Source organism: Amblyomma mixtum, chromosome 9 (assembly GCF_055824585.1).
Source record: "Amblyomma mixtum isolate Tamu chromosome 9, ASM5582458v1, whole genome shotgun sequence".
NCBI lineage: Eukaryota > Metazoa > Arthropoda > Arachnida > Ixodida > Ixodidae > Amblyomma > Amblyomma mixtum.
This window is the reverse complement of record NC_143020.1, coordinates 22,304,603-22,376,691: the sequence shown is the minus strand read 5'-3', so window position 1 is coordinate 22,376,691 and position 72,089 is coordinate 22,304,603. Positions and strand designations below refer to the sequence as shown.

Here is a 72,089-nt window from a genome sequence, read left to right as displayed (position 1 = left end):
TTCTATATTGACGAATATATAGAGCGAGTAGAAATAAAACATCCCGAGCTATTTTTCTTTACAACTTCTGCTGCCACCTATGAACAACGCGTAGACCTTGTATTATACCCCGCGTTGCATAGATGGCGCCATGAGGCACCAAAGGAAAGTAAATCCTGGAGTTGGTAGTTAATTAGGTTCTTATAAAATAAAATAAATGGGGGAAGGGTGAGAAAAAAGGGGGGATGTTGAATCGAAAACCAAAGGCCAAGAATTGGGGGCTCTTTCGTTTACATTTGTGATAAGGCTTCCCGCTCACGTGATTTCAACATCTAGAAGACACTCTGACGCGCGAGTTCTAACTGCTGTAAGCGGAAATACAGCAGATGGGATGCTTTTGGGCACTAAGATGGGATGCCCCTTAGTCTAAGATGGTTGCCGCAACGTTTTCTACTAATTCTGTCGCTGCAAAGGCTCCGGTTGCTCTTTATATGCAGCACTTTAGAAAGCAGTTTACCGTTTATTGCTCTAGTGACGTCAGTTTTCACCTCATCCGCATGAGCTTCTTCCAGGAAACAAGCTGAACGCAGCCAGAAGAAAAAGAAATTTGCAGGGCGCAAGCTACATCCCACCTCCCTCAAGCGAGAATCTTTCTGCGGAAAAAGTGCTTATACCTCATTGAAGGAAGTTCAAAACTAATGGTGCACGTAATAGGCGCATAAGGAGTGTCCCATAAATCCGCCTTAAACTCTGTGGACGTTGCATTGCTGTAAATTAACGTAAATTAGCTTATGTAAATTAACAGAACTGCATGTACTTGCGGATGTGGCTGCCTTGCGCTGTCGGTGGAATGTTTAACAGAGGACGTACACAAATGAGGTCCGTGTAGAATGTGCATGCCATGGTTTTTCTTCACCACAAAGTTGATAATACTCTGGCCAGCAGTAACAGCGCCAAGCAATTGTTAGCCGACAAACTGAGTGAAAGATTATGTAATGAATAATTAAAGGTACTTCACTCCGACCTTGCAGTGACGACTTTGTCACCGTATTCATCAGGTCTCTATAACGTGTCCGACCAGCGTCCGACGTTTCTTTCTCGGTGCCTACTCACAGCTCCTTGATGTCTCTATTTAGGATTTCGTTTATGAGTATTGTGTTCTCTTGGCAATTTATTCGGCAATCATGTTGCACAGCAAAATTTATTTTCAATATCTCGACTGCAATTCTATCTAATTGCCTCCACAGGCATTGAGAGATCATCAAAGGCTGATCTCTCAAAAAAGCGGCACGGTTTTAACCTAGTTAAGCCGCGTAGACATGCGAAAGCAAGGAGCCTTGACCCTCAAGTTCACCCTCCCATTGGTTGCCGCTTGCGCGACGCTCCTCTAAACTAACCCGAGTAACCCGGAGGCTTCTCACAAGGTTCTTGGTTGGAACAGTCAAGGTTACTTGCTTTCGAATGTCTACTCGTTTTAACTATGTTAAAACCCTGCCGCTTTTAAGTACTGCTTTCGCACTGAAACTGGAAACCACATATGACAACTGCTGCATCTCGACGTACTTCCGCATTCAGCAGTCATTTGTTGCGTTCACTAGTACTATATAGCTTACATGCTGTTTATCGGAGTAGCAGAAGTTCATCGTTGGTTCAAAATGAAGAAGGAGTTTTCGGCAGCCCCACTACCAGTACCATACGCAAGCAAGATTCAGTCTTCAGAGTAGACGGCACTTCCGGCTCTCATTGCCCTTGTTTATGCAAATCCAGCTAAACACAGTAATGAACAGAGGTGCACATTTGACCTCTAACACTTAAACCTCATCTCTGCCTCAAATAAAATGTGGTCACCCCAAAACTAACCCAACCTTATTAGATGAGGTTGACTTCAGCGCCCTCACTCCACTTTTCCGGAGGACAAAAGCGACCTCTCTAAACCTGACCTTAGTCTCATTTTGTGAGCTTGAGGTCGGCAAAGAAAAAAAGATAAAAACTGTGAGGAATAGAGGTGTTCATTTAAAACTCCAATTGCAAGACTATCGACAGAAAATTTTGTGAGAACTAAAATCATGAAGGATGTCCCCACCGTTGTAAAGGGCAGTTATAAAAATAATCATGTTTTAGCTCATATAAATATTCAACGTGGTCTGTACCAGGCTTAAAGAGTTCTTACGCGGTTGTTCAGTACAACCCTAAATCGCCGACAGGCAACCGAACAAAGTAGCAGGAAGGAGGCGAAATAATAACGACCCTGGCACATCCTGTAGAAAAATATTATAAACAAGGCAATGAATGTAAAAGATTCGAGCAGCTAAGCTATGCGCGAATCCTGGCTGTTGAAATGCCCAGTTAACAGCGGTTTATGGAAGTAAACAGTATTCTTTTAGTATTCAGTGTTTGTCATGAGGAGAGACTCACCAAGAATTAGCTGTTGCCCATGGAACGAGCGCTTTGAGCATTAGCTTCAAGACTTACATATTTTTTAATTCAGGAAGCACGTATAATTTTCCCCTGCGAGCGGTCGCAGTTTGTCGCGACGGGTTTGGGCAAAATGCGACATTTCGAGCTTTTTAAATCCAAAACGCTTAGTGTGTTGCGGTTCAGCTGGGTGTTTAGTATGTAGCTGACTTTATGGCAGGTCGGCTCCAAATAATGTCATATTTGTTTGGTAGTTATATTTAGCGGTTGGACTTTTCCGTTTAAACCGAAAAAACAGCACGCCACAAAAAAGTAAGTTTTGGCTACCGCGACGTCTGAGCGGCAGTTCCATCCCTGCCATCAACACGCATGCCACGTGCGATGACCCTGCCCTCCGCTCAACGCAGCGTGACAACCCAACCACGAGTCAACCTAGGTCTTAGAAGGAAACTTATACTTCCATTTTTGTCTGACTGCTGTCTCATTCAACTTGAATTACGCTTTTAATGGCGGTAGCAATTTTTCCCATAAGCAAATATAATTCCAAGTATTACCAGTTGCACGTTAACTACAGGTAAATAAATTGTCCATGATGACAAAAATGCCGAGGCCGACTTTATATGACTTTTCACCACACAGAATTGCTATATTAACTCACCGAAAAAAGCCAGCATTTCATTCGTGAAAAAAATATTCGCAGGGGAAAAAAAGCGAAATTAACGCCCTGAAATACAAACCGAAAAAAGACCACCGAATTTTCAAAAAATAAAAACCGATAATTCCAACCTTTAGTTATCTTTGTTGTATATATTTGTTTGGCGTTTTGGGCCAAATTTATCTCTTTCCTAACGTTTTGAAAAGACTCGTTCCGATGCGATCGAAACACGCTGCCTACCATACGGCCACTAACTCGGGACGTCCACAAGAAGCTATCATTTTTTGCTTTAAAACTGAAATGGACTAAACTTTATCCTAATAATGTGCACCTTCTAACTGTTTGGTGAATTCAATAATTGTTGTTTGTGCGCCACGCTTACCTATGTGCAATTGCCATCGCGCTCTCAGATCATGATTTCCATGATCAGGACGCATAAAACGGACGTTTGCAATCACTCAAAATTCTAGGTAAAAAAATTCTACCGCTTGTAACAATGCCGTAGGGGAGTCGAGAAACAGCGATCTTTCTGTTCCGGAAAAAAAAAAAACACGCGCTTAAAATATAGTGCCGTTTTCCATAAAAATGTGCGCGTGGAAGTAAAACGAAACAAAAAGAAGCAAAACCGCACACACAAAGAGAGGTAGAAATAAAGAAAAGGCAATCAATGTGAGGATACTTTATACCATGGTGAGACTGGAGGTGACAGTTGTCGCTGCGAAGAAAAAGAAAAATGAAATCCGGAAATGTGATTATTAGACTCAACGAAGTGCTAGCAAAAACAAGACATCTGACGCCTCGTTCAAATAGCGTTGAACGCGAGTTCACTCCTCCAGTAAGGCTAGAGCAGGTGCTTCAGGGACGACTTTCAAAAATCTTCAAAAATAGCGTTTTTGGGGTAAAAATATTGTTACGTGGCGGCCAGCCGAAGAATGAGGCGTGATGAATGATGGACAAGAGATGATTAATGTCCGATGGCCTAGCGCGAGCGCTCCGTCCTGCGCCACTGCCAGCTTCGTCGTCTTCGTTACAATATGGCTTTTCTGACATAGTATTGGCAGTGTTGCCGGAGATGAGGAAACTGGTACATCTTTTTAGGTAGTTAAGTGGTTGACCAATTTTTAATAATTAACCATTTAACGTGTAGACTTCGGCGCGCAGTAGCAATTAGAGATTTGTAGCCGATTGTTAGTAATAACCATAGCAGTTTTTAGAATTTCGAAAACGCTATTATCCTTGGCGCTGTCGCTCGACAAAATCTTACTTTTTTTAACTGGTTACGTGTACTGGAAGGGTTGCTTTGCCTGCATACTTTTCGAAAGCGCATGTATTTTGCCACGGTGTAGCCATATTTCGTTGAGCCAAGCCGCAGAAAATAATCGCGTTTTCGAAATTATAAAAGCTGATATGGCTATTACTAACGACCGGCAAAAAATCTCTGATTGCAACCATGCGTGCAACTAGGCGCCTAACTCTACTGGTTTAAAGGTTAATTATTATAAATTAGTTAACCAGCTTACTACCCAAGACGATTCACCGGTTTTCTGGCGTCCGCAAACACTGGTAATACTACGCCGCAAAAGCCATATTTTGATTCGAAAATGCCAAATTTTGAAACTTTTTTAAAGTCTTCTCTGAAACATCTGCTATGTACAAGAAAAAAAGACTGATGCGGCCGGGGTGAAACGTGTTTCACGTGAAACAGAACACCTAATGTTATCACCTGACATAGATGCTTCACCGACGTGGCCACAATACCGTCAATGCTATCGCGAGGCCAGGCCCAAGCGATGCCCCAGAAACCAAATCAGAAAAGAGCGCCCAATAAAGGCAACAGATAGACTCCTTGCAACAAATCTGCCGCATGGTCCCTGTGTGAAGAAAAAATAAACAAGGCAGGGGGACATTGATATCCGTCTGGTGCATAGAAATGGCGCCGAAATGCGACGTCGCTACCAAAATGTCGTTAGACGAAACAGCTTTCGCTAAGTATATCCTGGTCTAGCTGTGCTAAGCCACTGTCATTTTTATCATTGTTATTCCATGAGTTGAACCGCAGTATAGCTAGTTACAATAGATTTTGTCATAGCATGGCCAAGTTTTTCCTTTTCTTTTGTTGCAGCCTGCAACATGATCATACTTACAGGTTGGTGCAGCGTACAAGGATGGATGGAAACAACTTTATTACACACACACATACACACAAAAAAATCTTCCAGGGTGGTCCCCTACTGGTCCAGGAGTCCACGGTCTTGTGCTTCACGTAAAGCCCGATCCACCAGCCATTTCTGGACGGCGGGCTGAGCGGTCCGTAAAGCAGCCTCCCAGGAAGAATGAGTGGGATTGGGGATGGGGGGTACTGCCTTTGGGGAAGGACATTCCGTGCCCAGATCCACACTTTTCCACTACATTTGCAGCGTAGAAATGACTATGAACAAAACGATGAGGTCAGATACAAGCACACCACCAACTTTGAGTCTTCCTGATCTGCCCGTTCAGGCGCAACCGATGTCTCTCAATTGCCGACATCTAACACTTGTCTACCATTGCCACGATACTACCCACCATAGCAGCAATCGACTGCAGATCGGTAAAAGTAGTTGCAGGGAAGGCGAGATTATTTTATCCCCCTTGCGCTGCCATAACAGTGTGCTTGATTGGTGGCGAACATCGAGCGTGAGTTCCAAACCGGAGCGTGAAGCCGATAATAGAGGCAAGCAGAGATGCGGAACATGGAGGAGCTGTGCATCTGGAATTACTTCTTTTGTGCGCCTGAGTACGAGGCCGGAAAGAAACAAAGCTCGGTTGCCGTCACTTTTAATCATCAAGGCAGGAAGGCGCTTTTTCTGTTGCGGCAAAAGCATGGAGACCTACTTCTCTTTAATATCGTGATTTTCACGCGTTGTACTAATTACCTGAATCCAGAGTTTGAAAGCCGTTGCAAGGCAGAAATTTTATATTGGATAGCGCTTTCTTTTTCTAAATTGTGCGAAAAAAAAACTGCGAACAACACTTGCAGCGAACTCCTTTGTGGTTTCTTTTTTGCCTCATTTTGTCATATATAAGGCTATGCTGTTCAATATGAAAGAACGAAGCAACCCTATTTGCAGATATGTAGGCATAAGATGTCCTCTTGCAAATAAATCAGTACCAAATTTGCCAATCCTAGAGCTCACATATAGCTCATGCCATCTAGTAGCGCAATTCATACATTACTCTCTATATATATTTTCAGCAGCACACCTGCGCGGCGAGAATACCGTCTCAGTACAGAATAATGCATTTCAGAGCCTGGCGAGTGGTATAACCAGTGCGTAACTTGACGTGGACAGTATCACTATTAAGAGCGAGGGACACTACCCCCCCCCCCCCCCCCCCCCCGGGAAGGTCAGAGCAACCTCGCCGCTACATCACCGCTTAGGCATGCCCAAGACACGGCACGGGCCATTGTAAAGCGACTTATTCACAAGAGCGAGAGGGCCAAGCAATAAGACGTGAGATATTATTTATTATTATTATTTATTATTAGTACCTCAAATGCCCCTTGGTGTGGGGTATTACATGAGGGATGGGCATAATGTTCAAGTGAAGAGTGGTTCGATGGCAGTCTTGAAGGAATGTGGGTCGGAGTGGCGCACAGCGTCGACAGGCAGTTTGTTCCAGTCCCGAGCGGTCTGAACAAAAAACGAACGAAGATGTGCTGTGGTCTGTGCTGGGGGCGGATAGACGGCTTTAGGATGGCTGGTGCGGCTTGACTGTCGATGAAGTGGTAAGATTGCTGAAACATTAAGTGGCGTATGGTAGAATTTGTGAAAAAGGCACAGCCTGAAGATGCAGCGTCGCTTTTCAAGATTAGTAAGATTAGCCCGTGATTTGAGTGCAGTGACACTGGAATGATAGGAGTAGTCTGAGAAAATAAACCTTGCAGCGCGATTTTGTAGAGCTTCGAGGGTGTTAGAAAGATTAGCTTGATGGGGATCCCAGACTGAGCATGCGTATTCTATTTTAGGTCTGATAAATGTAAGATAAGTAAGTGTTTTCACGGATGCAGAGGCTAGGCGCAAGTTTCGACGGAGGCAACCAAGAGTGCGATTGGCTTCGTTAGTAACTTTCATTATATGCTCTGACCAGGTTAGTGTATCTGAAAGGGTGACGCCAAGGTATTTGTAAGAGTGGACAGATAAGATTACCGAGCCACAAATGGTGTAACTTGATGCCTGATAGTTTTTCCGACGGTGAAAGGAAAGCAAAGACGTTTTGTTAGTGTTTAGGCACATTAACCATTTGTCGCACCAAGTTTCAATTCGTTTAAGGTCATCCTGTAAAATTCTAGAGTCAGAGGTGGTGTGGATGGGGCGGTAAAGTACGCAGTCGTCTGCGAAAAGGCGGATGTTAGAGGATATGTTACTAGGCAGGTCATTAATATAAATTAGAAACAGCAATGGTCCGAGTACTGTACCTTGGGGGACTCCGGAGAGGACTGGAGAAAAAGACGAGGAGCAGTTGTTAGCGTACACAAATTGCTTTCGGTTCGTAAGGAAATTAGAAATCCAATCTAATACAAGGGGGTTAATGCACAATCTTGAGAGTTTAAGTAGTAGTCTCTGATGGGGAACTTTATCGAAGGCCTTTTCGAAATCTAAGAACAGCGCGTCTACAGGTATGTTCAGGTCTAGGTTAGAGCTTATGTCATTTATGAATGAAGCTAATTGTGTATCACATGAGAGGCCCTTGCGAAAGCCATGTTGTCTAGGATTGAAAAAATTAACAGATATTAAAAATTTTACTATGTGAGAGTAGAGGACGTGTTCCATTACCTTGGAACAAACACTTGTTAGTGAAATGGGACGATAACTGGAACATAAATGTGAAGGACCTTTTTTCGGGAGTGGAACTATTTTGCCCACTTTCCAGTCTTCCGGCACCACTCCTGATGACAATGACTGCTGAAAAATATTGCATAGGATCACACTTACAACAGTTTTTGTGCTCTTTAGTACTTTAGTGTTGATACCATCAATTCCGGATGAGGATGTTAGCTTTAGTGATTCAATTATTTTGGCTATACCGGAGGCATTAAAAGTGATGTCGGACATGAATGAATGGTGGCACTGGGGAAAATCTGGTAAATTATGATCAGGTTCTTTTGTGAAAACAGAGCAAAATGCGGTGTTAAGTTCTTCGGCTGCTTGACTGTCTGGAATCGGACAATTCTGGCTGTCGTACAGTTTTAATGGCTGAGAGCGCTTTGGGTTAATCGTATTCCAGAATTTTTTAGGATTAGTTTTTATCATGTTCGGAAGAATTTCAGAATAAAAATGGCGCTTTGTTTTGTTAGCTTGTGATTCGAATTCCTTTTCTGCAGCGTAATACTTTTGCCAGGTGCACTGCGTGTTAGTTCGTTTAGCAGAGCGGAAAAGTCTTTTCTTTTTATTATTGAGGCGTTTGAGCGCATGATTGAACCATGGTGATGACTGTTTTTCTGTTACAGTGATAGTGGGTATGTATGTTAGTACCAGGTCACGTATTTTAGTCTTGTTATATTGTTAACGTGTGGCAAAAAAAAAACAAGATGTCCAGGGGGACCTAGAAGAAATTGTAGCGTTGTTCCACCGCGTCTCAGGCACCATCGCGGAGCACTTATGCAGCGAAAAACAACCTGTCGGAAAGAATCTGAAATGGTTCTTTCGGAATTGTCCTTTGGAACAAGCTAGAGTACCCATTTATTTTTATTTATTTCTATTTGCCACTCTATTCTTTAGTAGCGCCAGTCATTATTCTATACTGTGGATTCAGAAATACCTTTCTTGAAGAGCTGCGTGGCCTGTGGAGTGATTTCGCATCGCATCATGGCTTCAATATACGTTTAATTCACAACTCTGCTGCGGCGGTTTCACAGCGGAACCTCAAGCTGATGATCGGGACTTTTGAATAGAAATCAGGGAAATGTAAAAACAAATCACACTCACAACTAGTCCCTGTGTATGCGTATTGTTCTGCTGCAGAGTATGACACCTCAGTTCCAGCACGCAACTCCGATTATAAGAGGGGCATCCAGATTTTGATTTAAGCGAAATGCAAAAAGCGCACCTCCACTGAGATTCTTATGCGCTTCACAAATCCCATATGGCCTAAGTTAGCTAACCCAAAGCCTGCTTTTGATGGCGCAAATTTTATTACGCAAGTTCCTCAAAAACCTTTTACGCTGCTTGAGTCCTTGTTTTCCTTTCGCAGTAAATAGAAGCCGCTACATTCCAGGGGCGTAAATGGTACCCCGTTATGATAAAACGGTGGAGGATGTCTCCAACGCTAGACAACGGTGGATTTGACTCAAATAACTGCAATGTTATGGAACTTACTTGATAATGAAAATTTGAAATGATGAAAGTAAAGCCGAAGTAACTGTCTCGCTCAGCGTGGGCACCCGATGCGCATCCTTAAGGAACGGGCGAAGTAGAGAGTGAAAGGAGTTCATTAACCTTTGATGCACTGGCTGATGCTGCTTTCACAGACGTCCCCATGACGTGCACTCTGACGGCTGTCAGTGCGGTGGTTTGTGAACAGGGTGTCGTTCGAGGACAAACGTTCTGACAGGCGCCAGCTCGAGACGTCAGCCTATCCTCGCGCTTCCAAGGCCGACCCTGTCGGCGACCGCTATTCGCGTCATGTACGCAACTGCGAGGACCCGCTTACTCTGCCGTAGCTACAGCTTGAGTACGTAGTAGATATACGAGTTATTGAACTATTAACTCCATTTATTGGGATATAAGTGAGAATTTCTATATCCTCGTCAGACAAAGCATACTGTTAAAATAGCAATGATATTTTAAGCACATTTTTTTCAAAAAATAAGCTCACCGGAAGTCAGGCAGTATTGCAAGGTAGTCGCGACAGCAGTCCGGCAGTCAAGAAGATAGAAGAAAGGGCTTCAAAAAAAAATTGGCAGCGGCTGAGCTCTGCTATGCCAGTATATACGTAGCGTGAGGTGAGGGCGAGGTGTCCACATCTCGGTGGATACATGAACCAGAGGGAAGGCGTATAACTGCTTTCTTGGAACAGTGGACACCTCAACCGTACTTTAAGCTAAGTGGCTGTAGTGACAGGTGTGCGCTGCATGCGTTGGCATTGACAACGTTGTGCCAGAAATGCGTCCCTGAAGCCAATCTGTTCCGCCTGGTCGTGGACCTGTTCTCATCTAGATTCACAAAGCGATAAAGCCGCGAACCGCTGGTTTTTAACAATGAACAAAAATCATTACAGAGCTTTGCGTCAACATCATTGTTCGTCGAAACTTCGCCATATTTCCAAGAACTGCGTGTCAGAGCGTTCTGAGCAGCATTCCGAGTTGGTGGCTCCATATTGATGAGCTTCCAGCTCTCAACGTTCACATATCTGTCATGCTTATTGCGCTGTTGTATCGGATTATTCGTAATTTTCACTTAATCATTTGCTGTGCATTTGACAAGTTAAATATCTGTCCTAAAGGGGCACGAGCAGTAGCGGAACTAAATGCATTTTCGATAAATTTTCTGTGCTGATGTTTTATATTGCTCTACGAAAAATAGAAGTATTGGCGCCTCGGTATCAAAAATAGATCTTTAATGTATTGTGAATGTTTGACGATGCTCGATACAAAAAAAACTGGCGAGATTTAGCGACCGCTCTTAAGGTATTTATAATTTACGACATGTAGAGGTAGAGAACATGAGAGTGAGTTGATATCTTTATGGTTCTTCAGAGCTCTTTTTAGTTTTCCCCGCGTACTAGATTTTCGACAACCTCTCCTTTCCAGTTCTCCACTCTCGGCGAGCTGTGCGCACCGATGACCCACTCATCAGCCAATACTTTTCGAAGCAGCTACCGGGGATGGAAGCTCATACATTCGTTCGCTCTCGCCATACTCTCACTCCTGCTTCCATAGTAACCAACCTCTGGTGACGCATTCCTTTGCTCTCATCATACTCACCTCCTTCGACGGTAACCTTGCTCCTCCTCCTTCCACGGTAGCTACCCTTCGGGTCGTTCCGGTGGCACCGACCACACACCTGCGCCTTATTTTATGGCAATACATTCCTCTTCCCTGGTAACCGCCCTCCGGTTAATCTTTCCTATTCTCCGATCTTGCCATATTGTTTTCCTTCCACGGTAACTCCTACCCAGACGGTTCCCGTGCAAACCACTCTCCGGTTACGCCATCCGGTGCTCTCGGCGTGCATTGGTTCGAGAATAGCCCACCACTTCCTTCCAGGACAGCTACCCTCTGGGAGGTTTCCTTGGCAACCACCTACCTCTTTGCGCTTTCTTACACTCTCGCAATGCCTCCTCCTTTCACGGTTACCACCTTCCGAACGGTTCTCGAGGTAGCAACCCTCTGATTATGCATTTGTCCGCTCTTCACATATCATCCGCCTTCCACGGTAACCATCTCCGAGTTGTTCCCATGACAACGCACTCACCGGTTACGACTACTGTTACTATTACGACGTACTACTGCTACTACTACTACTACTGCTGCTGCTGCTGCTATTGCTTCTACTGCTGCTGCTACTTCTGCTACTACTACTACTACTACTACTACTACTACTACTACTACTACTATTACTACTACTACTACTGCTACTACTACTACTACTACTACTACTACTACTACTACTACTACTACGACTACTACTACTACTACTACTACTACTACTACTACTACTACTACTACTACTACTACTACACTACTACTACTACTACTACTACTACTACTACTACTACTACTACTACTACTACTACTACTACGACTACTACTACTACTACTACTACTACTACTACTACTACTACTACTACTACTACTACTACTACTACTACTACTACTACTACTACTACTACTACTACTACTACTACTACTACTACTACACTACTACTACTACTACTACTACTACTACTACTACTACTACTACTACTACTACTACGACTACTACTACTACTACTACTACTACTACTACTACTACTACTACTACTACTACTACTACTACTACTACGACTACTACTGCTACTATTATGCGGAAGTCAGGAACGGCACAGAGCCAAGGGAAGAAAGGGACAAACACAGCGCTGTGTGTGTCCCTTTCTTCCCTTGACCCTGTGCCGTTGCGCTGCTTCAGTAGATATGCAGCTTTTGAGGCCGCCGTGAGTCACTCAGGCAGCGTTCGCTCATGCGGCAGCTGAAAAATACGTGGAGTAGAATTAGCTACATAGATGCGATTGCCGCTGTCCCGACCAGTCATCTTTCTTGCTATACTGATTGTCTGGTAAATATATGACGTAAACTTTCCGCCTTTGCGCACTCCGTGGCTAAAGGAATGAGGAGACAGCATGATCATTTTAGTAGAAACAGCACTCCAGCACGACTATTTCAAGTTGCGGTGGTTGCCAACATGAAAATGCAAGACCTCCCGGCGTGATCAGAAGCTTTCAGAAGATTTGTTATTTGCTTCATCAGTTAGGTAAAGCTCACACACTTTTCCACGCGCAGGTGAGGGGGGTCATCAGCGCCGGCAGCGTCAAATGCTTCAAGCGGCACATTCTTTTCACTTGGAGAGGCAAGCCCACCAATAATCCATAAACCACAATAAAAATATGCCCCTGCAACTTAAGTCACTTTACTATACCTCCCGGTTCCTATAGGAGACGTGGCTATGCCGTCTGCTCGTCTGCTCCAGAGAGAGACTTTTTTAATTTGCTTCGCTTATAGCAGCGCTGCATCCCGCGGCTCTCTACGACTGACGGTTTGTGCAAATTCTTTTGCTCAATGCCGGTAGACAAAGATTGCACATTGATAACACAGAGTAGAAAGATATCGTGCGCTCAAGGCAGAAAGCTGGGCTAGTTGGTGGTTCATGAGTAATTGAAAAGACTGGCGTTTAGGTATGGGACGCAGAAATAGAAATAAGACAGGACGGCCGCTGTACACAAACAATTTGTCGCTAAAATTAATAAATGTGGGTGATAGGTGAGGCTTAATTAAAGCTACAAAAGAGAGCCCGAAAGCGTTTTGATATCTCAATGCTTCCCAACTGATACCGCTCAGCTGTTAGACGCAATAAAAGAGCGGATTCAGAATTGGGGAGCGGTGAGCTATCAAAACGCTTGCGGGCTCCGAGAAAAAAAAATTCGCTAAGTTTAGTTAGGACTTATATGCCATCCACTTTTGTTGACTTTAGCGAAAAGTCGTATGTTTCTTTAGCGCTCGTCCTGTCTTTTTCCCTATCTTCGTCCCAATCATAACCGCTAGTGTTTTGAATTAGTATGAAATATACAATTTATTTATTAAAATTATAAAGTTTTTGTTGTTTTCCTGATAGCCTTTACAGCGGATTGTTCTACTCCAAGCGCCTGTTAAACATAGTGGTGAGGAAATAACACCAACTTTCCCAAGCGCGTTGAGGAAAAAGCAGAGGCATCCTATTTAGTACTGCAGTACCAACTAGAAAACACAGAAAAAATTTTCTAGTTTATTCGTATGCAGTCATGTGCTCCAAGAGCGGTTCATATGAAGATCATTAAACTAAAAAATAATATTTTGCTAGGCCACTATGCAAGTTATTGTTTGAACGTGGCCTCGGTTTAATTCCAATGCCAAAATCTAATGAAAACAGAAGCGTTCTCAATGAAGCTTAAATATTCTGAAGGCTGAAGAACTCCATGCAGCCAAATTTATTTACATCTTTTGTAATACTGAGCGCTGTATTGTATACACTAAAAATTACAGACACCAAGGAGAAAATTCTTATCTAATTATATTATCAGCTATAATATTACTGATGATTTCAGTTATTTATCAAAGTATCGACAATGCAGCATTGAATATTTGTACCGTAAACCAATTTTTCTTCTATAGCTATACGAAGAAGACCAAAGTAATGTTCAACAGTCTCGTAAGGGAACAGCAGTGACAGTTGGTAGTGAGGTGCTGTAATTTGCATAGTTAGGGCAGATAGTGGCTGCTTATCGAGATCATTAGAGGGAAATAGCTAGAAATATAACAAATGGTTGCAGCGCATATGGTAGGTTCTCTCAGATCATGAACGGCAGTTTACCAACGTCCCTCAAGAGATAACTATACAGCAGCTGCATATTTCCGGTATTCACCTACGGGGCAGAAATGTGGAGGCTAAAGACAAGGGTTCAGCTTAAGTTAAGAACAACGCCCGCAGCTATGAAAAAAAAATGATGGGTGTAGCCATAACAGACCAGAAGCGGGCATAGTGGGTGAGAGAAAACGCGGATTAATAACATCCAAGTCGAAATCAAGAGGAAGAAATGGGCATGGCAGGGCATGTAATGCGAAAGCAAGATAACCGCTGGTCTTTAAGGGTAACGGAGTTGATTCCAAAGAGAAAACAAGCGTAGCAGGGGGCGGCAGAACGTTTGGTGGGTGGATGACATTTATATGTCTGCGACGATACAGAGGTTGCAACTGACAAAGGACATGGTTAATTCGAGAGACGTGGGAGTGGCATTTGCCCTGCAGTGGGCGTAGTCAGGCTGGTGATGATGACAATGATGATGATCTTTTATCACTATCAGAAATACAATTTCTGAAAGTATCGCGTGTCGGTAACTGAGCAACATTTTTTGAAGTGTCTTGCGCTGCCCCGGGCTCAAGGCTGTGTTGCAGGAAGTAATAGGTCAGAGATTAAACGCTGGGAGACCTAGAACTGCATCTTTTGTGGCAAGCTTATAGGGACTATTACAAATAAGAATATCATTTTTTGTGGCCTAACATGACAAGAGGGTTGAATTGGTAGGTGTGCACTACCAGCGACGAGGAAAACATCTCTCATCTCTATGTATGTTATTCCCACAACTCCTTCAGAGGTGTTTCCAGCTTTCATGAATATCAGCAATAGCAAAAGCCGTGAAGCAGATGATTTAGAGATTAGACCAATAAAGTACGAGCTAGGTGTATTGGTTCCAGTTGTTTCTCACACATTTAACTTCTCCCTCGAATCTAGAATATTCACTCGACCCATCGAAGTAGCCAAAGTCGCTGCATTGTTCCAGAAAGGCCACAAAAAATGTATATCAAACTACAGGACTGTTTCCGATGTGCCCGTATTTCCTTAGCGTCTGTAAAAGTTAAATTGCACGAGAATGACTCGCTTCTGTGAAACTTGCACAACACTATTCGAAGGTCAGTTTGGTTTCACTAAGTCATCCGAGACTGCGCTACTCGATTTGAAAGTGTGTATTATTCAAGCTTTTGAACAAAAGGAGCTAGCCTTAGGCATCTTTGTTCAATTCTCTCAAGATTTTGACTATACTGACTATGCACGACTTTTGTTTAATATTGATTGACTCGGCTTCTAGGAAACAGTACTCGCACTTCTAGCATCCCACCTCCAATACCGCTTTGCAGTATCGTAGTATTGCTAGTATAAATAACCAGAAGCCATCAGTCAGACCAATTACAACGGGGTTCCCCAAGGCAGCATCCTTGGCCTCTCTCCGTTTTAATCTTTATGTTAATTACGTTGTTACCGCGCGTGGAATTGCTGAGCGTATTATGGACACAGATGATGTAACTTTTCTGTTTTCATCTGAGAGTGTTCTGGACATATTTAAGAATGTAAATGTGTCTCTAACGATTTGAAAAACTGGTCGCTTACGAAATGTTTTAAATTTAATGAGACTAAAACAAAATCTGTGTTTTTCGTGTCAAAAATAACGTTCTTGCCTCTGTACTTGATCTGCATTTCGCCCTAGAACGAATTGATGATGTAAAAAGCATTCGTGCAGTAGTTGCCTATTTTGCGAGTCAGTTGAGCTGGGATGACCATATAACAGCAGTAATAACTAAGATTTCTGGTATCACAGGCACTATAACCCGGCATAGACGTCTATTACCAAGTTGTATGAATCTATGTTCCTATCAGACTTGAATTACTGCCAGGTTGTGTGCGGAACCACTGCAATTTAAAGGTACAAGGTTTATCTGCTTTAGAAAATTGTTTTACGTGCAATAAGTAACCAGAGTGTATTCGCCCCACGGCTGAGCTTTTCGATCAGTATAATATAGTAGAAATATCTGACCTGTACCACTTAACACTGCATGACGAATACAGAACTGACGAAGTTAAAAAATACCACCCGCCTCCGACACTTTGCAGATCTTCGTACTCGCCATTTTCACAGCAGACACCGTGAGCACTGATGTGTTAAACATGTCGTACAACATACGGCACTCAAAGTATTAAAACTCATTCCCACGTACTTTGAAAGCACTCAGCGCTGTTGATAGCAATACTGTTGAAAATTTGCGCCAATCACTTTTAAAACTGATTTTCCCCTTGTAATAAGAGTGAAAGTGCTCCATAATTGATGGTTTTTTTTGTGTGTGTGGACATACGTCTCAATTTTTATTTTTGCCTTTTTTCTGCCCGCACTGCAGCGGTGACTGACACGTTTCGATCTGTGTATCAGTACTTATTTTCCTGCATTGCTGTCTGTCACACACTGTCGGGGTCGATGGACTCGTCAAGCTGCTCTCGCAGATCTTATTCTGTCCCTTCTCACTGACAGTGGGAAAATGAACTCAATTCAATTCAATCTTCGTCGTTTCACCTCAACTTGTATATTTTTAATGATGGCTATTTTTATTAACATAGAGGTACCGAGCATTTCCTCAGGTCTCCAGGAAGGTATAGTTGGTAGTCTTGGGCCCCTTTATTATCATAAGATAAAAAAGTTTATGCTAAATTTACTGTAATGTATTTTTAGGGTGCACGCTACTTCTTTCTCTCATTAGCAAACATTTTCGCCGCTTTCATTATAACCCTGACTAAATCCAATGTAGGACAAGACACCTCTTACTGGGCTCTCTGTGAGCTGCATCCTACATATCACAGCTTTGCTCCTGTTGGTATTTCTTCACTTGGTATATCTCCCCTGCTATATTTTTACTGAGTTGAATTTAACTCTGAAATCTTGATGTACCGTCGATTATATGACCTGCCCACGACGTGTCTTGTTCATGCCAATTTCCTAGTGTTTTGAAGCTGATATCATTAGATAAATTTAAATGAGAACGCCGAGAGTTTCTGCTGCTCTCATTATAGCGTTAATACTATCACATAGATTTCCACAGCTTCTTACGTTGGAAGCCTGTTCATTACTCTCCAGGATTCAACCCAATGCTGGAGAAAAGGCAACGCACAAGCTTGGTGAACTTTGATCTTGAAGGATATCGGGAAGTTGCCGTCCATAACCTGAGAGTGTCTCCCTAATGTACTCCGCAACATGAATATTTCCAAATCATTTTTCTCTCATATTCTTAATCTTCTGCAATTGTTAGGCCAATCCAGGTGTATTTGTAGGTATTGTTAACACTTCCGCAGCACTCACACTTTGTTCTGCACCTCCCAGGCTTTTCAACATTATTTACATGTTGCCGATAATGGCTTTAGACCTTAGGTTTAGTGCTTTCGGCTTTCATTCTTCAAGTCGTGCGCTGAAATCACTCCCTGAAGCTGCTTAGTATGAAAATGGCGTCCGCACGGTGTTTGGAGAACATATGTCATTATCTCTTTGGAGGTCACTACGAGGTCTTTGTTAATTTGTTTGTCTATTTAAGCTAGCATCGAGTTTGGGCTGCTCGCGCAGAGGATATGAAAAAACTAACAAAGTAGTACTTGCGCGATCAATACCAGAACTCGACAAGCGTTCTTCCACAAAAAAACAAAAAGAATAGATGGCGAAATGCACTCACCAATAGAAAAAGAGCAAGTACAGCAGTTACAAAGCTCGGCGTGAAAACAAATAAAGAACGCGTAGTAGCACTTAAAGCACTTACAAGGACAACTGAAGAGCCTTAACGAATGACTCATTAGTTTGAGATTTCACTACAATGGCTTGTAGCGATATCCGTTCCCAAATAGTGGAAAATAGGAATTTGTCAATCTTCCTACGCGGCAGAAAAAAATGTTTGTTTGAGGGGTGGGTGAATACTCGATGCTTTTAATATCTATTCAAATATCCTCCTCTTCGGTTGACTGTACGAATAAAATAGTGCACGATCAAAATTATTTAGTAGGAATTATATACGATTCATAGTGCTTGAATAGCTCTCGAATAGCTTTCGAACGGGCAGGCGCCATTCGTGGCGCCTGTCCGTTGTCTCCTCGTCTCTTTTTGTGTCGTGAAATCATTTGCGCCTAGGTGGGTTTTTTCCCGAGTTTCAAGATAAAGCTCTCGAATTGTAGCCATAAAGAACGAATTTTGCTCGACATAGTTATCTTCGAAGGCTGTTAAAAAAAAGGCCCACTCCGACGCCGCAGAGACGCTACCACGGTTGCTCTTTGCGTTCACCATCGCTTCGCGTTCGTTACGTGCGGCGTCGTTCCTAATGCAAAAATATATAGTCCCCTAGACTGGGCGACTCTGACGAGTTCAGCCACGTTTAGTATACCCGATGTTGGAGGTCATCACTCATAACTTTCATCCCTTTGATTTATCGACATGTCGAAATAGATTTTTTTTTGCGGTCGCTGTCAATACTAAAAAGCAATTTTCCTATGTTCATACACCGGCCGCGGTGGCTTGGTTACGGCGCTCGACTACTGAGCCGGAGTACCTGGGTTCGAGCCCGGCCGTGGCGCCAGAATATGCATAATTCGGGCCGCATGTCCTGAGAGGAGTTCACTACTTTGGGTTACTCCAGCTACAGCTTAATTTCCATGCGCTACAGTGCCGCTGGTAGTTCACCTTGAAGAGGAGCGCTGAACAGACAAAAGACCAACGAAAGAAAAGATGACTTGGGCGCTGATTAAGCCTGAGCACATCAACATCAATAACAACTCTAGGTTTATTGGAAAGCTCACGAAATGCGAGATTACATCTTGCTTATTTAGAGCCGACGGTAGAACTTGGACATTTAGCATCAATATTCATTTGCTGAGAATATCCACATCGCTAGCAAACGATCGTAGAGATATTCGATTTGTATACGATTAGGTCTGTAGCACACTTCATATTCGATTGGGTTTGAAGCTAGCAGTTTGCATTCGATTCAGTTGCGAGAAAGTGCTATTCGCAAACCCCCATTTCATTTTTATTACGATGCAGACTGTGGTTTATTTCCTATAAACCAACAACCAACCTCATGTTCGTTGTCTGTATTTAACACACTTGCCAAGAGCATCAAGGGAACGAGGCTCGTTTCTTAGCCACGCGCGATAGCACTTACGGCCCCCATACCCAACAATTCTGAGCTCACGCATTTTTATACTAGAAAGAGTCTATGAACGCAGTTTTTAATATATTCCAAGATTTTTACGATAGTAATCACAACATCCGTAAATCTCCCTTTGGCTGAGGCTTGGATTTGTTGTTGCTATAATCATTTTTGCTGTCATAATCGACATTCACCATTACTTTTCTATAGTACTCTTAACCGCTGGTGTCAGCGATGGAAAAACTACAAATGAAAGATTTTGTTGCCTATCAGAAGAATGAATCATTGCGTTCAATATTTCGATATTAGAACCTTACAAATTTTCAATATTCAAAAATTTTTATCCAAGAATGTTGGACGTGCTTCAGCTTTGATCTTAAGATAAAGATGACCATTTTGCTACGGCTAATGTGCAGGGACAGCGAAGAATACGAAGCCCAGAGATATCCTCCTAGAAATTGTGAGGAATCAAGCAAAGCTACTAGCGGATGTTGTAGCGGCTAATTCATGAAGAGTCCGAGGAGCCATCGCCCTGGGCTGGCTGGTGGTCTAAATAGTTTCGCCCCGTCGAGCTGTGAAACAGGACGAAACGGTGCTCAAGATAGAGATCGCAGTAAATATAGCCGCAAACCTGTTTCAAGTTTTCTTTTCTAAGCCGCGCTGTTTACTGAGTGAAATTTTTTGCTAAAAAAAAAAAACTGAGCTCAGCGGCGATGGAGTCTGAAGCAAGTGCGCTCGGCTGGCGTCGTAGGTGAGAACGCGCGTCGCATTCGAGCGGGCGGAGGTCACAATGAACTTCCCAGATAAGGCATGGAAAGCATCCACAACAATCTCGTACATCGCAAGAACTGCTGCTCGTGAGATGGAAAATTCCAGAACCATGTGGTAAAAATTCTACTCGCAATCATTCGATTGGATCACTCTTGTTTCTTTTTTTTTCTAATAGAAAAAGAGCAAGTACAGCAGTTACGAAGTTCGGCATGAAAACAAATAAAGAACGCGTAGTAGCGCTTGATGCACTTACTAGGACAACTGATGAGCCTTTAAAAATGACTCATTAGCTTGAAATTCCTCAATGCAGGCTTGTATCGAGCTCCATTCACAAGTGTTGAAAAGAAGGAACTTGTCAATTTTCCACCACGGCAGAAAAAAAAATCATTTAGCTTGAAGGATGGGATGGTACTCGTATTTTTAATATCGATTCGATTATCCTGCTATTCGATTTACTGAACGAATAAAATAGTACACGATCAAAATTCTTTAATAGGAATCAAATAGGATTCCTAGTGTTTTAATCGCTTTCGAATAGTAGCCAGAAAGTGCGAATTTCACACGGCGTAGTTTTCTTCGAAGGCTGGCTCAAAAAGAGGGCCCAATCCCACACCGCACAGACGCTACCGCGGTTGCGCTGTGCGTTCACCATCGCGTGCGTACCTTATGTGTGGCGTCGTTAATAATGCTAAAATATATAGTCTCCGAGACTAGGCGACGCGGGACAGTTCAACCAGGTTTAGTACACCTGATATTGGAAGTCATCAATCATAACTCTCGTTCCTTTGATTTGCCGACATGCGGCACTAGCTATATTTTTTACGGTCGTCGTCAGTACTAAAAGGCAATTTTCCTCTGCTCATACACCGGCCGCGGTGGCGTGGTTACAGCGTTCATCTACTAGGCCGGAGTTCCTGGGTTCAAGCCGGGTCCCGGCGGCTGAATATGCAGAATTCAGGACGCATGCCCTGCGAGGAGTTCGCTATTTTGTGTTATCGTACTCTAGCTACAGCTTTATTTCCAGGCGCTATAGTGCCGCTGGTAGTTCATCTTGAAGACCAGCGCTAAACTTACAAAGGACCTATGATAGGGAAGACGACATGGGCGGTGACTAACAAGTGAAAGCTTAATGTAAACCTCAGAAAATGCGCGTTTTCACGTCATTTTTTGCTGACCTTGCGAATCTACAGGAAAATACCGCTGTTCACAACACAAGACACTACGAATATTGGTATGTACCTTGTCCACGCACAAATTACGGTTTTCAAACTCTCAGATATGTGTTGCCATCTTTCCTTAATAGTAACGCTTTCACTAATCAATCCATTCTTTCCGTTTCATATAACGCTGTCAGAAATATGTTCTTACAAAAGAATGAATCATATCCAACTGTAAAATAAACAAAGTGTCCATGTGCTGTGATTAAACTATCATTTGCGTGTGTGTAACAGTACCGAGATTATTCTGGTGATCTGTTATGAAGATATTGTACATATTTGTTATTTCATGCATTCTATTGTTATTGTTTTACTGCTGTCTGTCATCGCCGTGCCAAGCCGCTACGGGAGATGGGAGCTTTGTCAAGCCGCGTGCGCGGCTTTTTTTCCTTTCTCCTCAGCCATTGTACATGACTGAAATAAATGCACTGAACTGAACTGAACATTTATTTTCTGAAGTTTTCCATTAAACCTTCACTTAACTGAAATCCAAAATGTCATTGTAGAAATTCAAAAAAACGTTAAAACACCGCTTGTTTGAATCCTTAGATGTTCAATAACGCTGTTGTGCTTGCAATCACTATGTAACATTCATTTGCTGTACACTTCCTTCCTTTTTGTCGGTCATTTGCCTTTCTTTTTTTTTACCTCGGATTGTTGTGCATGCGCCGGTTTATGTACTCTGTTCATGTAGCCATAGGAAGCTCTATTTGCAGTTCCGACTTTTGGGCCTCCTGATGAATATACCCCATAACCATGTACTGTAACTATGAAATAAACTTGATTTGATTTGATTTTTTATTTGAGTTGTTAGTCAGCGCCCATGTCGTCTTCCCTTTTGTAGGTGATTTCTATGTTTCGCGCTGGTCTTCAAGATGAACGACTTCAAACTCGGCCCATACAGCGCGCCGCAGGTGGAACTTCGATATAACGCATCAATAACCATTTACTGAGAATATCCACATCTGTAGCGAATGACCATAGTGATATTGAATTCATATTCGAATCGGCCTGTACCGCACTCCACATTCGATTCGTTACTTAAGATGGAGTGTTTGTACTCGACTCGGTTGGGAAAAAACAGTATTCGCAAACCGCTATTTCCTTCTTATTATGATGCAGACTGGTGGTCCGTTTATTCGTTGTATGTATTTACCATCCTTGCAACAAGGGAACGAGGTTCGTTTCTCAGTCCTGCGCCGTAGCACTTATGGCTCCCATGGCGAACAATTCAGGACTAACGTATTTTGGAACCCGGAAAAGTTGATGAAGGTAGTTTAATATATTCTAAGATTTCACTATAGCATTCAATATTACCGCCTACCTCCCGTCGGCAGGCTTGGATTCTTTTGCTGTAAAAGTTTTGACTTCGTCATTAGCGTTCACTGTTAGTTTTAAATGGCTGTCTTAACTGCCATAGAAACGGGCCCGATAGATTTTGTTACATACCAAACGAATAGATCATTATCTGCAGTACTTCCATATTAGTACCCCAGAATTTTTTTCTTACAATGTTGGACATGTCTAAGCTCTCATCTACTTAAGACAGGGTTTACCGTTTTCCTACATACGGCTGACGTGCAAGGCCTAGAAGTTCAGAGGAATCAAGCCAGGATGCTAGTGGATGTTGTACCGGCTAATTCATGAAGAGTCCAAGGAGCCATCACCTTGGGCTGGCTGGTGGTCTAAATAGTTGCGCCCCGTCGAGCTGTGAGACGGGACGAAACGGTGCTCAAGATACAGATCGTAGTAAACACAGCCGCAAACCTGTTTCAAGTTTTCTTATCGAACTCGCGCTGTTTACTGAGTGAACTTCTATGCTAAAAAAAAACTAGCTCCGCGGCGGTGGAATCTGAATCAAGTTGGACGGCTGGCGTCGAAGGGGAGAACGCGCGCCGCATTCGAGCGGGCAAAGGTGACGATGAACTTTCGAGATAAGGCGTGGAAAGCATCCACAGCAATCTCCTACATCGCAAGAACTGCTGCTTTTGAGATGGAAAATTCCACAGCACTCTGCTGAAAATTCTACTCGCAACCGTTCGAAATGCCCAACTCTATTTCTTTTTTGTCTTGTTCGGCTGCAGCGCTCCTCACCGGCAGCTTTCTTTAAAATGTTTCGCTTTAGGAACCTTCGGGAAAAATCGGTCGTCGCGCAGCTCAAATTATAAAAGCAAAAAAAAGAGAGATAGCCATAAACGCAAAATACATGTATTGATAGACTAAAATTTTTTTGTTAAGTCAACATCCAGCCATCTACTTCGAATTGAAGTTCATATCTGGCTCTCTTTCGGGCACGCAGCATACACCTCGAGTAGCTTCAGCCACCATACTGGACCTCTGCACTGAGGATAGACGGAAATGAAGTTGTGGGGCATGTTTTGCGGTGAACATAATGGTATGCCCATGCCGCATTATGCTGCGTGTAAGGTCGAAGGCCCTATTTGCCACTATAATTATGCTGGTAGACCTGGCGCAAGTATTTCGCACAGGAGTGAGTTGAACTTACATGGAAGAATTCGGACAGAAAACGACGCCTGTCAGAATTAATGTTTGTCGGTTCATGCGTGATTTCTTAATCATTCTTGATAAACGTAATGTTTTACAGCACTACAAAAGGACAAACGCATATGTAAACCACAGACGGCACCGGCACTCTACTTGAACTGCATTCGAACGCCTGCCCTGTCTATTGTCTATCGGTGTGCTTGCCCTTCTTTAGAGCTGAAAAAACATCAAGTTCATCAAGAATGAACCTGCTTGATTTTATTCGGCCGCTCATCCGTTGCAACTGCTTGCCATAAAACTGTACTTCGAGCTGCAGAGAAAAAAAACGAAAAGAACTCAGGAACTGCGGTATTTTGAAGTGCTTCTGGCACTCGCATCCGCACTGTGTCCAATACCTGTGCCACACGCGCACAAGAAATGGCAATAAATACTTGATGCCTTAACATTGTTATTGCCAATTTTCCCGGAGTTGGTGCTGCACGCCCAGAGTTAATGTACCTTAGAGTTGATGACCTTGTACCATGAGGGTATAATAAAAAATACATTAGTAAATTAATAAATGTCGTTATATGTTCCTCGCAATGACAATGACGCCTGCAAGCAAAATTAAAATTCACTTTATTATGAGTAGCGCTAATGAGTACAAAATCTCGGAAAAAGTGTCCAAAAGTAGTATAAAAATTATTTTCAAGAAAATGTCATTGTTCTTGATTGAAAAGACGAAAAAGTAGCCTTAAACACACGTTTCAGTAGCCCGCAAGGAGGGAGTATCTTCGAACTGCTGACAGAATTAGCCCCTTTCGCGTCAAAATGTTGTAAACGTGCCTCATCTAATAGAAAATGGTCAATAAATAATTCCCTACTTAAGGGGGAGTTGCTAATTACAAATCTGCAGGCTTTTCTACACGTGGGATGGGGTCGAGAGTACCCATTTCTCGTGTGAATGTGTTGCGGTGCACTCAGGAAGTTGTCAGTGAAGTTAATTCCGTTAAATTTTTGCTTGCGGCACGATGCGAATGCTGTTAAATCTTGAGCCAGTAAACACTTACTGACATGATATTTGCCCATGTGGCTCTGGTGTAAGTGAGAGCCCTGGGGATGCAGTGTCCGATGCGCGCTGACAGTGATAGACAAAACACTGGTCGCGGAGCAAACACCCAGCTTTTTTAGCGCTATGTAACCCGTGCCAGCTCTCCCACAAAGAAAACAGGATGCCTCATTCATTTGAATTCAAATAAATTATATCTTTAAAACTATTTCTGTAATCATCAAATAAAGAAAATATTCCTGAACGAGCTGCCCGCGGTAAAGTAATCGGCCCTCAAAAGCGGCGCTCCATAATAAAGTGTTTATTTTTTTAAGGAAACTGTTTCGGAATACAAATATTAAGACGTCGTTGATGAAAAGTGTACAAAAGGAAACTGGGACAATAAAATATGGAACACTATGAGGAATGTTTCGGTTGAAAGATCGGGTCTTATACCAACTGTGGAATTTTTGAGAAAATCTCAGCTCACAGCTGCAATATCACCTTCTTCGAATTCGAACATTAACTCCCGATTCCTCACTTTGCATCTTTGTTCGTTTTTATTTCCAACCTATTTCCAACTATTATTTCACGCTATTTTTATGACGAATTTGTACCGAGTTCATCTGCAGGCCTACTTTATCTCTCAAGTGTCGTTTTCGCATTGATCCATGCTTATTGCCAAACTGGAGTCATATGCTAAAAGCAAAGACCCTTCAAGGTATGTTTTAAAATAAATTACTATAAATACGCAAGCTCGTACAAAAGTTCAATGCTGCGAACATTCCTAGATAGATTGCCGACGTAAACACGAGGAAATGTTTCGAATTTCCAAGACCGCAGGTTATTTCGGTTCGCTGACTTCCATCTAAAAGCATATATAGCACCCTTGAAATTGGTCAAAGATTCGAAAACATTCGAGGAAAGCAAACTGCGTCAATGTACAGCCTTTGTCAAAAGTTCACTGCTTCGAACCTTCCTAAATAGATTGCCGACATAAACACGAGGAAATATTTCGACTTTCCAAGACCGCAGGTTATTTCGGTTCGCTAACTTCCATCTTCAAGCCTATATAGCACCCTTGAAATTGCTCGATGATTCGAAAACATTCGAGGAAAGCAAACTGCGTCAATGTACAGCCTTTGTCAAAAGTTCACTGCTTCGAACCTTCCTAGATAGATTGCCGACATAAACACGAGGAAATATTTCGAATTTCCAAGACCGCAGGTTATTTCGGTTCGCTAACTTCCATCTTCAAGCCTATATAGCACCCTTGAAATTGCTCGATGATTCGAAAACATTCGAGGAAAGCAAACTGCGTCAATGTACAGCCTTTGTCAAAAGTTTGGAGCCCAGGGGGTTTGCTTCTGAGCCACACTGTGTGGTTCGTAATGCATCTCCAGCGCTCCAAATTTTCTGAAACTAAAAAAGATTTCTGGTCCTGTCTTCTCCAGTGGTTAGGGCTGCCACGAATGCTTCAGGAGTCCTACTACAGGTTTTAGAAGCAAACCCTCTGGGCTCTAAAGTTTTGACAAAGACTGTACATCAAGCCGTAAAGTTCTATTGAAAGGCGAGAAGTTCGAATGTCCCTCCGTTTTATTCCCATACCTCCGCTAAGCCAACGAACACGTTAAGTTGAGATGACTTCCTTCCCGATGTAAAATCAGTGCCAGCTGTGGACACAAGTCCGTTCCACGGATGATGGACGACAACGGTACTGGGGAGAATGATGAGACGGCGCAGCTGACGCCGCGGCGACTGGGGCCAGCGTTGCGGCATACGAGACTCCGCTCACGCTTCGCCGACAAGGTCAGCCGCGGCATTTATCAGCAGCCGAGCTGGGCTCCAGCGTGACCGCCTCGGCTGTTTCCTCATTTCTAAACTTAAACGCACTCCGACGAGCGAGCGCGCCGAACAAACGGTGGAGCGCACATTTCTCTGTCCCGAAATTGCGGCCCGCGTACGACTTTCACTTCCCGTTCGTGGACCCCTGGTGAGAAGCCCGTCGAAAGCGAGCCCCAATCCTGCTCGCGTAGAACTTCATCATTTTTTTTTATCAATTCGGCGGCAGCAGACGTCCTCCACTTGCCTATCAGCCTTTGCGCGCTTTTATATTGTACTTCTCTACCTGGTTTTCCAGCTATACCGGTTGCAAACGCAGCATGTGCATCGCGGTCAATGTGATTCTGAAACTGAAGCACTTAGAGATTGCACTGCCACCTAGTGAGGAACAATCAAACTAATAAACTCATAAAGTTTTTTTTTTCAGTTGGGAAAACTTTTTATTTCTGTGTTGAGAGGTTGCAATGAAGCGCAAATTTTGAAAAATGAACTCTCTGCATACGGCGAGGTTTATTAGTGGAGTTTCCCGGCAAAACACCCATGATCTCGCTTAGAGAGCAGACGAACCGACCGCGCAGAGACGTGCAGGAGAGAGAGGGAGAGAGCGAGCGGACCGCTTCTTCTCCCGCTGAGACGTCACTTCCGGGCACGGCGCTGTTGGCTCGTAACGTGACGTCATGACCTCGATTCTCCCTGATCAGCAGCGGGCTTCCCCCTCCTCCTCGGGGACATCGCTGCGAGGAGGTCAGCGGGCCTCGCTGAAGAAGGAGCGCCGCGTTCGGCATGGCTTCCCGGTTCGAGACGCGCCACCGTCGACGCCGCCTGCACCGCGGTGAGCAGACGACGAGGGCCGCTGCGGACGCAGACGACGCCCACGATCGCAACGCTGTCTGTGGTGATCAGCTGACGAGTGCAACACCGCGGTTGCGTAGCAAAGGGAGTGGGCGGGGCTACTCGGTCAGTAGCAGACGACGCAACGAGGCCCTGGCCAGCGTCTGCTACAGCGCATCAACGACAACCTTCCAGGGTTAATTCGCGGAGAGTTTTTGTTTTTCGTGCATCTAGTGGACCTGCGCAAGCGATCATCAACCACTGCACCATGACGCTCTCCGAGTTCGTGTTGGTACTCGTCGAGTTTGTGCTGCTCAATGTGCAGTGCCTGTGGATCGCGTTGCGCGAGTCGGTTCATTGGCCCGCTCCTCCGGCCAAATCGGTGGCAGGGAAGGTCGTTCTGATCACCGGCTCCGGCCATGGCGTCGGCCGGGAACTGGCGCTGCGTTTCGCCCGGCTCGGCGCAAGGCTCGTCCTGGTCGACATACACAAGGTGAGAAAGATTCGCGCGACCGAGCGGGACCCGGTTCTTGACTCGGCGAAAAAAGGAGCACGCGCGCACGCATGCAAAAACAAAGAAACTAAATCCTGACTCGCGAAGTTGAGGCGAGACGCGTGCGTGAGCGCTTCGCGCCAGTGACGCGCTTGTTTCGGTTCGCAGCCGGCGCGTGTTGTGTCTACTACACCGTGGCGAGTTCGCGTCTGCGCTGTGTTGGTGAGCGAGGGTTCATTCAGCGGATCGTGGCAGTCGTGTCGTTGCTTCGTCGTTGCGCTGAGACAATTCAGTTGTTAAATTTGTACGGTTCCCGGAAAGTGGCGACTGACGTCAGAATTTGGGTTGCATGCCAATTAGAAGAAACTACTACATGATCGCGATATGCGTCGATAGATTCGTTGATTTTTGTAGGCTGCGAGAGAACAAGAGGAGTAGTGGTTGTGCTTAGACGCTTCCCAAGAGAGATGAACCTCTGTGGGCGAGCTCCGCAGCAAGCAAAAAAAGCTGTCAACTTCATATGTCATACTTATCATGAAAAGCCTCAGTAGTTCCAACATGCTGTGTGCTAAGCCACACGCGCAGCTCCAGAGCAAAAGAAAAGAGGTACTGCGACTATACCCGCTGAAGATTCCGCTGGCTGCTAGCTGCACCGTTCTTTATGGTGGGCTATAAAAGAGACGATGTACTCAAGTTGCAGCGCTTAGCATTCTAGTCTGACTTGATGACGTGATGCTCTTTGCCCGCTTCCCAGAGCTAATCCTAAGGTAAGTTGCTTCACGGCATGCGTAAGTATACTGCACACCCCACTTACTGAAAACATTCGCATAGGGAGCGCGTAGCGATGTGTGCCCTCCAATGCCCTCAGACATCCACACAGTGATGCCGAATCAGAGCAGTCTCTTCGTACCAGATATGACGTGGAGAAAAACAAAAACCTTCCTGGTTCCATCAACTTTCTTCGCTTTGGTGCCGAACATGAAATTTATCTTACCATATAAGCGACTTCGCCATCGACTTCGCGACCGTCGACCAGAAGAACACTGCAGCCTTTTCCGGAGATATGTGCCTTGCAAGATTTTGCTGGACATTGAGGGAATTTCTCTTCATTCGCAGGAATTCCACCCTTAATTTCTACAGGGTAAGCCGGCAGTGGTTAGTGGTAGTAGGAACTTTTTCTGAGAACATTGCATCCCACAAAAATGTTTTTCTTTTTTTTAATAACGATGTCGTCGTTAACATAACTCTGTTCAAAACAGAGCTAAGAGAAAACTTCTTGTTATGACTCCCAACATACGTAACACCCCTCATGGCTCGTATCGGTTCGAAGTAAACATGTACATTACAACAAATGCTTTCGATGTCTCCGCGCGCCTTTATCGTCGATTTTATCGCATACGCCTACTCGGTCGTGTTTGCGTGGACTGATATCCCTTACGTCTATCGGGCGTGTCGTCTTCGATGAATCGTACTCTAGTCTATACCACGTCTAGTCATCTTGAGTTCTGAAGTCCTACCCATGGCGCTGCCCCCAAGGCAGTCCGTGTTTTTTCGCCACCAATGCCTGCCTTGCTACTTGCCTCATCTGTGGCAACTTTCACCTTCAGCAGCGCGGAAAGGCTTCAGCTGCCACTGTATTTATTTATTTACAATACCCTGAATGACCGAAGCATTGCAGAGGGGAGTGGGGTTGAAATGGTATCAGATATTAAACAAAATGAATACACGGCGACATCTGCTACAACAGTGAACATTTCTGAGGCATCTTGGTCGACGAGTAGAAAGCTGTGTACAGAAGACTTCAGGAAAAACAGTATTAATAACCAATCTGCAGCAACCTTAGGGTAAGCAGTAACATACCATTCAAAAGTACTACATAATATTAGCAACAAACACCTAACAATGACAGAATGTAGATCACAAAACAGGCCGCTCAAATTGGTTCTTCACAATCACGAAAACATAAGGGGACACAGCCATGGAAAACGGGAAAAAATACGAATTCAACTACTTAAGTATATAATTGTAAGCATATGAGTGCGAGTGAAGCTGTAGTTGCAGAAGCAGTGGCAGCTACAATTTTCCAACTGCAGCGCACTTAAGCGGGCGAGGGGGATTGCGTCCGCTTCATGTTCAATACTGCGTTTGCAGATGCTTTGCGACACGCTGCGATAACGACCACAGGCGATGTGAGGCTCCAAGCACCGCGATCCGACGTCGCCAGCGAAGAGAGAAAAGTATTTCAAGAGGCGTTTAGGAGGCTGTCTGATGATAATCTTATAGCTGGCCCGCGTGCGTACATCGGTTGTACACTGATACCCTTAAAACGTAAGGATGCTAGGGATGTTGTAAAGCATCTTACTTAAACATCCTGTGATCACAGTGGACGACTATTTCACGGTGTTTCTCTATCTTTTGAGGCTACAATGAGCGCTGTATATATTGACAAGACCTCAACTATGTGCACTAATTTTACCCGGAAGCATGCCTTGTAGGGAATTTCAGGCGTTTGCGTTTCTGCATTTCAGAGAAACAACATTATCACGAGAAAGTTCTAGTACTAAGGAAACAATAACGACAATCAATCAACGGAGATCAATATATGCATCCTTACAAAGCGGTCTTTATATGATTAACATCACTGAGAGAGAGAAAGTGCGATTATAGAAGAAAACGAAGTTGCTAGGTACCGTCGCTTCCTTTGTTCAGTAAAATGAGAAGAAGAAAAAGCAAGCATCCTTCAGCTTTCTCCTTCCGCTTGTCTTGGATTGGCCGTTACTCGATTGGTCTTTGCGCTGCAGTGCGTGGAGGCGTCTCGACAGGTTGTAAAATAAAAGCAACAGGATAGTGGCAACAGAGCGATAACCAGGGCCACTTCGTATTTCACTGTGCGCTCCGAGTACAAATCTGGCGCGGTTTCTTCATTAACGATTCTGGTGCCGTGCAGGTTTTCACACGCTTTGTAGTATCCAAATCAGCGCCTTTTTCGTTATTTCTTAAAGTTAACTCTGTAGGTTAATCCAGTTCTTAAAAACATTATTGAGTAACATATCGCCTTTGCACTAAAACTTCACTCCCACTACGTGCCGAGGTCTCGACGCGCTGCTGAAGGTGGACGTTGTCGCAGACGTGGCAAGCAGCTTGGCAGGGAATGGCGTAAACTTCTGCTCCGCGATATCTCGAACTGTCCACTTTAGGGCCTTCAGTACCCACATGGCGGCCCATGGGTGCCAATAGGGAACTTATATGTCACGAAAAGAAATTCGTTATGCGCAAGTAATGACTTTCGGCGGGGGACGGAGGGGGCCCTTTTTGTAATTTTTTTTTTGTAAACAGTGAAAAACCCAATTTCTTTTGGCGACGAAAGTCCATGAAATGCATTCCCCATATAGGACCCCCCACTCACTCAATTGCCTTTCTCTAAATAGTACGTCAGTGTACATATCACTCCAATGAGAAGTTTTAAAGCACCAGGCAGAAACAATGTTCTCTCCTCCGAGCTAACTGCGCTTTTCTTCTTCTTAGTGCGCAGAGACGGATCTGCGCTCTAATCCACGCAGTGTGTGCCGCCAGACGCCAACGAATAGCCCGAGGGAAGTCTGGTCAGACGGAATTTGCTAGCCTTCTCGTTTCGGTCTGCAATTAGAACTGCATCTCGTACGGTTTCTACAGCGGCTCTGGGATCTCCGTAAGCGTAGCCTGTATTTTTTTGTTTTGTTTTTTATCAGCGTAGAATGTATAATTATAGCTGACAGTAGCATACGCAACATTTTTTAAACACTAACCTCTGTTTTGTTAGCGCAGTGTCCTTGGGGCTCAAATAGCTAAATTCCCCCGGAAACTCTTAACAACCTTGTGAGTTGTCTTCACGAACAGTAATTTTGGTATTTACCTAAATGCAGCCAGTTATGTTCAGTGGGTACCGCCAAGGCTAAATGCGGCGGGATTGTACATCCAACATCCAAATAGTGCTCTTTTGAGTAATTAATATTTTACACATAACTTTTCACTGCAGCTACAGCAGAAAGGAGTCGCTGCTTCGAGGGCACTTCAGAAGGAGTACTGAGACTTACCACATGTATACGAAGTGAAAAATAAGGGTAGCTGAGCAAGCAACGGCTCACTCCACCCTGCAACTCTTACACTATTTTTATTTACGATAGGAGGAAGACCGCACTGGGCTTAGATAAACAACAATACCACAGTGAGACAGCGAAGTTGCTTGGCTGACGAGAGCAAGTTGAAGATATGCCACGCCCGCTTCGACCTCGCGTAAGCATTCCACGAAAGTCCAGTTGCGGCTTGCTGCGGATGCTTTAGCTGAAGCCAGCAATGGTTGAGATCACAGATTGCCCTGCTAGCTTCTCTGCCATTGTTTTCAGAATAACCCTGCGCTACACAATAGAGAGAAAGTCGCATTCCGAGTTCAACCATGTTACAATTACATTAGCAACAAGTTAATCGAAGTTGATGTATCAGTGTAGTTCATTTTACGTGTGCTGGTTGCTTTTGTTTCCACCTGCCGCGTGCTTTGCGCTATGTTTGTGCGTTTGATGTGTCTCTTTTTCCTGGCCGAATTTGGCTTGCGGTGTTCCAGTTATCACCGAAGCAGCAAAGGTAATCTGCCCTATATGGTAAATGGATGGTTCCTCTCTGGCCCTTTTGCAATACCGACCTTTCAAAATAAGTTTCCAATATTGAGCCGGTTAACTGTGCTGCTGGGGTAGGTTTCTGCATTCTCGCTCATCTCTTCGGAAATTACTTCTTGTATGAGTAGAAGGAAGAGAACGGTGTGGGAAAGGGAGCAAAAAGAACAAAACCACTGGCTTCTAACCTTTGTGAAAACGTTTTTGTAAGCATGACCTTGAAGGGGTTTAAATAATCAATTGATGGAATCGAGAGAAACAAATCAAGAAAATTACATTAGTGCTGTTGATTCGAAAAACTATATCCGAAGATTCCTAATACGCAGCAGATTTCAAACTTGAGTGCTCTGTGTGGGCTTGAGCAACAATGGACATTAACAGGGGCGATAAAGGCGTGTTCGCAGTCGGGCTGTAGGCCTTGCTTCAAGACGAGGCGCGTTGCTATCGGACATCAAAGAAAAACTGACACAGTACTGGTGACAGCCACATAGAGTAGGTTGTGTTGAACAAAATGCGCCGGAATTAAAGGTAGATGGTTGTGTACGGAATGAAGCGTTGAAAGCTGGGCTAGTTGATTGCTAGTACAGTTGTGAGACATTCCAGCGGCCAAAAAAAGACACGGCCGGAGGTAGAGCAGACAGGACGAACGCCGGAAGCTTGCCATACGCGTAGATAATTCATCCATGAGATCGATTCAGTGGCGCAGTTTCGGCCGCACGAAACTAAAGAGAAGGCTACTAAATGCCATGGCGTTTCTTCAAAGCGGCCTCGCGCAGCAGTTTGATTTAGTACCTAAACCACATGTGCACTATCACAGCCCATTTACGGTCCCTGTGGTAAAAGGTCTAACAGGTTAAAGACCATTAGAGGAAGTGCAGAAGCGGGCGCGACAGATTCTGAAGTGAAAACACAAGTCCACCAAGCAAATACATAAAACGAAACAGTGGTGTCTGGAAAGCCGTACCGACATGCTGTTCAACGCCGGGGAGGAAGGATGTCTTTGAAGAGTCTCAGGGGTCATCGCTCTCGGAGCGAGGGGTCACTTAAGCGGTTTGCACTTTCTCCGGAAACGCCGGAAGGGGTCCGCTTCTCCCGCGTTCGGTCGTGTTTGTAGGGCCGGGCGGGGAAAGTTCCCACCAAAACTTAAGAGGCCAACGGACGGACAGCGAGCGGCAAGGAAAGGGCATAGCGGAGTCGCATATGCCTGTCGCGGTTGTCACTTCAATGGATTTTCTCTTTTTTGTACGAGATGCACAATAGGGAACGTTTTTGACAATAAAAGGCTGGCGCTCTGTCCGACGAGAGGTATCTCAGTTACTGCACCTGAGGTGCAACGCACTGTGACGAGAAAATAGGAGACAGCGGGAGAACATGTGCGGCATAGAGCACAGCATAACTGACAGGAAATTACTGAAAGCTGGCTTGAATTGGCTTCCCGTGCTAGTTCCATGCAGCATAGCGATGCGAACTGTCGAAGCAGGCAGGCCTTATGAAAAGTGAAAGTTTCCAGAAAATAATGACAGCTCATTTGTTTACTATTAACGTCGACGTAGCAATTGTATTTCCAGCATTGAAGCCCATGGCTTCGGTGCATTTGAAATCGGACAACACCCGGAATGAACTCGCTTTTTTCCTGGTGATTGACTGGCCGGTGATTTATTGGCCGGTGATTGACCAGTAGAGGAATATATAGTGATCGCGTATGTTTAGCCACACGGAAAGTTATTTTCCATTGAAGCACGCGGAATATATTAATACTGCAACTAAAATTTCACCTTCGGCCTCATTAAAGAGGACTGAAAAATATAACGTCCACCGTAAAATGGTAAACGGCGGTAATTCGCAATTGTGAAGAACGAGCGCCAGGCATTTTTCGTAGCGATGTAAGCTCATTCTCATCAACAGGTATTACAGTATTCACGGATGCGTATTGTACACACTCCTGCATTGTTCACTTAATCAGGCAACTGCTAAAATTGGCGCAATAGCATTGCAGATAGCAAATTATTCCTGAGTAGAGAAAAGGCTGTACTGAAGGATTAATGTATTCATTCGTACAGGCTTTATCTTCATCCTACAGAGCTGCTGGGAGCCACACGAGACGCAAACCATGAGCACGATTTCACCTGGCTGTTCGTTGCCTCTTGCCCATCCTGTTTCAGCTGGAGTGGGATTATCGAGCTCTGATCTTTCTTTTTCATTTGCCCTTCACACGGGCTTGCGTCTCCTGATACCGCACTTTACCTATTTCATAAGGTAAGAGCTGATCTAAGCTACACTTTCTTGCATAGTATAAAAGCAACACCGAAGGCAGTCATTGAAAGTAGCGGTGCACAGAACTTCACCTAACCGGAGACGGAGAGGCCAATTATGGGCTTCACAACTGCGGTCTCTCTGGGCCCCACAGAGGGGCGTGGAGTACTAAGGCGGAGGAGGTTTAACGGCGGTGAAGGGGAATATGCGGACGAGGGGCTTATTCTTCTGCGGCTTAGAGGGTGTAACGACCTTTTTCTTGTTTTTTGAAGGGGTGCAGCAAAGGATGCATTGAAATCTCCCGTGACCTGTCAGGAGGTTCTCGCAGTTAGTAACACTAGCCGGTTGGGCGCTTGCCGTAAATATCAGATTATGGAGAATTTTAGCCCCACCGTACGGTAAATACGTTAACTACGGCAACTGCTACTGTATACGGCAAATGTGGCTAGGCAAGCCTGGAAACGCCCGCAACGGCAACGCTTTGCCGTATTTACTGTACAGCTGTCCGGCTAAGTTAGAACTGCCTTATGTCTTCCCGCTGCAAGCGCGCACAGAAATAAAACGGCGTTTTTAGTTTTTATGCGTTGCAGGGGCACATAAATGAAATGGTGTGTTAGGCTAGACTTACAGGTTAGCGTAATATGATAGCAATTATGCAATTATACCGTGAACGAAGCATTCATAGGCGAGAAAAGTGTGTGAAAGTGAAGTACACGCGGCAACACCACGCACGGATTCGTAATGCTGCGAGAGGTCAGGTAATCACCCTGCCTCTCTGGGAACACTATTTCGCGGCCAATGTGCTATTACTGCCGAAATAGGAGGAAAGCAGCGCGGCTAGCACATCCAGGAATGCGAAGCGTCTGATATTGCAACCGCCTAAAATGGACGACGAAGAGAATTTAATGCTAGACTCAAAAACGAGCGCTGAAGCTTTCGTCTCGCATGCTGTGCACTCGGACTGCATGTAGACTTTGTACAGGGCAGGCTCAGAAACGCAAGCGCTCAACGACGTTAACGCTCTCTTGTGACTGCTATTCGGCCGGTGAAGCGGTTTCTCTCTCACTTCAGCCGCCTAATCAGCTAGAATGTGCAGTCTGCGGTCATTCTGAAATTGCGAAGTGTCTGCGTTTGCTCTTTGATTGAGCGCTCATGCAGACGCACATGCGTTCACGTTCACGTCGTCAGTACGTGAAGCGTCATGCGAGCGCATGTTTTCGGAGCTGTGGAAAGGCGGATAAGTGGAGATATACTGAAAAATATCCAGGCGTCTAATATGCCTGCACAAACACCTTTCATTTGGTACATGCAAGAAAAAAGTTTCCAGCGTGGGTCGTCATGCGTGTAGCATACGTGAGAAGCCGGCGCAGAAGGCCGGATTTTAGCGCCTTAGGTTCGGGTGCTTTTTCTCCACGGGGAAGCTTTAGCATGCCGATGCGATATGTACGAATATACAAATCTACTCCACCTTTGGGGATTCCCCTAAACATCTGACCAGCGATATGATTTAAACTAAAATTCTTTTTTCTTCATAGTTTTCTGCTAATATGTACTCTATATGTAACACGATAGTTTTTACTAACACTCGATGTCCGAAAGTTCTTTTTGCATGGCATGTTTTCAGAGCTATTTTATAATTTTTGCCACGCCGAATGTTATCTACTAGTGTTATTTAGACTACTTTGCTTTTAATCTTGTACTACGCTTACGCTTTTCTGTATATGTCCGCCGTTTTTGAATTTGCTTTTACGTATTTTGTGTACTTGGACCCAAACTAGCCGTTCGCTATGGGTCCAAAAAGTGTTTGCATTTCCTGGAAAAAATTCGAAATAAATTGTAATTAAAACTGAAATTGATATGCAGTTAAATTGGTATTCACGATACGCGCTTCGGCGAGAAAAGCGTTAAACCAGCTACTATTGCGCCCAGTGGGGATACAGCCTTGTCAGGAGACCTGTCCAAGGGGCAGTACCAGGTTTTGCCCATACAGTAAACAAATAATAAATGAATAAAAATAAATAGAAATAATGTTTAGCAACAGAAGTTACAGAATGTGTGAAGTGAATGCACGCACTGCTTGCACCCGCGGTGGTGGTTCAGTGGTTAGGGAACTCGATTACTGATCCGCAGTACCCGGTTTCGAACCCGGCCGGAGCGGCCGCCTTTCTGAGGAGGCCGAAAGCAAAAGGCGCCGGTGTGCTGCGCGATATCAGTGCACGCTAAAGACCACCAGACAGTCGAAGTTATGAAGGAGCTCTCCACTACGGCACGTCTTCTTCTTTCGCCTTTAACTCCCACCTGCGTCCCCTCTTTAACGGTGTGGTTCAGGCGTCCACCGACATGTGAGGGATTCACCGGGCCTTTCAATTCCTGATAACTAATTTTCTTTCTTACTTTTTCTTGCCCGCAGCTATAGCCGGCAGCTGGTGTAGACTACTTGGGCGGAACGTATGCAGTGATTTTTTTACGCTTACGACTCGCGGAAACAACTCGAAAACGTAGAATTCACAACGACCACAGCAGAGTCAACCCCAAGGGTCGCCTGGGATCACACACTCTGCGTGGGTTGTCAACAAAAGTGCGATATTCGACAGTGCAGCCCGCCATTTGATGGGCAATGGGCACAAAATTTTTCAATCAGATGAAATACGCTACGATGCGATTGCTGCTCGCGGGCTTTTCAGGATCCCTTAAAGCTTATGTGCGCACAACACGGCAGCACACAACTCACTAGAAGCCACCCGCTCGCATCGTCGTCTCCGACGTAAAGGTGCGTGAGCACGATCTGCAGTTTCTTCCGCAGTCTGTGGCTTTCTTTTGTAACTTCAAGTAGTTTCGTTCGCACCCAAAGAGATTATTTCTACTGTACGCGTCCGTTCCGACAAAATGCAGCCGCACTCCACGAAGCGAGCGGACAGCATGTGCCCTGCAGTAAGGTGGGGGGGGGGGGGGGGGGGGGGGCATGAGGTGCGGTGCAGTGGTGGAGGCCTGAGGCGGCCTTTTTCGGTTGGTGACGTGTTTTAGCTCAACGGATGTGGCGTCTGTGATTGGTCGAAGAGCTCAACGAAACGGGGCTTATTTTTCACAGGCGATTTCGATGTCAATGAGTTTCAAGAGTTTCATATGCGGTTTTCTCTCCAATGAAGCCATCTTTCCGCGTGGCAAAAACGTCGGTTGTGTTTCCGAGAAGTATTCTGTCCGTCTTGCTTATTTTGATATATCACTTTAGTTTCCCGTCAGAGCTACACGCTACATTACCAAGGACGTCAGGCAAACATTTGTTATTTCATATGATACTCTGTAAAGAGCACCGGAATACTATTACAGGTCAGTCATTCCACATCGGCCGTGGGTCGAACCGTGGACCTCTTGTGCGGAAGGTCCACGGTTCGACCTGCAGCCATCTACAGCCATCTAGTCTCAACGCTGGCAATCTACATAGGAATGTGATTCAAAGGGACGCGTGTCAGATGTGTGCATATAATAGGTCCATGACAGGTGTAACGAGCGTCGTGTTGTTTGCTCAAAATGTCATTTCAGCTCGTCCTTGACCTGCTGAACAGCCGCCAACTGTAACTGTATTTTTTTGTTTCTGTACAGTAAAGGTACATTAAAAGAGGCGGATCACAAAGTGGTCAAAGGTTTTATGTGCGTTGCTTGTCCCTCATTATTAATGGGTTTATGGGGGATTAACGTCCCAAAGCGACTGAGGCTATAAGGGGCGCCATAGTTAAGGGCTCCGGAAAGTTCGATCACGTGAGGTTCTTTAACGTGCACTGACATCGCACAGTACACGGGCCTCTAGGAGTTGGCTTCTATCGAAATTGGACCGCCGCGGCCTGTGTCCAACCCGCGTCTTTCGGGTCAGCAGCCAAGCGTCATAATCACTGAGACACCGCGGCGGATTGTCCCTTTTTGTGTTTTTGTGTTTTGAGCTCGCTCAAAATGCAGGACTCTTGGTGCAGTTTTGTAATCTTAAGGTCCCATAATTTACAGCGAAGCTCTAAAACTGCAAATGATGAGGTTTATGTGGACGCCAATGGTCGCTTTTGTCTTAGCGCTGGTGTTACTCTCCAGAATTAGTTTCGTTACCGAATGAGCCCACAAAATAACCATAAAATGCTCGTAACGTACTCCAATTCTTTAAATAGCTTGTAGGGAGCAAACGTAATAACCTTTATTGTGAGGGTAAATGTATCTTCTCGTTGCATAGCTGTGGAGAGGTTCTATCAGCAGCTCATAAATGAAACTCTGACCCAGTTGCTGTCATACGCTAGTAGAAAAATAATGTTAATAACAGAAACAAAAAATTGAATCCTCTCTAAATAACACCGTGGTAATTGTAACGCCAAAATTTGTCATGTATAGGCCTGGCTGGTAGCGCTTTCGAGTTTCGTAATACTTCTTTTCTCTTGTGACCATTTACGGCAAGAACCTTGAAAAGGCGCGAAGTAGCTATTCTTAGTGTCGAAATGGTAGTGCGTGCCGCCTTTCGATGCAAACATATGAGCTGCTTACAATCGAGGATTGTTTTCTACGCTTTCTGGCGCTACCAAAACACCAGAAACCGAAAGTCCTATTCGCAATCTGTGTTGCTGATCTTTGCCGCTGATTATAAATCACGCATTGATGCCTTCTTTATGTGCCTCACGAGGTTACGTAACTATTCGGCACTCTGCCAAACACGCCTTAGCAATATTGTAGCCGAACCCCCGGCAGGTGACCTTGATGTATTTTTGGATCCCGTCTGCTTTTCGCCCGTGCACAACAAACGTCCTCTGTTTTTGCTTCAGCGGGTGCGACGCACCATCCGCTTCCTTTGCTGCCGCCGGAAGCACAAGCACCAAAGCCGGATGCACTAAATATATCAGAACCAAAGCAAGAAGCTTCCCGTGCTCGGTGTCGTTGCTTTATGACCCCTCCGCCGCAACTACAGCGTGATTTACGAAATCATTAATCGAATCATAGAAGAAGGTGGCCGTGCAATTTTAACGGAGCTAGCGTTAAGACTCCCGCTGTGCAGGAACTCGGTGTCGTCGTCGGTGTTGTGAGCGCAAAATATCCGGAGAAGCAACCTAGGTGGGTCGCCTTGGTCACGTGATGTTCTGTCGTAATCACGACCTGCCCAACGGATTTTGAGCAAATTGACCACAGCGCCAGGTGCCAGTTAAATTAATGATTGGTCACTCGGGAAGAGCAACTTTGGCCACCCAAGCCTCAAACGGGGCAGCATCTGCCATCGCAGGGCTGTGGAGCATCGCTTAACCCCTGCACCAGTGCGCCAGGAGTGGTACGATGACTTCAAGGGATCCGTGAATATTTAGTCGAGAATGACCAAATCCGCATACATGGGCATCAATTAACCCATTAACGATAACGATATCGCGTGATACCCTTAAGGCCGAGGTTGTGTACCCTCCAATTGTTCATATCTGTTTGCAGGTAGCAAAGACACATGATTCACCTTTGGCTTAGCTATTGCTTCCGGGCCTATCGTGATGGTGATCACCGCATGCGCTATTGTCGTGAAAGCTCTGGCCGCGTGCCAAGAGATGTGTGATTTGGAAGGCTGATTTTTTTTTTATTATTCGCAACCCTACGATGCTGACACATTTTCAGAGATTGTACTAGAGGCTCAGTGTAAAAAAGGCTTTAAGGTGTCACTGCCTCGCGCGTTAAATTATTGAATTTTAAATTATTGAATATGTAGTGACCTGTGTCACAAAGCCTCGATAACTGACATATCGTAGGCTTAATTCTATTCATAGCTCTGAAATTTTATACGCATTGTCTGAAAATCGAAGTTTCAGTCATGTTGCGAGGAGTTCAAAGACACTAGAGGAGTTAGTTTCTGTTACAGCTATGCAAAAAGAAAAAGAAGACGAGTCAAGGACTTCACTAATTTCTCGCCCATTTCTATGCCCATATCAAAGCAATCCTGAAATAATATTTAGTGAACGGTTTTTTCTTTAGTAGGAGCGAGAAGCATACTCTTTGATTTTTCTCTTATACTCATTTAAGGCTTGATCCATTGAGTGCCTTTGTTTGCGAGAAATCGAAGTAAAGGACTTTTTTTTTCACTCGTCATTTTATATACGGGTAGCTGTCAATAGAAAGCGAGCACATTACCCGCGCTCAGCCGCTGATTACTCCATGATCTTGAGAAGAAACCACGTTTTTCCTCCGGCGTATTTCATTCCTTTTTGGAGGAGTGATAACCATGCTTAATTTTTCACTTCCAGAAAGAAGTAAGAATTTAATATGTTCGTGCGTTGAAATTTCTGTCTCCTTTTATAATGGAGATACCACTACCTCTCCAGGCCATCTCTTTTTTGGGCATCATCTGAGTATTGCAGCGTCCACGACCATATGTGAACTCAATGCCTTCCACGCACAAATGCAAGTAAATATGCTTGCATCCTACGCGCAAGGCATCTCAAGCCAACTCACCTGCGTGCACATGATGTGCATACCGGCCATGAAATTTTCAGAGAAGTCATATCGGTCGCAAACAAAGGAACACACGAAAAAATTAAGCAGTGCACCTATATTCACTGGTTCACTGCGCCTCTAGGCTCCTCGAATATCATATCTAGGCTCCTCGAATATGGCGATGATGTGTGGTATTTAACGTCCCGAAGCTGCATATTGGCTTCCTGGGACGCCGTAGAGAAGGTCTCCGATATAATATCTGCCAGCTGGCGGAATCAAGCGTGCAATGTCATCGCATAGTACACGGCCTTTTCTTCGTTTGGACTAAATCAAAAGGCAGCTGTAGTGGTAGTATATTCTGTTACCATTTAAAGTGATTCCGAGCACAAATACATGTTGGCTTGTGTGGATAAGGTTCCACGTTCTGATCACATAGAGACTACTGTCATCGAAAACTGAACTGCTATAAGAAAAATACATTAAACAAAATGGAGGTTGCATCCTTAGCGGCAGATGTTCAAGCGAAATGCGTGCAGCGAAACAGATTTGAGGTGTGGATCCTTGAGTTTACAACACCATTCACTTCAATGAGGTTGCTGATCGTCCTTTTATTAAGGATGTTACTAGTTCAAATGGACAGGCGGAAAGATTTTAGACCATTTTTTCTCTGCCATAAATGTACCTTTTTCTGCTGGATAAACGTCAACCTAGCCAGGAAGGGGCAGAGAGTAAATTTTTAAAAGAGAAAAAAAATTGCATCCTCAGCGTCCTTTCAGCGCAACATGGCACCCTGAAATCGTTTTGAAACCCTGAACTACGCCCTCGCTGTCAGCCTGAGCCGTATTTTATGGCGACTGATATCTCTATTTATTTCCCGTTGTTATTCTTGACTCAGTGACGTCATTGTTTATCACAGAGCGGACTCACCCTAGGCAAATAAACAGCACAACAATGATTAGAGGAGGAAGTATCCCTTGAAAATGTGACAGAAATGAAGATTTTTTCCCTCATAAAAAATGGTATGTAGAAACTCTATACACTTCTTCTAGACCCTATCGCCTTCCTATAAATATTTCTTGTCGTCTGTTCACAGTCTATAGACTGTCTATAGAGGAAAGTCTACCAAACGTGTATGAGCATCAATCTATAGACTGTCGATATCGATAGCATTTTCGTTGCCTATAGACCGTTCTCTGTGATTTCTCTATAGAGAGTCTGTAGGCCTTATAGACAGAAATCTATGGGCAGTCTATAGACTGTCTAAAAATGTTAGTAACGGTTAGCAGCAGAACAAAGAGAATGTTTTGTTTTCTAGTCTTGTTTCCCTGAGAAGGTCCGCACGAAAGCGGTCGACCAGAAACACATTGTAACTGAGTACCTCACCCATCTCTTGAATGCGATCCTAATTCACCTGCAACGCTTGGCCCTTTAGTGCAGCTGTGCCATACTGCATGCAGCAGCTGGTTGTCTAAACGTCACTTTGCGGACAGCTGTCAGGAAAGCATGCGGTCCGACCGGAATGCGTAATGATTAAATTTAAGGCCCGCGTGCGAGTGCAAAGGGTAACGACGTACCGGTGATTGTGCCATAGAGCGCACGTCCTCTGAGCCAGACGCCATTGTCATGCGGCTCTGCATGGCTGCATAGAGGGCATCACAGCAGGTACACTAAACGAAGGCCAACGTAAGAGGGCAGTCGATGCGTCACGTGGGCAGTCATGCATCGAGTGAGCACGTCCGTTGCTCTCTCGTGCAGTCTCCTCTGTTCTTTACTTGCGCTTGCCGTCTGACGAACTTACGAGCGCACTGAATGACGACAGAATATTTAAAGAACATCACTCGTTGAGTGAGTGATTGTTATAAAAGAGACGATGAGCTAAATAAGCACACAGAAAGCTCACTTATATTTATCGCCCGACTCATCAGCTCGAGTTACAGGTTATGGATGATACAAAATGCTGCAAACATAAGGAACAATAAAACTGTACCGGACACCGTGTGCAAGGAAACAGTGTTGTTTGCGTTTTCTAGCGCAGTAACCCCATTTTCAAGATGAATACCCGCCAAGTAGCACAGCTTGCCGCTCTACTACCTGATAAACATTTACATGCTCTGCAGAACAGTGAATATAAAGGTCGGTAAACGTGTGTCCTTCATGCAGTTCGTGAGTTCGTGAGTGAGTGAGTGAGTGAGTGAGTGAGTGAGTGAGTGAGTGAGCGGAGAAGTTCAATGAGGAAACAAAACGGTTATCATCATCATCATCATTCATTGTACCCTTAAAGGCCTTTGTTGAGGCATTACATAAGGGGGGGGGGGGACAAAGCAAATACAACTGAGAATGACATGTTAATACAACAAAACATAATGCAATAAAATAAAATGAAAAACGTTACATAACAAGGCAACGTTGGTCAATAATGAATGGCGAAAGGCTGAATTAGGCGGTAACAACAACAAGAAAACGAATAAGTGTAGCTGGGGGAAGTTTGAGACAAATGGGCAGTATTTGTATTCAGTACAGTGATTAATTAATACCTGCCGAAATTTAGTAGCATCGCGCTCGTTAACAATATAGTCGGGTAGGAGGTTCCAATTTTCTATTGCAGTTGGAAGAAAAGATTTATTCAATGCTAAGGTCGATCCATGTATACGTTGAATGCTGAGGAGGTTAAACAGGCGGCGCGATGTTCTAATAGAAGCTAAGTAATAATGTGTTTTCGGGAGGTTGTTGCCTTCCTGTGGGTGTGGCCCGCAGTCCGTGCCTCAGCGGCTTCTGCTGTTAATAATCGCTATCCGCCTCCTGGGAGTCTACACTGAAACGTCTTTGATAACAATCCTACTTAAGGGACTTCTTTTGTTAAACCTGCTCTTCCATCTGCGGCCTGAAGGAATGAAGAAAAAGAAAACGAAGAATACTTTACTTTGTACTGTTTTTCAGAAAAAACGGTCTATGCCTAAGAGGGCAACTTGTTGCGCCCAATGGCGAGTGCAGTAGTCGACAGACGTTACCGCATTTCAGCCCGTTCATCCTCTTTTTCTAGTGGTCGAAACAGGCTTCACGTTCTATTGGGCCGCTTGGCGTATGGGAAGAGCGGAAAAAACGGTGTAGCTGGCTTCGAGGAGCGGCATCCAGGAAAAGGCGAAAGGAGAGAAAGGCCCCGAGACCTGTAGCGAAACATTCTCGATGCCGTAAAAAGACCGCCGCAATTGAGTGGCCTTGGCGCTGGCTTGCGGAAAGAATGCAAGAGATAGTGGCCCACGGTGAAGGCCGAAGAAGAGGTGACGGAGTTTGTAAGGAGGCGATGACGCGAAAGCGCGTCCGTTTTTAATGGGAGGCGAGCTGCATTTGCCAAAGATAGTTCCGCAGGGGATTTCCTCTCATGAAAAAGGAAGATTCTGTTTCTGTCGCAGCCTGTTATGGCCGAAACCGGCTGTTTTCACCTTAGCGCGAGGAATAATCTCATTTGTCATCGACAGCTTCCACAAAGGTGGCGTTCTCCACTGGTTGAAGTTGTTTTCTATGTTATCTTGCTGCTAGTGTAATAACCTCACACAGTCTAGGCTACGCATCTCTAAGCCTACATGTTTCAAAATGAGTCGGTTTAAGTTAAATGAAATTAATTTCGATCAGAACAGCCCTGGGGTGAGAGCTGCTCTGAGGAATTCGCCGACCGAGGCCACCTAATTAAGACCCCCGATGCAAAGCAGTGGGCGGCCTCTAGACTGCGTGGTCTGGGCTGGCGTATCTTTGTGGGTCAGCTTTGTTGGAGAGAGAGCGGCGGTGAAGTATGACTGTCAATTCTTTCCTACTACCACATTAAATGGACACTTGCCTGAAAAACTTTAATACTCGCTGTTTATTATCGATCGCACTTAGCCGAGCTAAAAGACATGGAGGTTAGATTTTCATATCGGCTGTCACAAAGAGTGATTGAGCAGACCAAAGAGTCTTTGGAAAATTTATCCATATTTCGATGTTTCCAAATCGCTGAGACGTATTCTTATTTTTGCAATCGAATTAATATAGAAAGGCAATGAGGAGTTGAATATAAACATTTATTTCAGAAAATGCTGTAAAAAACAAGATTTTGATGCACGTCTAATACAGCAAGATCAACCGTCGGGATTCCATGTGAAACGAGATTTACAATAAGTGCTGGAATACTAACTAGCTTTCTTTTTTTCTCGACGTGTCGACTATACCGCACAACAATGTCTCAGTCTGCACATCTTGTGGGTGGGGACGCTGTAACAGTTTAATTAAACAGCCTTTAGGTCCGCCGTTTGCCACTTTCTTGGCCAAGTTGACCAGGAAGTTCCGAACACATAGAAAAGTGGGACTTCTTGGCGAACGTGTCGAGTTCTCTTCGGCATCGATGCCTCGAAGATCGCCGCAATTGAGGGCTGCTTGTGCCCGGAGAAAAACAAAAATGGCATCCAGCAATCGCCAGATGAGCTGATGCTTTTGCGTCATAGAGGTGGGACGAGGAGAGTGTGGTTATCAAGTCACGCTCAGGTGGCTGGACTATGAGTCGACGCTCAAACCACACAAATTAGCCAGTTGGGTACGCAGGAGAAAATAAAAGACCACTTGGGAGCCAGATCAGGACCTTACTTGGCAGTATGGCATGTTGTAGGATCCGAGCACGTCTATAAATGGAGAACAACATTCCTGATTAAAGGAGAATCTTAGTGAATGCATAATGATTCCGCTTGGGGCAAAATCTGATAAAGGTGTTAATTCACTGCATTTCAAAAGAATCTTACATTTCAGTTAAGCAGTAGGAACTTTTAATTTTCTCAAGCTGCGGTAGGGAATCGTGAGAGGTAAAGGGGAAAAGGAGAATGACTTTACTCTGTAGGGAAGACCTCAACTTCGGCATCTAATTATAAAATTTCTGGCAATTACTTGTAGTTAAGTTGCCGTTTTTTTCCTGCGAAGGAAATGCAGGGAACTATATTTCTGAACTTTGTGAACCCGTGAAGAGTAGGATACCACTGTCGATTCCTTTGCATTGATTTCATCGGCCTTTAACAGACAGCATTCGTCTGCCTCAAGGCGGATAATTAATTAAAAAAACATTAATTCACTAGCTAAGTGTTTTGAAATACAGAGTGCTTGAAGTAAAAACCCCTTTTGTGACCGCTTCGGATGAAATGATGGAAGGCAGGATCTCTGGACGCACCCATTCTGCGATCAGGTTGCCGTTTCCCTCCATAAATTTCTGTAATCTGCCTTAGTAAATTTTGGATATGAGCTGCGTTAGATTATCGTTTCAGCATTTACTTTACATGAAAACACACTGCTCCTTTGGAATTGGATCAGACACGTAGCGGGGCCTGCTCGTGATGCACTATTTCTATAAATCTAATTGAGCGCTAATTATTTTGGACGAGCACATAGAAACACTCGCCCAGCCAACACACAAAGCCCGTCGTGTCATGTCTGTCTGTGCTCTGATCTGAAATAATTAGCTCTGAATTACTTTTTTCCGGAACCTGAGATTTCGCAGTTACCTACTGTTAACCTTTCAAATGAACTTTCATTACGGATGGGAATTTAAAATGTCACAGGCTGATCGAGAAAGAGAAAAAATGTTTTTTGCTTTTTCTTGCCAGGGGAAGCGACATTTTTATCACTCTGGGAATTTAGCGTAGAACTTTAACGGCCCACTAACATTTATTTCCTAGAACGATGTGTTTATGTCCACTCTGAAATAAAATATTCGAACGACAGCTGTGGTGCAGAGTCCTCATATTAATGCGAGTTTTACGGGTGCGCGACACTGATACCATTGTATTAGTTTCAAAGCGCTCGAAAGCTAATTTCTTCTTTCTTTCTATAGCTGCATATAGGACCGCTGTTTCTGATGAGCTCTCTACATTCCACATTGCTATTAAGCCATTCCCTCTTAGCTTCGTGGGCATTAACTCCTTGTCTGCTTTGTATCGTCACCTCTTCTTTGGTCGTGCTGAGCGCCACTTCCTATAAACATTAGTCATTTCCACAATATTTGCAATCGAACCGTTCAGTGCATGTCCAATCTTAAACGGCCTTATCTCTTGATTTTTATTTTGACGTCCGTGACTGTGACACTGCCTTGTATGCGGCTGTTTGGAGTTCTACCCTTGTTATTCCACATGCTAACTCCAGTGTCGTCATTTCTCGCACTTTCTATTTTTTGGACTTGGCCACATGCTTCTTGAAAAAACGAAATCCGTCCAGGTGTTTAAGTTGAAGCTTGCAGTTACTTGCTGAGGTTTCACGTGTATATAAACATAAATATGTCGTCAAATGACGTTGGATTCACGACAAAATTGCAGAAGAAAGGGGAAGAAAGAAAAAAATCGGCACAGACACTTAAGAAGACTGCTTATGTGTGAGAAGGCCTAACCGCTCACTTCGTGAGCGCAGTCGGCGTGCGCTGCTGCGTGATGTAACCAGAGATATGACATCATTCCAACCCTTAGAATACCAGGGGCCACACAGTGTAAGGAATAATTTCGTTTTCATTTTTATTTCACCTTTTAGCAATGTTTGCTGTTCACGGTGACCTAGCCCGTCCCGGATGACGTCAGGCTGATAGTGGCGAATGCACGCCCATGATGCCAGTTGTAAAAACGTGTCGCGCGCCAATCTCTCACTGGTGTGCCGATATCGACGAATGGTAGCGCACGAGAGCGTGATTGACATGGCTCACGAATTTATTGGCGCTAATTTGGTCTTGCGATAGCAATTCGGGGCGGATGTCGCGAATAATTGACGGAAGATGGTCCCTGTGACTCGGAGAGGACTGAATGCGGCGGCAGTAAGGTGGCCGGTGGCGGTGCCGTCACCAGCTCTACACTAATTCTAATTGGTCGTTTGCTTCCCTCTCCCCTTTGCTTTAGTCACAGCTTACGTTACTGCCAAATGAAAGGAAATCTAACTGAACAGCGTCGTTATGTAGCCCCAGTTCTCTGTTTGGTTTCGCTGAAGTCTGCACAATTTGCAGACCATTGCAAGCGAATTTGCAATGCCGTTCGCTAGCGATACAAAATCACACGCGCTCACTAACCGCGTACATGAGACACGTGGCGCACAGTAACAAAGTGATAACAAGCTTGATAAACTTTGGCCAGATACAACAATTGCCTTACAATAAAAATCGTGACGGAGGGTTCCGATGCTAGGGCGGCTGCACAGAGAGTGGAGGAAACGGCGAATGCCAGTCGGATACGGTGTTGAATTAAACATGAGCGGTGGAACGCCTACCCGCTCCTTTTTTACGTATCTAGTTTTATCAATATAATGCAGATAAGCATCGTTATCTATTTTATAGAGTTAGAAACACCACACTATCAGTCTTGACGGCCTCATGTGTAGAAGAATCGAACAGACAGCTCTTATTTGACAACACACAAGCGCGGGCAGAAAAACGTTGCGCAGAGGTTTAAGAGCCCTAAATGCTGTTACACTTAGAAGGGCGCTGAGAGAAGAGCTGTAGAGAAAAATGCAGGTGGTAGGCAGCTAAGTATTTAGTTCTCGCACAATTTCAACACTGCCACTGGATAGGAGACTTGATATCTAGCGCAGGAAGCTAACAGTGCTTACCCGGCTTTGCAGGATACGTACCGACCAATGAGTATCCGCGTTCGCTGAATAAGAGAGAGAGGGAAAGCGTCTGAAATGCAGCACCCTGCTTGGTGCAAGGATCACTATGGCCAGTTGAATCAGCTGAATCTTTCTTCTAAATGTGGAAAGGCTGTGCTGGTTGAGAGGACCAGGTCGAGCTGTTTCTCTCGAGCCCTGCACCGAGGCCTGACGGTATAGGGAGTGTGGGAAGCTGCGGGTATTACCAATATTGTCCGACCAAGAATTTAAACAAGCGTTGTTAGGGTAACAAGTGTCAACAGCAGGGGATGGGACAAAAATGACGCATCCTTCCGCTCTCCTTATGTGGCAATAGCTGCCTGAGAAGCTTCTTTCAAGTGTTTTGGTAGCTGTTACTTGTTTTTTGACATGCCGCTATTGAAATCTGCTGCGTTCTCCTGTTGACCAAAGAAAATGTTATTCAGGCGGGCTACGCAGACCAAAGAATGGTCGCTTTCAAGTATCTCCCATGTTAGGTCATACAATGCAGATGGGCTTCGCAGTCCGTCGGGTCCGCTACTGTCCACACTTTGACTTCTTCACACGGGGCAAAGCGAATGTTATCGATAGACTTTCTTTAAACACCTTTCTGACAGAAAACAACACTGACACATTCGAAGACGTTCAATCGCTTCATTCTGATGCAGTGATTCGTCCGTCTATGTCGAGCCATCTCGCAGACGTCATTGTCGAGGAAATCGAACCCAACATCTTTCGGCTTGTTCTCTCCGTGCTGAAGTCACGTAGCAAGCTGGAGCTCTCACGGTTGCCTTAACTGGACATGCACGTTCCGAAAATACTTTTCCTCTTCGATCGCTGGCAGCGCAAGTCCGGTAAACAGTGCGCTCACCCAGCCGCCCTAGCTGTCCAGACTATAGCAGACGCCGTCTACAGGGATCCAGGAAGGAACAGCTATACCCGACTCTGGGCAGCGTTGCGCACCCAGACGAAACACACAGCGCCGTTTCTGGCGGGGCTTCGGATGGTTAAAAGGCGAAGGGAGAGAGCGGTGGATAGAGCGTGGCCGTGACATCTGAGAAACGGTGCCACCAGGTCGTGTTCTTCACGCGCGCGCACGTACTACGCCGTGCACTTTCACTGTCTTACGAACCGCTGTAGAGAGCCAGCGGAGTGGGTTCGTTGACCCGTCTGGCGTCAGAGGAGGCCCCGCTTTGCCGCTGTTGTAGCTGCGGGCTCGAAGGTTATCCCACGGCAGTGACACGGCGCAGACTGCTTCGTGACGCGTTCGCAGCTCGAAGTGTGCCGTCGGAGTCGTCGAGAGTTTTGATCTTTCTTTTGGCCGCAAGATAGGAACTGTGAAGTTGTTCGGTGTCGCCTGGCCGTTGTGAGGACTGAAACAGATAAAGATTCGTGGCTGGCCTTACCTTGATTGTGTTCCTTAGCGGTTTCGGTCTCGACGGCCGCGTTTTCTTCAATGAGTGCCGGCGTGATCAGCGTATGACAGGTACAACGTCGGCGCTGGCACGAGAAGCTTGCGAGCGCCCTAACTGCGATTGTGTAGTGTCAGAAAACAGCTGTCACAATAGACTCCTGGAAGGAAGCGTGATGTCTTGCGTGTGCGGCCATACTATTGCTTGCACCTCATACATGTGCATCTCTATTCTGCCGCAACAGGTTTTCTGGGTACCCATAAGGAAGACCATGAAGGAAACCGCTTTTTTATTCATTGCCTTGTGCTAATTTTTTTGCGTCCGATTAGCCGCGTTGTTCACTGCAGGCGCATCAGAAGACAGAGGAAGAAGCTCAATGTATTCAGTGCATTACTCGTATTTGGCCACTCTCATTGCTCGAAATGGCAAAAAAATTAAAAAAAAAGTTGCGTGGTGGCTGACCTAGCGATTAGAACCTGAATAGATTAATTCAAAAATGCTTCAATTTCGCTATGAAACATTTTTCTGTTACTTGTTCATTCACTTTTTCTGAGACTTGCGTTAGGCTACGACTTCGGTCGACGTAATTTATCCTTCACGTCACCAGTGTGCCCTGAATGGCTGTTGCTGCCCTTGTTTTCACTGATAGATTTAGTTCTTATAAAACGCATATCTTTTACGACAAATCATTATTTGTTTGTTGTCCTTCAAATTTACACAGGTTCGTATGCGTGGATGTTTTGTTATCTATAGTCGACACCTGACAAGAAATACGCTCATCAATACAACTGAGGACGGAGCTCGATCTAAGCCCGCGATTACTCCTTTTGTACAATTTGACCTAGCTTACTGACCTCGTGAGTTGCATTGCTCGGTGCCTGCTTCGAAAGTTGCTCTCTATGGCAACAGATACCTCACTTTACACATAGCTAAGGCGAACACCTAGCTCTGCCAGAAATGTGGGGTGCTGGGTTAAAGTTGGGTTAAATAAGGAGAGTCGGCTGGCCTACCAAATCAGGGCACGGTGTTGTAAAGTCAGCAGCATCAACAGGAATCGCGCAGGAGTCTGCAGAAGGGGCAGACATTTTTGTACGTTCCCAAGAAAGAGGAGGGAGAAGAAGCTATTAAGTGTGTGACGGACTTAAATTTAGTGGTTGCAAACAAAAATGCAAGAACACCTTACTAGCGCTACACACCAGAAGACGGGATGAGAGCTGTCTAGTCTGTCGTCTTTGTAGTCTTGCGCCACTATTTATATGCATAACCTTACTCTCATTCGAATGATAAGCTTGTGTTCTTGAGTCTGCATTAAGATTGGAAAGCACCGCTGAACGCATTCCTTAAAAGAAAATGTTCACTGCACATGAAAAGGTATCACAGACGTTACAATCTAAGCGCCGATTTTGCTCATTCAATATCATAAGCCGTGGTTACATGAATGCGACAGTAGTGGACTCCAGTCCACTTATAGAGGGCAAGTGGAAAAACGTCGAGCAAGAGAGCAGAGGAACAGTCACGCCTTTCCTTCTCAAAACCTGCTCTTCCCTTAAAAAGGGAACTCAAGTCGACTTCTGTCGTATTCATGCAAACGCCGCTATAGTAGTGTGTTCTTTTGTTGCTAAAATGACACGAGTATATCTGTGAGCTGGTATTCCTTTTCATGTTGTTGTTTCTACCTTTTGGCTATCGATCAGTTGTTATGTAAAAGTTAGTCGAAATTAGAAATTAGCAATGTATACATGGTATATAGAGCGTCTAGAGACTCCTTACACAAAGCATTGTCTTCTAAAATATATTTCCTTTTTTCTATTCATAGTCTTTACACTGCCTGGAATGCAATACCGCATATACCCACTATGTCTACAGGCCTGTGGAATCACAAAGCAGCTAGGCTTGGCGCTATTTTGAAGCCTTGCGACACGAGCCGAAAATGTTGACTCCAGAAGCTTCGCAGTCTTTTCGAAGTACTGGCCCGAAAACATCGGAAAGTACACTGAAGCCAGCATACTCATGACTTCTGTCATGACGGCGTTTGGGGTAAAATTACGGCGGCGATACTTCGCGGACTGTAATGGGCGTCAGCACATGATCACGAGCTTTGCTACTCAAAGTGTGCCATGCGGCAAGTCGCTGTTTCGCACAGAGAGGCATACGTCAGTTTCTATACGCACTCACGCGTGTACAAACTGCAGTACCACTGTCATCCAATTCGTGCTGGTATGCCAATTTGCTATCCTCTACTCGGGGCAATAGACGTCTTTGACGCGCCCATAAACATCGTTTTGGTCGATAACGCTGATTCTAGTTGGAAACAATGGAGAAAGCACAAAGTGCAGGAGGCCATGAAAATAGCGACAGGATGCTGGGCCTTCTTTGCACAGTTTTGTTAGAGAACGAGAGTTGGTGAACTCTCTGATCTTTGCATGCCACTGCGATAAAACTCTGTTTGAGTAATAGGCCATATGCAGAAAAAAAAAGAGAAGTGATTGGTGGTCGCTTTGGATCGCTGAAGCATTTCCGCTTATATTTGGCTGTGCCTGACGTGCTGTTTGGGTGAAATATCTAGAACGAAGTGGGGCCTAGGTAAGGTAAGGTATCCTGCGAATGTCGGACGTGCCGCAGTTTTGACTGCTCTTAGTGACCAAAGATAAATTTATTGGAATGCGGGCTAATAGTTAGCGCCATGACACTCTAGCATTCGCTCGTAGTGACTTCCGCATTAAGTACGCGATCAGTTGCTATTCCTCCCTGATAAAATAAAAAACAGTACGACGATTTGATTTTCCATTTTTGGCTTGCTGAAATATACTTGGTTCTTCAGCCATGTGAGTATGCTGGACAGGCTTATCTGATTTGAGAGGATAATGCTGATTTGCCTCCTGCGTCGTTGCAGGATATGCGGAGTTCAGCAAGCGCTGTTCATTATATAAAATAAATTATATAAAATATACGTTATATAAAATGAATACAGTTTATTCGACGCTATTGGCCAGCTTACAGAAGAAGAAAATTGGCGTGAAGCTGGCATACTGTGGGCATGAGGACTTTTAGACACCTTAGTGTTAATGTCGTATCATTGTATATTCGTGGTGTAAATTTCAACATCGAGGCCTTTCAGTTGTTTTACCGGTCACCGCTGATCAAGGCTTATCACCGCTCCCATTCGACGCTTGTGAACAGCCGTAATGTATTTGTGCTGTGAGGCACGTACTGCTCGCATACTCTCCATTAGGCTCGCGGCGGTTCCTCCAAGGCCGTGGCGAATGTGGAATGGCATCGGCTTCCACTTTCGCGCACATTTTCCTTCACGGTCACCGGTGAAAGCGAAGGCGCATGAGATAACGACGCCGAAGGCATCATCGTCTACGCGAGAAAGTAAGGCGGCCGGCAATGCAAGGAAACGAGAAACAGGGTCAGGGGCGCCATCGCGAGTCTGCGGAGGCTGTTTGCTCACTGCTGAGGCTAGACGAAGCAGAAACTTTCGTATTTTTTTGTTAAACGTAAGGAGCAGCTTACACGGAATGCATCACATGGGCGTCGCTGAACGCTGAAGTGGGAAGGGGGGGGGGGGGGGATAATAGATTAACTTAAAGATCTCGAGGTATAAAGTATACATCGCTACCTGAAGGCAAGACAGTTTTTTGCGTATCGATCTCTTGAAAAGTCGCTACGGCTCTTGAATCGCACTTAGACGCCTGCTCCAAACCGAAAATACTTTTTGGAGCCATATTTAAGAGCCCAGGCTATTTGGACAAACGCGTCCAGTCTGAACGGCTGCCACCATACGCCTAGTTGCGCTGAAGACTCAAAATCACCGCAGGAGTTTGGAGTGTTCGGTCCTCCCCAGCGTTTTTTTTTTATTGCCGTAAAAAGGTGTTGGTGTGAGCGCCGGAAGGAGACCATAGCTCAGATTTGGCACCGACTAGGAAGCGTTCGCCATGAAATGATTTTCGCGCAGAATCTCTCCACATTTCCCGGTTTTCTCCTATTTCAAGCTTAAAACGTCCACAATTTGATGCGCGGTGCTCGCTACTGGTCGCCACCAGGTGACGCTAGCCGATAAAGCTGTAGGCATGAGTGGATAACTTAGAAGCTTCGCTAAAGCTGCTTTATGAAAAATTAGGATTGACATCAATAAATCCAGATCTCACAAACCTTCTCAAGCAAGCAAGCAAGACAACAAACAGTAGTTTGTACGCGGCACGGTCGCCCCCCCCCCCCCCCCCCTCCCGCCCCCTACCCCCTTTTTGACCACCCCCCTACGGAGTAGTTGAAGTGCAGTGAGAATAACGACGGCGGCTACTTGGAGTAACGTTTTTCTCCCTTAATTTCCTTGTTCGCAATGAACACCAATCGTGATACGCCTAACTGAAGACGCCAACTCTGTCGCGCCTCAGATAACAGAGAGTAAGTTACGGTCGTGGGAGGGCGGAAATTTATCAAACCGACTTCTTGGCCTTGAAATGTCAGTAGACGCCGTGCAGAGATAAAGGATGTTACGATCCTTCAGTATTCAAGAGGACTAAAGTCGGCGAGCTTTTATCTCCCAAGATGCGTGAAAAATGGGGATAAATCATGAGAGCGAGTCTCGGGCCGCCTACCTGGCGTAAAAATAAAGGCCCTTTCAGAGCTGCCGAGTCCGGTCTATCCGTGGGTGCGCCCGTGCCGTTCACTATTTTTGGTCTCTAGACGGCGACTGGGCGCCGTATACTTCGGGATCTGCCGACGAGCTAGGGAGCCGAGCCACGTACACGTGAGCACGTATACGCGGCTGGCGCGGGGACCCCTTCGGCCGAACACGTCCATCGGCGGCGGTCGAAGTAGGCCACGCGCCAACCAGGACGTAGCGTCTTCAGTGAGAGTGCTTCCTCTTTCCTCCTGAAGGCCCTTGCCCGCGTCTTCACGGCCATTCACTGCTGGTCGGGCACCCCATGGCGCTACCGCGTTCCTCCTGCGCCATCTGATTGCAGCCAGGCGGGGGTCGGCCTCGTTTTGAACTTCAGGAGAAGGCAGGCTAGCTTTACACTGCTTTCGCATTTAGAATTGCTTTCCTCAGTTATTAAAGGCGGAATAATGTGTGGCTTAGCGTCTCGAAAGAAATAGCTCCAATTTTCACCTGCCGGCACAAGACAATGTCGCGGAAATGATCAGAGCAAGGAGGGATACGCATGCCAAGGAAGGGAAGCAGCCACAATCCGTACGGCCAAGGAACACCTGGAAATGGGCTCAGTTAATGCGACATTGATGTGGTGTGCTCTTTCATCATCCTTTTTGATTTTTGGCACCGGGGAGAGCAATATACACCCGAAAGTTTTCTTTTCTTGCGTCGTTTTTGGTCAGTGCCCTTGGAAACATTTTATATAAGTGATGGCATCTTGCCTTCAACTCGTTTTCTTCCTCTTGGGTTCAAGTGGCGCTGCATTCCCATACTTCTGGTAAGAAGGATGACAAGAGTCGGAATAATAAGGTGATGTGATCATAAATGTGTACTAAGAAAGTCTTGACCGCAGTAATCATCGAGCCGGAAGCCATGAAGCGCTCAATCTCTTAATTAGGATAGATTATACGCCATTGCTACGTCTGCAGAGGTTTATAGGTGCTTGTAGGTCTATAGCATATGTATATGTGGTTTACTGGCAGCCTTTGAAAGTACGGTAGAAAGGGGAGCTAGCCTCTATTGTTTCTCAATAGGACATCGGGTGACTTTCCCGGCTTCGCGGTTCCGCTACTTTGGTTGTGTTGCGGGCGGTCAACGCAGGCGCTAGCAAAACATTCCGTGCCGTTGTACAAAGCTAGCATGTTCCAGGCAATGCTGTCATCTTGCAGTTCTCACTGCCGGTACGGCCAGTTGCGTCTCCCAGAACACCACAACGATGCGCAATGATGATCAGAAGCTGTGCTGCATTACATGCCTCCATCTACAGATCATCATAGAAGCAGCAGTACGATCCGAGTTTATTTCCTCTTTGTTAACGTCACCCTTGAGTTACAAACTTCGGTAACGTTCAAGGTGCCGCGAAAGCCAAATCCCGTCCAAAGCCTAGTAACGAGGCTCGCAATACCTGTGAAAAAAAAAAAAATAACGCACTGTCATTTCTTTTCTTTCATTTCTTTAATTCTCTTTTTTGATTCCTGCTTTCTTTCGTTCATTGTTTTTGTCTCTTTTTGCTTACATCTTTCTTGCTTTACTTTTTCTGTTTATGTATTTATTCCTCTTTTCTTCTCATTTTACTTTCATTTTTGGACCTCAAAGTATTTTATTCACTGTTACTTAGGCGACTTTCTTCAAGAAAAAATATAACGTATCAAGAGCAAAGGCGTAGCACGAACTGTTTGCGGCGCTCTCCTAGATATGCAAAAAAATTCAGCTGCGACTTTTGATGAAATTGATATCCATGAGTTCTAACTCCCCGCACGGCTCAACGAACTCAGAGTCACTTACTGGTGAACGTCATACATAGACGGCTTTTTAACACACTTTCATAATAACTGTCATCGGCGAGTGTACCAACTGAGTAGTTGAAAAAACAGGTTTTAATCGATGAGATTGTGCAACACCAATTTTAAATACTCGACTTCTTGAAACGTTCACTTCGTACAAATGAGAGTGACTGACGTGTATGTAAATCTTTGTATTTAAACAGTTACATCCCTTGAAGCTGGTGGCAGTGGAATTGCACTCGCAAGTCCGTACCCAAAATGGCTTCTTATTGATAAGCGGGCGTCGAACAATGTGAGGTGATGCGTGGGCATCAAATTGAACAATTGACTTTCGTAAGGACTTACACTGAAATCGATTCTGAGACAGAATGATGTTATCCACGTTGTTCTTGAATTTTCAAGTATTCGGGCTATTCTCTTTTTATCTTCTATCGTGGACTTTGGCGCTGCGTCTTCCTTGTAAAACGTGTTGCTTGTGGTAGTATGTCACGGCGTATGACGCTTGGCGGACTGATCGTTAACATATCTCGACAGGTTGATGGTTTTTACACCTCAGGACCACACTGTGAGCTACAAGCGCGCAGCAGCAGTGGGCTCAGGAATATTTTCAAGCACTCGGTTGTTTTTGAATGCCAGGAAACTCCCAGTAGTCGACATTTTTGCAATTTTGGTTATAGGCGCGAAAAAAGACAGAACACAAGACAGGAAGACGGGACGAAGGCGCTTCGTCCCGTCTTTCTGTCTTGTGTTGCCTTTTTTCGCGCCTGTAACCAAAGATGAACATTTACCAACTAGCCCAGAAAGACGTTCTTTTTGCATTTTTCCTTCGCTGAAATGCGGCCGCAGGTCCGGATCGAAGTCAACGAGTGATGATAACTGGTGGATGACATCTACAATTGAGCTCGGATATATTGAACCTTTATAAGGAAATAATGCTTGTACTGAACAATTAGAATCTACTCTTACAAATCCCATGCAAATATATAGCACTATTTTTCATGTTTGCTGAAGCCGCGTTTGATATTATATCAAACCGCATGCCGACCCTCTGGAATTGGAATTTCTCCTAACGTTGTTCTTCGATCGCATTTCGCACTCAGAGACTGGTCCACTTCGGAGCCGGAGCCTCGGGCATATGCTGACAGCGCTAGCGCGCTGAAAGCCACTGAAGGAGTGGAACGTTAGGTGTGCTTGAGGGCGCTCTTCTGGCATTTGTACTGATATCTTCAGTGTTAAAATGGTCCTGCTGTGGTGACTTAGTGGTTAGCGTGCTCGGCTGATAAACTGGAGGACAGGAGGTCTGTCTCGGCCGCTGGTCCTGCTGTGGTGACTTAGTGGTTAGCGTGCTCGGCTGATAAACTGGAGGACAGGAGGTCTGTCTCGGCCGCTGGTCCTGCTGTGGTGACTTAGTGGTTAGCGTGCTTGGCTGATAAACTGGAGGACAGGAGGTCTGTCTCGGCCGCGGCGGCCGCGTTTGCATGGAAGCGAAACGGAAAGCGCCTGTGTACCGCCAGTCTTATTTTAACTTTATTCGCAGTTTCAGTGCTTTACAAATAGTTGGCGCATGAAACCTAGGCCGATGTTATCCGCCTAGTGGTTTCCGTTGTGAGCTGGGTGAGTGTCAGGCGGTCTTCCACGACATGGCACCGCTGATTATGAGCAAGAATGACATGAAGTTGTTTTGTGCACTTTGTCTCGCCCCTTGGAGAATATTCCCTTTCGGGGCAGTATGAGGTAATAGAGGCAAATTCAATGAATGGTATCTTTATTTCGTATTAGTCAATAACGTGTTTCTTTTCATGTTACCTAGGATCCAAGCCTCAATGCTTAGTTGCCTAATCGTCTGCACGACGCGCCATTCGCAGGAGAACAACCAGTCGGTGGCGGACGAGATCAAGCTGGAGATGGGGGTTTCGGCGCACGCCTACCAGTGCGACGTGTCCGACGAGAACCAGGTGCGTGAGCTGGCTCGCCGCGTCGCCGACGAGGTGGGGCCCGTGGCCATCGTGGTGAACAACGCGGCCGTCACCCAGTGCCAGCCCCTGCTCACGCTCAAGCCGGACCAGATACGGCGAACGCTGGACGTCAACCTGCTCTCACATTTCTGGGTGCGTCGGCTTCGCTCGCTCCAAAGTTGTTTAGAAAGAAAACTGAGGCGAATTGCGTCAACATTTTTGTTTTCAGCAAAAAAAAATCGGTTCTATGGCTTTCCGGCCATGCTGACGTTTTTTGCGCTGCAAAAGACGCATTAAGTGCTTAGAAAAATGGACGAACTAAAGTTTTTGTTCGCGCCATCTTATTGAAAATCCTTCAGTCAAGGTGGAAAGGTGCGTCGGAATTGCAGTTTGAATTTGAGAGGAATCGTCGCATATGACACAGAATTCAAGAAAAAAAAAGTCTTGCAGTCACGCTGTTTGCTTCAGACAACTGCCGTTGATGATACCCATGTTCCGTGTCTGGACCTTTCTCTGGGTGAAAGATTAAGCGATAAGGATAATGTGAATTAAATTGTAGAGTAACCTTCAGAGCAAGGTTAGCAAGCAAGAGCTTTCCTGCGCACATGAAAAGAGGTTAAACTTATGGGTCGTGGGATGAATCGGTAGTGTTTCCGTGTTAATTAAACAGGCATCAGTGGTTATCACAAGTTTTTCGTTACCGATAACATCCGACGGGAGTGTTTGCTGCAACATAGGCCTAGCATATGCCGCCGCTTTTTTGGGCTAAATGTAAGCACATTCTTCACGTCCAGCAATGCTCAAGTGTGGACGCGTGCGCACAGTTTTTTGCTGTACTGGAACAGAAATGTGCCGGTTCGAAGTCCGAATAACTTATCTCTTTCCTATAACTGTTTACCATTTGTGGTTTCTCTGAGGATTTCGCACCCCTGCGGAGTGTCCGGCGTTTCAGCGCTATTGTATTAAACTTTTCGGTCCTTTGAACAACGTTACTTGGGTGGTTTTAGTACTGTTCTCGATTTTTAGCGCTTCTCAAAAAGGCATCGGCCATTGCCGGGCAGAGAGCTTTACGACGCGATGGGGCGAATAAAGCAAAGAAGCGAGGGTAGTCATTCACAGGATTTTATAAGCTATGGCCGGGGAACATATTGGAAATTACGGCTACAACTTAGAGCAGGTGAAGCAATCACCGTAAGAGATATCAGCTGAACCACTATGCTTTGTATATGGTTTCTCTTAAGTTACTTTCGTTATTGTTACAGATGATTCAAGAGTTCCTTCCGGGAATGCTCGTCCAGAAGGAAGGCCATATTGTCGCAATGTCGTCCATAGCCGGCTACGTTGGAACAGGGTATCTCACGGATTATTGGTAAGTAGACATGAAAGCACCAACTTTACTTCAATAATCAGTTCATACTGCTTACAACCGTCACTCCGCGAACGAGCGCATGACGGTAGAGGGCGTGATCCGACACCGCCAATTTGTCGGCGCAGTGTAGACTTGCTCTGAATGTAAACAAATTTTAGCGCATTCTAAATATTGAAATCCTGTTCGATTGTTCTGGGGCAATTATAAGCAAAGAATTGAGTATAAGAAGGGATTTCGAAAAAGCTATCAATGAACACCTCGGATGCTCTGCATACAGTGGCGCACATGAAAAACTCCCAGCTTTTTGCGACAGTGGGGTACATTTCCTGCCAAGTTTTTGTTTGAACGGAATTTATCATGATTCATATCGTAAATGCGATACTTTTTAATGTGAATTCGCGGACGCAGTAGACAATATTTACCTAAGCAGCTGGTTTGGCGCTACGTCCTCCGTCATTTCCATGCCGACAAATTGAGCCGCAGTAATCATATAAAATTTTGTTAATTTTTCTGGTGGCGTCCATCTTCAAGACAAAATGGTTGACATGCTCTTTAGGTGTTTAGGTTATAAATCTGGTATCCGGATTTAAATGTTGAAAGCGTGTGTGAGAGTTTTTAGGAAATTGTATATATGCCGGTGGAAATTTGCTGTTGCCAATCTCAAGTAGCAAAAGCTAAAGAATCGTCTTTTTTTCAGACCTGGGCAAAGTGCTTATGATAAGACATTTTTGTTGGAATTACAATGATAAGTTAACCGTGATAGGGCGAAGCAGCACCTGTACCCTTGTTACGAGTGTATGCCGTGGTCTGAAGGGAAACATCAAATGCCCCCTCCGGTTTCCCTTCCGTTTCCTACAGCATGTTTGCAGTATGTATCACATATTCCTAGCGATGATGTCACACGAATCACGAGGGTTCACGTACACTCCTCTTCGGCTACCGGATCAAAAGGAACGCTAGCTGCACCTTCTTAGATGGTATGGTAAAAATTTAAATGAACTGTTTCGACGCGGTGCGGCTTCTAAATTTGGTATGTGCATATTGGTAGTTCATAAGTTTCAGATTATTTCAGCGAACATAATATACTTTCATCAGTATTTGCTTTGCTGAAAATTCAGACATTCAAAAAATATAGCTAGGTATTCAATGCCTATCTCTCAAGTTGCTGAGAGTGACCATCAGAGCATAATGGCTTGTCCTTCTTGCAAACGCTGCCGCAGCGCTTCTAAGTTCGCTGTTCGAGGACTGATGTGCGCTCTGGAGGAAGAGCTCTACCAGCTTGGACTGCTGGACAAGATCAAGCTCACCACCATCTTTCCCATGGCCATCGACACGGGCATGTTCAAGGAGCCAAAGTCGAGGTACGCGCAGGCTAGCGAAGCTCCGGACGCTTATTGTGTTGCGTTCGCAGCGGCTTGTACGTCAATGGTAGCGTTGCCTTCTCTTTCTCGCTAGGCAGGATTGCCTCCTTGTTGCCTGGATTCGTTACTGCGTTCGCTAAACTGTGAAAAGCATACTTTACAGCAATCGAAAGGTTGCATCAACGCTTTCTACATCTTAACTGTCATCATCATCATCATCAGCAGCCTTACTACACCCACTGCAGGGCAAAGGCATCTCCCATGTCTCTCCAATTAAGCCTGTCCTTTGTTAGTTGCCGCCACTGTATCCCCGCAAACTTCTTGATCTCATCCGCCCACCTAACTTTCTCCCGTCCCCTGCTACGTTTGCTTTCTCTTGGAATCCACTCCGTTACCCTTAAGGACCAGCGGTTATCCTGCCTTCGCATTACATGCCCTGCCCAAGCCCATTTCTTCCTCTTGATTTCAACTAGGATGTCATTAATCCGCGTTTGTTCCCTCACCTACTCCGCCCTCTACCGATCTCTTAACGTTACACCTATCATTTTTCTTTCCATACTTCGCTGCGTTTTCCTTAACTTAAGCTGAACCCTCTTTGTTAGCCTCCACGTTTCTGCCCCATAGGTGAGCACCGGTAGGATACAGCTGTTGTATACTTTTCTCTTCAGGGATATTGGTAAGCTACCATTCATGATCTGAGAGAACCTGCCACATCTTAACTGTACCACTGGATAATAGTTACCATTTTGAAACCTGTCAAGGATATTCTGCACATCTGCGCATTAGGAGTGTTTGCTGAAGAAAACTGCGATAAATGTATACCGGCCATAGATAAAACGTGGAGCTCTTGCGGCTTTAACATACTTCTCTATGACATTCCCCTAAATCAGGTTAAGTTGAGCGCGTTTAAGTCAGAATTATCAAACAGCTATAATGTCTTAGGGAATAATTTTGGTTAATGAGCGAACAAGTGGCGCACGGTAAAAAAAAAAGATGCGCCTGGCAGCAACACGCTTCATTTTTTTTTCGCGCTTCAGGACGCACTAACACAGACTAAACTTGAAAAAGCTTCTTGAAGCCAAAAAATTATATATCGGTAATGTTCACTCTAGACGCTGTCTCCTACTGAACTTGCTTTGTTTATACTCTGCTTCAAGAAAAACCCAAATATTTAGCCAATGAAATTTTCAGCCAGGACTGATGGCTTGAACACGATTTTCTTTGTAAGCAGCAAGAGATGTGTCGAGGTTTTACTGCGCAAATGAATTGAGAGCTAGCTTTTAGCATTCGACTGTCATTAAAATGCTTTAAATGTGCAGTCGGATGCGGAAGATGACACATTTTTTGCAAAATGTTCTTGCGTATACAAATACGTCGGCAAGTAGGCACACACGCACGCACGTAAAAACCGGAATTGACTGGGAAGGCGCGTTTCTCTAGTTGCCGTAGTGGCTTTTAAATTGAGGTAGAAAGTTATTTTGAGTAATAGCACAAGTTGCTCAATTTCTCAACAACCTTTTATCTCAGGTTCTTCGAACAATTAAACTATTTGCAGCAGACTACAGTGACAAGCTCTGGCGCCGGCCGTAATTTCATGCTTAACTCAATTGACAGAACGGAGGCAAAAAATTTGCGCATTAAATTTTAAAACTCTAAGACGATTCTAGATGAATTGTTTAAATGCGTTAGCAGTTTTTGCGGCTGCTACCTCTCTTGTAGCTCCGTTTCAAGGGCATAGCATGATAGCGTTATGTGGTTAATCTTGTTAGATGCGAAATAATTGATTGCATACTTTACACTGATAGATTGCTGGGAGTCCTCGTAGCACTCCTAGCGGAGTGCGCGGCAGTTAAGCGACAACTCACTGCCCTGGCATGTGGCTATTTCGAGCGCAGCCGCTGATATGGGGCATGTGACATCCATGTTACTCTTTCCGAGGAACCTCTCGCAACCAATGAGCAGTTTAACTTCCTGCTACCACGGTGGGCCGTTTGCTGAGAATCCAGTGGGTAGGCTGCCACCAGCCACGATGGTCAGGCTGTGATTGCATTCAAATGTGTTTACTCAAATCCATGATGATGGTGGGTCTGTCTAGGAAAAGCCAGAATGTAGGCTTGCCATAGATCTACGCGCACTACTCTAATTTCAGAGCTGTACCGTAGGATGTCATACAGCATGTATCATACATTTATAATGGTGCTATTCAGATACACAGATATGGAAATAAAACAGCATATCAGCACACAGTCAAACAGAAGCACAAGTAGGAAGCACCATGGCATAGCAGTGTCGACGGTAGGTATGTGTACTTAAGATTTATTGAATATAGTGAATGAAAGAGTATAGGACATCGTCTGGCGACAGCAATTCGTCTGAGTCTGACACAAGCCATGCGAAACTGCTGCTGGTTTCTACTTTTGTTCTTCACATATTGATGTTCCCTTATAAAAATGGTCTATAGACAGTCTATAGACTTCTTATTTATTCTATTGACTTCCTATAGATATTGCTTTTTGTCTGTTCATAGTCTCTAGACTGTCTATAGACAAAGGTCTATTAAATGTGTATGGCCATAAATGTATAGATTGTCTATAGACTGTCTATGACATTTGTATTGCCTATAGACTGTTATCTAGGATTTGTCTATAGACAGTCTATAGACTTTATGGATAGAAGTCGGTGGACACTCTATAGACTCTCTAAAACTTCTTTTGTTAGGGCTGACAGGGGTATAATAAATTAGTTATTTTGTCTAGTACTTGTTTTATACCACCCTAACACTATAGTACCTTACAGGTGGGAAAGGCTGGACGCCAAGTAATACAAATATTGGTTGGCTATGTGCTGCAGGTTTCCATGGTTAGCACCCATCCTTGAAACAAAGGCGGTCGCTGACCGGACGATGGAGGCCATTCTTCGCGAAGAACTTGAAGTTGTCATTCCACACAGGATCCTCGTTATGCACAGGCTCATGTTGTGAGTATTCACTTCCTTTATTTTACTTTGGTGCTAAAGTACTTCCGCGGTTCTATGCTTCTCCTGCACCTAACCGTGAAAACATTCATAGTGATGGTTCAACAGCGCAAACACACACAGACCAAGAAGGAGACAAGACACACACAGCGCTGAACTTACAACTGATTTTTTATTAGGAAGAAGCACGTCATAATATACACACACGAAAACAACACACATGAAAAAACAGCGCACATGCGCAAAGTCAACAATCTGATAGTACTAAAAAAGGTAAAAACCGCTTTACAAGCACATGTGTATCCACAGATCCACTATCCACTGTGTAGCATTTTCATTTCCCTTACAGATAATGTTACAGATGGCGCACTCACGCACCCTTTATCTTTCCTGTTAATGTGAAAGGCTTCAGCAATTTCTCTGGTGCGCTGGTCAGAATGACGAAACAACACATCAGTATCACCCAAAAACGGCGTGCATTTGCATGCGAAACAATGCTTTGTTAAGTTTGTTTCCTTGTTTTTTAAAGAATTAGCGTGCTCCATGAGCCGCACGTTAATACAGCGGCCAGTCTGGCCGATGTAGGTTAAGCCGCAGGACAAGGGGATCTGATAAACTACGCCAGTCTTACAGGGAACATAACTTGTCACATGATTGATGTTGCAAGCATCTCTTCTGCGCCCCTCATGCCTTCTTTGAACCGCCGCTCCCACTCTTTCTAGCTTGTTAGGAGCAGAAAAAAGAACTTCTACCCCATGCTTGCTCCCCACTTTCTTAATCCGGTGCGACAGCGCGTGGACATACGGCATAACCACTACCTTTCTTCTTCCTTCTTCCGATCCCTTCTGCTGCCCAGACGTGTTTGCAGGCGATTTCAGTGCACGGAGGACTTTGCCTGCACTCGAGACGAGCACTGAATCCGGGAAACCAGCTTCCCTGCATCTGTTTGCCTGGGCTAAAAGACTAGACATCATTTTATGACCACAAGATTTCTTCACTGCCATGCCTAAGCATCCCGTAACAATACCACTTTTTACGATCTTAGAATGAAAGGACTTGTAATTTAAAAGGGGCTTTTCACTCCTAGGCGAATACTGCCAACAGACATGATTGGGTTCGAAAGACTACTTTAAATCAAGGAATTGCAAGTCTGTTTCAAGAGGGACTTCATGTGTGAACGTCAGTCCCGACCCATTACGTGCAAAAACATCAAGGACATTTGACACAAATTGCGGATTCACGGACCTAGCTAGCACTAAGAAATCGTCCACGTAACGGAAAATGCGTATGCAGCATCCGGCTAAATCACTCTCAATTTTCATATCAACCCGGCTTTGCGCTGTTGAACCATCACTATGAATCTACACCAACTAGCCCAATCTGCAGTTCTTCTACGTGAAAACATGTTTTCTTCCGGAATATGTCGTATGGAGCCCCTCATTGCATGTAGGGTTTAGGTGGCAGACTGATCGGAACAAGTGCGTTACGAGTTTGCACGCATGGCAAAACGTAAAAACTCCGCAATCGTAACTCTCTGAGACCTTGTATAAAAAGCAAATTGTTATAGCACTGCAGTGTCCACGTGTAAGGCGTTTGGATACGGTAACCACGTATTTCAATTGCGCAGTTAGATTTGAACTTTCACAATGTTATTTAGATCAGGTTTAGCGGTATATGTTGGAAAATGGCGAAATTTTTATCTCCTAACGGTAAAGATGACACGTCAGAGTGGCTAAGGCCTGCTCCTAAACCGCCTCAGTGGCGTGCTGCTAAGCCAATACGCGATGTTATGGTTCGGGTATTTGACAGTGACTTGACGCTGTCCTCGAAACAATGTTTGAAATTTGCGCACGTTGCTAAACATTGCTATAATAATGCAATTTATTGTTTTTTCAAACATCATAGCACAAGCTTACTGATGTTCGTTTTTCTTGAAATTGGGGAGGCGTTCCAATTGAGCAGTGAGATAAAAATTTTTCAGCTTCCAATAGTACCCACTAAACAATCAAGATCACACGTAAAACTTTACGTAATACGAAGAGGGAACCCTCGGCGACCAAACGACGTATGTGGGGGCGCAACAGCTCGAAACATTACCATGCAAGAAGCAAGAAGCAAAGCCGATTTAAATGTTTAACGACGGTGGGGTACAACAAATATATGCAGCTCGCACACTGACATTAGGACTGACACCTTAGCCTCGCGCTCATATTTTTAGACATGAATGTGTTTGCACAAGCTGTAGTGAGGAACGGGCACTACCCAACATTTTCCAATGAGGTTTTGATGTTGTGCGTGCATTGGATTTCAAGTACGCGTGCAGATATATAACTTAAAAAATTTGTTAGTTACAAATATCATTTTTACACTCATGGACAATAATCTTGAAATACACATGTGCCGCAATATTCAGCAATGATTTGAAAGTTATAACTGTGTATTTAGTACGTTTTTTACACTATGCTTACTTTAAAACGAAAATTATGTTTTGGATGTAGTATAAACAAATCGTCTGCCTGTACAGCGTTTATTACTTTATTGCTAACGAGGTGACTTTCGCAGTGGTATACTCAGCAACTTCCGCCTCCATCATTTGTCGTTATTCAGATGTTCTGCAGTTCCGAGATTAATGCTTCTGATGCTCAGAAATTTGGTTCAGTTGCCAAACTGACAAAGAAGAAAGTTGATTTAGCAAATTTAACATAACCTTGAGGTTATAAGCTAGGGCTCGCAATGTCCGCAATGGCCCGCCAGGAATAAGTTAGACGTTTTCAGCGGAAGTTTTCATTTTTCATACTTTTGTGGTGAAAAGGACAGGAAAAAGCGGCAGAAAAATGAAAGGGGCTATAGCTTTCCATGGTCATCAAAAAACTTGAATCGAAAAGTGTTATAATGTATTCAGATCAACCCTCTTACTTGAGCCATCTGATTATTCTTGAGACGCTAAATGGATCCCCTTTTCACTTATTTTTGCCGCGAAAACATTTTGCAAGTATTTTACATGTCTGCGCAGCATCGGATACCTTGCAAGGTTCGTTGCAAGAAAGCGTCTCAGTTGTGGAATTAAACACGCAAACATTGTTGTAATACCCCTGTTCTAGCAATTTCTTAAAAAGATTCTGCCAAAATTGCAAAATTGTTGTTCTACTTGACTGTTTCCTAAATTTAGCAGGCGCACTTATTAATTGGACGCATTAGACGTCCTGTTCTCGAAAAAATCCGGCGTCCATCCGTGTCATGAAAAAGCAGGTGGGTCACCCACCACGGTAGGCAGGTGGCAATGAAATTCATTTGAAGTTATTCGGTGCCAAGAGATAGATAACTGCCCTAAAATAATGTGCATAACGGGAGCTCGGGACGAGCAATCTCGGTTTCGCAAGCCCCACCGCTAACTGTGTTTTAAATCTCTCCTGCCGGGACAGGCTCGTGTCGCTTAAACGCTGCCTGCGTCACTGCGCCGGTAGTGCCGTGAGGACCCCAGGCGATCATTCATCAGTTACAGAGAAAGCGGGACTAATGATATCGCAATGTACGCTTAAGGTTTGGTTAATCTTCGTCCATGGTTTGTTGACTTCCGAAGTGGTGTATGAGGAAAAAGCGTTCATAGCTTTTCCGTGCATGTCACATGTTACACTACCCTGCGAGCCACAGTTTTCTGAAGAATACTTTCTGAGAAATGCTAAATTACCACCTCCCACTAAACTAATGATAGATCTAAATTGTAAACATAGGGGCACCATATGTAAGTTAAATTATATTAAGAAATCTCTCCAATTATACAACTTTGATTCAATATTACAGCATCGGTAGAAACAGCGTGAGTAAGGTGCAGAATTTCGTCCATCCTCGGTCAAGCAATTTTAATAGCAGAGATCGGATTATATGGAATTATAAGGGCAGTGGAATGAACTCTCTCAAAGGCTGGGCGTGGTAAAATGCTTGCTTTGTTCGTGCGAATAGTCAGAAAAAATTGAAGGCTGCTTAATTGAGGCTTCAAAACATCATGCACTACCTGGTGGGGAATAGGAAAACTATTCAGTCCTTTTATCTGCGGTCAGGAGGAGGTGCTACTGTAGGCTCACCGACTCCATATTTGTCAGGGAATTGCGGAGTGTTTGGATGCGTAGGCTTGCTTCCACTGTGCCGGTGCTCTCCACTTCAGCAATAGTTTGAAGTGAAAAACTTGGAGAAGTATCACTTTGTTGAGAGTTTCGCCTCGAGAAGTGTCCCTCCTTATCTCTTTCCAACAGCCTTACTCCCGCAGTCATCTGCAGCCAGTCAAGCAATTCATGCCAACTTGAGAAGACTAGAGACAAGACAGATTAAATGAAAGAGAGCGGAATTCAAATGTGATGCCATTTTATGACCGAGAAGATATACGTCGTAAGACGGTGAAGTCACAGCAATGATGCGAGATGAATGTGAAAATATAAATGGAACTCAGTTTAGTCAAGAAATTGATTGAGAAGCAAATTTTTTTGTTTGCACACAACCACCAAAGCAGGATGCACGATGCCAATTTATCCAATTTCTTTTCATCATTTTCTGTTTGGTAAAATTTTCTTGGCCTCTTCACGCTACGGTCCACTCTATAGTCAAGATTTATCTATTAGCACAGCTCATCATTTCGTCTTTCATCACTTCCCTCAAATAAGCACTGCCTAACATATCCTGCTCGATTTCATGTAATTTTTCCTTTAAATTCTATTCCACTTCGACTCTAAAGAAAGTGTGATGGTACAAACGCATTTACGGGGCATTTAGTACGCATCTTTTCAGCCTTCACACCGCTTTAACTGTAGTGAGCCACTAATCCTGAAACTTTCCTCTGTACATACAAGCCATCCATGAAACTAGCACAATGCTAATCAGACAGCGAAATCAGCCCAGTGAAGGTGTCCACGCTTCTAAAAATGGTAGCGCTTCAAAAATGTGACTGGAAAGAGGCAGTGGCCGTACAAATTTTATTAGAGGCGTGTAAAAGCGCTGCCTCCACCCTTAAGGAAGAAAAGAATTCAATGCAACCTACGACGTCCCTTAGAAACCTGCCGAGTCCGACTCAAGCCAAGCAATAAGAGATGAAGGAAACACATTGCCACCTGTTGTGTATTCTGTAAAGAGTCGCATGTAGACTGGGCGTTGCTTAAAATGGCACAGGTTTATTAACGGTGTTTGCCGCAGAAATGGTATAATTGTGAATACAGAATTTTCAGCTGCACCGCTCCCGGCAACTGCCGTGTGGTGTATGAGCTTTCAGTGTGCAGCACCTGAAGCCGAAGTGTTTTTGACATGCGTCACTTCAGTAAAAGTCTTCATGTATTTTTTGAAATATCCTCCGCAGCGAGCGTGGAATTCTTGCGTGCTATTTTCCACCTCAAAATTGGCGAAAAATCATGTGTTCGAAGGTCAATTACCCTCCTAAATTTCTTCCAGTTCTCTAGCACCGGTCGTCAGTATTTTTAGCCTGAAAAATTCACGGGGCACTTTGGCTCTCTAAAGTGCTGCAAGGCGTAAGCCTTTCTTTGCAGCACTGGTTTGCATTATTTTCTGTATATTGTATTTTCTTGCTATTTTAATTTCAAATTTGTTTTTTCTTTTTATTTTCTCTTAATTTTGCCGTCAGGTAAGGGAGGAAGATGGGAGTGAACGAAGACACCGTATTCAGTAGACGCGCCTTTGTTCATTCCAAACCATCGAGCTGGCATGGCGGAGTGTTTAGCGTGCTCGCCTCGCACTCCGGAGACCCTGGTTCGATTCCCCCGCTCGGCCAATTTCCTACTCGTTTTTATTTATTTTTCTGGTGTGACTAGAAACGTTAATTAGGCTAATTTGTTAATGAACTAATTAACTAAGCTCAATCCCACTTACTTGGAGCATCACATAACATCCCTTTAATTGGTTGCATGGTTACTAGCCAAAGTACAATTGGCCCCGTTTGAAATTCGCGCACTGTGACGTCACGACCACTTCGGCCAATTGAAAACCGTGACATTTCTGTCAACAACTCCTGCTTACAACGATGAGGCTTTAAAGGCTTCCGCCTTAATAAAATTTTTTCAAGTTGCAGTAGATTCCTTACCATTCCCCGCTCAGAAAATTACCCTTCGGGAGCCAAAATATCGCCACCTTGTTTTATTGCAATTTCCTCTCCCTTGTCCCTGCAGCTTGTTCCCGGCAAAAGCGATGAAGCTGATGCAGCGGTTCATGGGATGCACCGTCGAGCCTCACCAGGGCGCCTCTCCGACGGCCGCCACCACGTCGGCCTTCGGATGAGGCAAAAAACCATTCGCTCGCTCCGAATGCGAGTGGCGGAAAACACCGACCGAACTTCGTTGTTTCTGACGTTTCTTTAGTTGTTTGGTTGCTTGTTTTAAGATGATGTGGACGGCTGGCCAAAGCACAGCGTTCACTACAGAGTCGCTATGGGACAGCGGCATGAAAACGGGTCGTGCTTGCTGGCAAGTATGAGACAGATGTGCTCGACAAAGTGCCTAGACATTTGTCTTTTATAAAAGATGTTGCCACAAGCAGTCTTTGTCACTTCTTTTGCTACCGCACCCTATTATACCCTAAACTGACCGCAGCGTTTGATCATCACATCCGTAATATCGATATGTTGCAGGTCTCACCTGAGTGTGGCAGCAGCATGTGTTTGCAGTTAAACTTACAGTTCCTCTCAAAGTAATCAGAAATGAACGACCGTGTTGGCAAACGGAACCAAGATAGTCTACTGGGCACTCGTCATACCCATACAGAATTAAAACTATGAGAGGGTATTTGAAACGTCAAAATGTGCCCTACCTAAGCAAACGGACGGCTCCTCTAGGTCTTATTGCTGACAGTTGCATGCGTTATTCGAACACTGTAGCTTGTCGATATAGGCTTAAGCTTTCGAAGGATTTGTTTACTTTCAGCCAACTGTGCAGAGCGCCTTTACTCTCCAAAATGCCTGAATATGCACGTGCTCTGTAGGATTACAATGAGCCCTTAGAACTGCAAGGCTGACAACGCCCTCCAACTAACACTGAGCATGCAACTGCCTACTTAAAGAGCAGTAAGTAAAGCTCAGAAAGGGTTGCGGAAGCAACTATAACGGAACAGATGTAGTTGTAGCTCCTTGCTTGGAAGACGTTTTTTAGCACCCGAGTATGCGACCAGTGGGCTGGCACAGAACTGCATCGATTGGCATCGATTGAGTTTAGCTCACATAAAATGAGACCACACGGCAAAATGTTTACTCGCAGCCGTAATTGATTAGTTGAAAAGCAAATAACACGTGACCCGGAATAGTCACAAAAGAGGTGGCTGACATTATCAGCAAGACAAGTTTCAACTTTGCAGTAACGGAGAATGAACTAGTTGCCTGCTATGCAGAAATGGTATAAGTGCTATAAATTCCGCTGCGCTTTCCCGGTGAAATTATGCCTGCCTTTTAGAACACATTGAGAACAGTCATTTTGGCCAGTACAATGAAAAGTTACGCAGACAAAAAGGAACAAAATGAAGGATTCACAGAATGAGAAAATAATGGAAGACATGGAATAATAAACAAATACAAATAGTCATCTTGCAGACACAGGAAACGTTCAAACGAGCACATGCTCACGAGAATGTCGAGGAAGATTTCAATACAAGAACTAGCATCATTAAAGACTGCTCTGTGCATAACACACAAATAAAAA

The 72,089-nt window shown here is 44.7% G+C and overlaps 1 protein-coding gene across 1 annotated transcript; it reads left to right on the top strand.

Annotated features, from left to right (window-relative positions):
- The first annotated feature begins 27,405 nt into the window (after window positions 1–27,405).
- Window positions 27,406–70,937, top strand: LOC149328479 (17-beta-hydroxysteroid dehydrogenase 13-like). The gene is made up of 6 exons (XM_089560607.1): window positions 27,406–27,954; window positions 58,615–58,857; window positions 59,967–60,073; window positions 61,294–61,434; window positions 64,285–64,410; window positions 70,572–70,937. The coding sequence occupies exons 1-6, from the start codon at window positions 27,730–27,732 to the stop codon at window positions 70,678–70,680; spliced, it is 951 nt and encodes a 316-aa protein (XP_089416733.1). The 5' UTR covers window positions 27,406–27,729; the 3' UTR covers window positions 70,681–70,937.
- Window positions 70,938–72,089: the final 1,152 nt, after the last annotated feature.

Coding starts and splice junctions, on each gene's coding strand:
- LOC149328479 (XM_089560607.1), top strand. CDS start 27,730: ATGACGCTCTCCGAGTTCGTGTTGGTACTCGTCGAGTTTGTGCTGCTC. Junction 58,858..59,966: donor ACCTGCTCTCACATTTCTGG/GTGCGTCGGCTT, acceptor TTATTGTTACAG/ATGATTCAAGAGTTCCTTCC. Junction 61,435..64,284: donor TTCAAGGAGCCAAAGTCGAG/GTACGCGCAGGC, acceptor TATGTGCTGCAG/GTTTCCATGGTTAGCACCCA.